The sequence below is a fragment of the Meriones unguiculatus genome, chromosome 8 (genome assembly GCF_030254825.1).
Source record: "Meriones unguiculatus strain TT.TT164.6M chromosome 8, Bangor_MerUng_6.1, whole genome shotgun sequence".
Lineage (NCBI taxonomy): Eukaryota > Metazoa > Chordata > Mammalia > Rodentia > Muridae > Meriones > Meriones unguiculatus.
The window spans coordinates 34,940,779-35,012,867 of NC_083356.1; positions in this window are offsets into that span (position 1 = coordinate 34,940,779).

A 72,089-nucleotide genomic window follows, 5' to 3' on the forward strand; every position below is an offset into this window, starting at 1 on the left:
CAACAAAAAGTAACCAATGCAGAAGTTGTGAGTCCTTTGGAATAGCACTACATGCTCTAAAACATCCTTCTGGCTCCCAACTTTCTCAAGCATAAAGACTAACCTTTGCCATATTCTTGGCCCTGTTTAAACTGCTTGCATGTAACTCATTTTGCTCCTCACATCAATCCTGCATGAATAGCAGTATGATTACAAAGAGAGAGACTGGACATAGGGTTATTATATAACCTGTAGCAGGTTAAATAGCAAACAAACTCCAAACCAGGTTTGGAATTCAGACAGTCGATATTCAGAACTATACTGCTTGCAAGTTAGCAGTCAGCAGTGCTGGATAAGGGGTGAGATTACAAATATTATTGTTAAAACATGGGGAAAATGTTTTGGAAGTGCATGTCCCTACAGCAATTCTTGGGTTTTGGAAAGGTAATTTGATACAGAGGCTGAGGAAGGAGAAATGTCATATTGATACAATGCATGCTTTATTCAAGGGGCCACAATAAATGCCTTTACACATTTCATTAACTTCCTTCCCAAAAATCTCACCATTAGTTCTCTCGCACATGATCGTATGGAAGAATGGATTCTTGATGTCCACGTAGCTGATTGGTAGTGGAGTTAGAATTCAGAGCCTACTCAGTGTTTCTTCAGTCTCTAAATGTTTTTATTGTAGCTTAGGAAATTAAAAAAAAAACCCTTCTTCTCTGAAAGAGAAAAATGAAGTTAATTTAGTGATTTGGAACTCTGGTGCTTTGCTGTGGAAAGGAATAATCTAAGGGGAAATATTTGGGTTCTAGCATCATTTCCTAGAGTCTACAGGACCATGGGAAGGACACAGGTGGACATTAGAAGTATGTGACATCTCAAATAGCTTTCTAAGAGGCCAATAATACCATGATTCTGAACTCCTTTCTGCAGCTTCTGACCTATGTAGAGGTTTTACTAGAGAGCAATTAAAAATCCCAACTCAATTTAATTTATACTTAAGAGGGAAGAAATAATAAAGTATATGAGCCCAAACTCAGGAAGATCCTTCATTTGGAGTTGCTTTTAGCAATTGAGAAGGCCAGTACTGTTTATTTTATTGTGAACAAAGTAATAGCTTATTTGGGGTTCTGACATTATATCACTGCCACAGCTCTAGCCTAATAGTTTATGGCAATGGAACAGAAGTGCTGTCTGGAGAGGAAGGACGTGCATCTGATTCCATCCTTATTTACCTTGGTTTTAGCAAGTTCTCAGAGCAGTCTTTAATTCTTGTTTATGGATCTCTCAATATTTTTCCTTTCTCCATTGAGGCAATGAGAAAACTGCCTAGTATATGGTCTTTCATTCTTATCATTGTTAAAACTTCCTTAACACTAACTGGTACTTCTATATCATATTCCCTAACCCCTTAGGGCTTACAAAAATCACCATGGAAGAGTGGGTGAAAAGAATATAAGGGTCAAAGGATGGGGAGGACAGCCAAGAAAGTGTTTTCCAGACATAACATCATTGTAGCATACATGAACTCACAGTGGCTATAGTTGCTTACACAAGACTTGCATAAAATAAAGCCTATCAAAACTCCAGTATGGATAGGGCCGTTAATGAAGTTCCACCTTAGCTGGGGAGCTATTGGCAAGGATGACTGATGCAGGAGGAAGAGTTACTAATTTTTTTCAGGGAATGTGGTCCTGGCAGGCTGTTTGTGCTCCAGTGGATGGTTCTTACACCCATGTACCCACTGGAAGAGCTAATTAGATCCAATAGATTAAAAAGAAAAAGAGAATATGAAGTTGGGAGAGAGTCTTGGGGGCTGCTTGAGAGTTGCAAAGGAGGAAACAGGAAAAAGTATGATTACAACATACTATGTACATGTATAGAAGTTCTTAAAGAATAAGTAAACTATACATTTAAAACATTGTATTCTACCCAGGGCAAGAGAAGTCATGGATCTTGGAGAAGAACCTACAATCATCACTTTACTAAACCAGCAAAATTCCCATCTACATTCTAAATATTTGTCGTTATGGCCACAGATAACCGTAGTCTTTATCACCCATCAAAGAAACTTTTCTTTGCAACAGTTGGAGACCACTACAGAAAAACACAACCAATAAATGCATTTGTTGAGCCCAGTTCTAATGGATATGTCTTCAATACAGTTCCTGCACCTAACCATGGAAATCATGAAAGGTATTTTATTTTCTCCTGGGCCACTTAGGCATTCATTCATTCATTCATTCATGCATCTATTCATTCATCTATCTATCCAACTTAAAGTTTTATTTAGTTTCTTTATATGAGAGCTAAAACAATTAAAAAATTTAAGGTTCTTACATAGGATAGTCTTGGCTTTTTATAAGGAGAAGAAAAGAGCAACATGCTTGGGAGTAAGAGGACACAAAGACAAAGACATATAGAAACACACATACACAGATATAGAGAGACAGAGACACACTGCAGAGAGAGAGAGAGAGAGAGAGAGAGAGAGAGAGAGAACAATAGAGAGGGAGAAAGACAGACAGAGAGAAAGAAAGAGAGAGCTATACAGAGAGACATAGAGAGAGACTGGCAGGAGAGAAAGAAAGAGAGGAGAGAGAGATGAAGAAGGTGGTTCTGGATTTTAATATCAACAAACCGCCATTGCAATATTCTAAGAAGAAAGATGCTCCCAGTGTTGATTTTATTTTCTTTTACATTCTACCTCTTTTGGGAAGTATGTTGTAGAGGCAACTGTATTAAGAGAGAAGCTCTTAGGAAAAGTATTGCTGACAGTCCAGCCAAGATGATAGCTTGCTTACTCTGATCTTAGTTTTATGAAATGGACTCTGAGACAGGTGATTATATTTAAGTAATGATTTTTTTTGTAGTGCCAACAGGGCTTGTTGATTGGCAAGAGGTGAATGGGCAAGGAAAGGAAAGCAACGTCAGAATTTTAGTTTTGGTAACAAAATTACCACTGATGTCCTTGCTCAAAATAGGGAAAGACAAGGTTTGGACAGTGGAGAATTTAAAGTCTTTCCAGCTTTAACTGTCCTTGACCCTCAGGAGAAGCCAGAGCAGGTGCAGTGCAGACAGCATTTTGGACTGAGTGCCTTTGGAGAGCAGCTGCAGTAGTCACAGGAACAAAGCCTATTTATGCCAGAATTTCCAGTGAGGACTCAGAGGTGAGGATGTTGGCTGAGCTTGAACAGATTTGCTGATCCAGCACAGGCGGGAACAGGCACACTCTGCTTCTCTGAGACTTGGCTGTCTGGTCTAAAACTGAATCTCATCTTATACCATTCATCACTGAAGGGTAGGGCAGTTAATAATAATTAGGAGGTGTCAAGGGAACCTCTAATGCCTCAGGAAAGCCTGTGCTATAAGGCCATTTCTGCTTGAGTCCTTTCCAGTGACTTGAAACAATATTTACTTATTTAATTTTATGTGTATGTGTGTGCCACAGTGCATGCAGCAAGTGCATGCAGGGGCCCACAGTGGTCAGAAGAGGCACTGGATCCTCTGTAACTGGAATTAAAGCGAGCTGATGCGTGAGTTTGGGGACCCAGACCTAGATCCTCTGTCTGAGTAGCAAGCACTCTCAAACTCTGAGCCCCCTCTCTATCCCCTTATGTGGCAGTTTTATATTTCCCCCTTTTTGTTAAAATATAAGTACATCACTTTGTCTACCTTTTCTCCTTCCGGCCTCTCCCATGACTCTTCCAATATTTTCTTGTCCTTCCTCACTCTTTCTCAAACTCATGTCCTATTTTATTTTTCTAAATTTCTTTTGACAATTTCATTAAGCACGCAATGTGTTAAGAACATACCATTTCTTTCTTTTTTACTTTTCCCATTCTTTTATTTTTAATTCTAGAAGATGAATTTTATTTCATGGATGCAGGATGCAGGATGAATTAAGGTTCTCTAAAAAATAAAACTTTTGGGAGGAATATATATCATATATATCTATATATGTCATATATGTGTATATATAGCTATATAATATATGCCTATACAGACATACACACACACTTCTGAGTCTGTTTAGTAGTGTTTGTATGCATATAATTTCAGGGCTGATCATTTGATATTGGACAACCAATTAAGGGTCTCATCTCTGGGGAAGACTAATTCTTTCTTTCTCAATATTCCTTAGTTGCCTCTAGTTCTTTGTTTAGGACCCATGAGATTTCCTCCTTCCGTGTTAGCATGTCTGTTGGTTCTGTCATTGCTTGAATCTTGTTTGGGTAGTCATCTTGTGGTATAAAGGGTGTAGTTTGACACCTCGTGGGATCCAGGAATTCCTATAAGCTACTCCACAACCTACTGTAAATTTGTTTCTGCTTTAACTACTTAAATTGGAAATTCACAACAGAGGTTATAAATCTATAACAGGCATGATCATAAAAAGCAGAAAGTCAAGGGAGCATCATGGAACAGGTGGAGGAAAGAGAGTAAGAACCAGAGCTTGGGAAGATTGCAGTGAAACAGTGTTTCTGGAATGACAGTAATGTCTCATTTATAAACTCAGAGCAGTTGGGGTTCCCTGCACATAGCTTCCACAAGATCATTCTAGCCAAACTTTTATTGTGGATGAGCAAGGAGTTCATAAGCCTCCCAGCTCGAGGTGAGAAGTTGTTGATAGGTGACAGGTAGCTTTTTTCAGTAGTGTGGCCCAAGGTGGGTTGCCTGCTCTGCAGTGGATTGCTCTACACTCATGCAGGTATAGGCAGTACTACTCAGACTCTGAGTTAAAAAAAGGGGGGGGGGATGAAATTGTGAGGAAATCATGATGGGATGATGGGAATATCTAGGAGGAATTGGAGGGGGAGTAGATAGGATCAAAATACATTGCATACATGTGGCTAGGTTGGGTGTAGAGGCAGGAACACTGAAATGAATCTGTGATAGTTAACCTCCCAGTGAACATACCTTCACTTGGGTGACCTTCAATGAAGGAACAGCTTTGTTAGATTCACAGCGCTTAGGTTGTAGACTCTGCAGGGAACTTGTAATCCACAGAACGGGAACATCAGTATTTTGCAGGCACTTGTCTACTTCTGAGTCTCTCTGCACTTAACAGAATCCACAGATAAACAGACAAGAAATAGTTATTCATACTGCAGAACTTAAAAGAAAAAGTGACAAGTTGGGTGTGGTTCATACCTGTGTACCCAGCACTTTGAAGTAAAGGCAGGACTGCCCATATTTCTGCTACTGGCCACACCTTTATCTCTGGAGGTTCCCCTCCCCCCACCAGAGGAACTCCTGCCTTGAAACACAACAAACATCCCATTGAATGGAAGCTATGACTTCCCCCGGTATATTTGTCTCCTGATGCACTTGGTCCAGATGGGCAACAAAGAAGCTGCAGGTATATCAGAGGTAATTGATAATGGACTACTGGAAAAAAATTGGACTGCTTATCTATAGTGGAGGTAAGGAAGACTATATCTGGAGAGCAGGGTACCCTGTAGAGCAACTCCTGGTGTCACCATGTCCTGTAATTAAGGTCAACAGAAACTATGACAACGTAATCCAAGCAGGATGACAAATGTTCCACACTTTTCAGGAATGATGACCCCTCCAAGGAAAACAGTGGGATCTGCTGATATGCTTTCTGAGAAGAAGGGAAGCACAGAGTGAACAATGGAAGATTTTCGTTACAAATGCCAGCTAGGGCCATGCGACAAGTAACAAGCATGAGTCTTGCAAATGCCAAGAATGTTTTTGCCTTTTTTATAGAATTTTATTTTTTGAGAATTTCATACATGTCTACAACAAAATATATCCACCCCCATCTCCCTCTAATTCATCCCATATACCTCTCAACCTGTGTTCTTCCCAAAATCATTTTAAAAATTTACCCAGTAATTCTAGTTCATATGTGCTGTTCATATGTGCATGGGTGTGGGACCACCCACTGGAGCATGGCCACATCCTCAGTGGGAAAAGAAGGTTATCCCACTCCAGTAATTATATACCAACAAAAGCTGCATACTACAGGACAGGGCCTGGAGATCATCTACCTCACCTCTGCCAGGATCTCAGCTGGCTTTCTCTTTCAGGTGCAAATAATCATAGATGCGGTGAATTCAAGATAGCAATGGCCATGTCATGTCCAGGAGACAATATTTCATGGCATTCCTCTCCACATTCTGGCTTTTAAATTCTTTCTGCCTTGTCTCCTACAATGTTCCCTGAGCTTTGTTAATAGGGTTAATATAATTGTCCTGTTAAGAACTGACCACTCCATTTTTATTCTCAGCACTGACCAATTATGCAAATCTCCATTGACTGCTGCTCACTACAAAAAGTTTCTCTGACAAAAATTGAGAGCAGCCCTTGTCTATAGGTATAAATATAAATATCTAGGATATAGTTGGACAGCATGACCATTTAGCAAAATAATAGTTGTAGGTTCTATGCTAGAGCCTATGATATTTGACAAGAATTACAGTACCAAGAATGAAATTCCCTCCTGTGGGGAAGGCCTTAAATCCAACCAGAAGTGTTTAAGTACAGGTTAAAAGATGTTCCAACATTGAATCAGTGGTATGGAAGAAAGTGTTTAAAGCCAGGTAAGATCTTTGATGTGCCTTTTTTTACCCCCAGGAGCCCGCAAAGCATTTCCAAAACCATGAAAGCTAGCTAGCAGGAAAGAAGATTCATGTTTAGTTTGATACTGGTTTTCCTATGTCCTATAGCCAAAGTTTGTGGTGTCTTCAGCAACAGAATATTACCGTGTGGTTATGGTGGGCCAGTAATGGCAATGACAATCAGCTGTTGTTTTGGAGACCTCTGGGACCAGTCTCTTTTAGGGCAAGTATTCCATGCCTTATACTGTGATTTTTTTAAAAAGGGACATATCTGTGTGCGTACACACAAATAATAATCAGATATTTGAACAGCATGATAAGACATTTAGCCTCATGGACTGGTCAGCTACTAGGCTCTCAGCTCCCTCAGCATGAAGTGATCATCATTCATTTACCCAGACACTATTGTGTACGCCAATTTAACAAATATATCTTTATAATATGGATTTGTTCTCTTGGTTCGTTTCCAGCTTCTGACTAATACAGAGGCTGAGTAGGAGAAGATAGAATCGTGAAACCCAATAGTGCCTAACAACCTCTTATGAGACTGGGCTTATCCTGAATGAAAGAGGATGTCTGTAACATCAAGAGTTTCATATGACAGATGGCAAGGAAAGAAAGATGTTAAGGGGATAGCCAAAGGAAGGAGGAAATGGAGAGGGGACTAGGTGTCTAGGTGAGTTTGTTTGATAGAAAGGTAGGGAGTTCCTACCTGAGAAATCTGCAGCTCAGCAGTGGCTTGGACATTGTCTGGAGATACTAGGCTCAGTTTCATGGGAAAAACAAACTAAGGCACTCTACTTGATTAAAAATATGCTCATTTGATCTATATTTAGAGCAGTTGGAAATGGAAGAATAAGAATCTGGCAGCAATGAGCTTTGAATTAATAGTCCCAATCTGCCGAAAAGAAGCAAACAATCCAAAGGCCAATGTCCCAGGGCTGACTTTAATTTATTTCTATGACAGCACCTGTTATTTTAGACTTCACATTACAGGGCTTTTTTCCTCAGGATAAATGAGGAAATGTCTTACTGGAATATCTATTTCTGTAATCACAAGGACAGGCAACAGGAGACTCCCTGTCTACCTGTCACAACCAAAGGTCTATTTCATAGTATACAGGCACATTGCTTGTATACTGTTCTCAGGCCTATGTAACTATGTTTTACAATGCTGGTGCACAAAGTTTAGAGCCATTAGAAACTCTAGGGTGTCACCCAGACAATGGACCTGTTTAAACGTTTCCCTAAGAAGTTCTGATAGGACGGTAGGATTGAGTGGACTACTGCAAACCAAGATAGAGTAGAGCATGTTAGAATTCAAAGTGCAAAGTTTTGGATACTGTCAGTGCTGAGAAATATATCCCAAAGAGGAATTCCCAATGGCAGCCTCAGAACAACGTGTCTCTGAGCTGCTTCTGCTTCCCTAAGGAGTTGAAGAAGCTGTAAATTGTCTTCCCCAAGGCATGCCATAGAAACCAGAGTTACTTTCTGTGAAGTAAGACATCAAAGCTGGAATGAACACTGTAACTTTCCCCCATGCACAGGAGCTGGCTATAAAGAAATAATGGCCCACATCTAAGAGTTAAACCTGTTAAGCCAAGAGGACTCCTAGCACACATGCTGGGTTTCCCTACTGTGTCTAAAGTTTTTATTATCTCACACCTTGTTTGTCAGACACATCTCTACATGGCTCTTCATGCTTTATCAACCCAAGGGTAAGAATGCTGTGTTCAAACTGGGATTTTGAGATTTCAGCGTGAAGATTCCTGTGCTAAGTGAAACTATACGCAAGTATGTTTGGTTTTCCTTCATGACTCTGTCTATTGTTGCTTTATACCAGCAGACTTTATTCATGGACACTCAGAGGGAAAGTTCAGATTCTATACACTGTGATGCTCACTCTGTACCAAAATATCTAGCTGAGACATCACAAGAAAGTTTTAAAACAGACTGGAGCTCAGCTTACTCAACAGGAAAAGAGAAATGATAATTCATGGAAGAGTAGTTGAGCCAGGCTTGTAAAAGGCTATTCCTCCACTGCCTGTCCAGTGTCCTTGGAGTGCTAAGCTATCCACAGGTTTAGCCTTTGCTCCCTTGCACGCCTTTGTACATACTAATCCCACCTAAAATGATGACCAGCTTACATGTAATCTTTAGCTAGCCATCAGGCTTATCGTAAGCGTCCAGGCATCATCATCATCCGTGTCTCTCCCCTCATCTCTTTCTCTGGTACATGTCATGCATACATAACATGCATATACAGTTATGAACACATAACTGTATATCTCCTATATTCATGTATGTGAACACAGGCATACCTGTGCCGTGGCATGTATGAGGAAGTCAGGGGACAACAACCTGTCCTTGCTTTCTACCTTGTTTGAGGCTTGTTTCCTTTTCTGTGCACTGCTGTATGAGCCAGGCTGCCTGGTTGGTGAAGTTTTAGGAATTCTGTTTCTGTCTGCCATCTTTCTATAGGGCTCTGGGTGACAGATAGGTACGACTGTGCTGGCATTACATGAATTTTGGTTATTATAATCCAGGTGCCCATGCTTGTGTGTCAAGAAGTTTACCCACTGAACCATCTTTCCCAGCCCCAAGCATCACTCTGGCAGAATCCCTCCTCCCTGGCTCATGCCTTGCTTGAGGCTGGTGTGTGATTCCTCCACATACTCCTTGGTCTCCTGGGGCTGCTGTGATTGTACTGCTTGTTTCATGACTGTCATTTATTTGACTGGGAGTTCTCTGAAAGGCCAGTCAGATCAATATCGTAGTATTTTACTTGTTTGTTGATCTCAGTGGAATTGAAGGCACTTTGAAGTTCTTGTACACCACAGTAATGCTTAAACCATTCCCTGAGGAGAGGTGTTGCATCCCGAAAGAGTGAACATGCTGATTGGCTAATGAGAAGCACGGATCAGCATACCACTCCCTACCTTCCACTCTTTATTTCATTTCTTTAATTAAATAATAATTTTATCTTTCATTTGAGGATTTCATGCGACATACTTGATCACATTCATTCTCCTCTTCAAACTCCTCCTAGATTTTCCCACCTTTGTACCCATTCAACTTCACTTTTTTATACCTGTTAAAATCATAACTCAAAGTAAAACAGAACTCCAAAATATAGAGCCCAGTTTATGCTAGGCTTCTGATCATGGGGTCTGCCCTAGAATGTGATTGATACACCCACATAACTTTCTTTCCGCCTCCCAGCAGCTGTGAATTACTAATAGCTCTTTGGCTGAGATTGGGACTTTGCGTTCCTCGCATTACCATGCTTGGATTTCACCAGACTTCGACTTGTTCGGGTCTTTTGCATGCTGTCTCACTTTCTGTGGGTTTTTATGTGACTTTACACTGAGTATCTGGAAACTGCTTTGCTTGAAGTCATACACAAAGTAAGCTTCTCCTTGCAGGTGATAATTAACATAGAAAGCCACAAGCAGCCAATATGCAGGGAATAAAAGACTGGAATTCCACACTCCAAATGGGTTGTCAATTTCACATCCTTCTCCTCAAGGCTCAGGAATCTATTTCATTTCTTGCTGCATCTTCTGAAAGAAAGGGTTCTCTGTGCAGAAAGGAGCAGACATGTGTTTTTCATTAAGGCAGGCCTGCTGTTCTTGAGCATCAGCAAGTTATTTATCTTACAGGTAATAAATGAATAACATTTGGGACAATTATCACAAATCTTTTCTTGTTTTCATTGTTAAAATAAAGAATGGATGAAGCAATGGAGCCATCTTATGTTTCTGTCACAAAAAAAATAATCATGTTTACTATATATATTTCTAAGAAATACCAGGAAACATTTGAAAAAAATTCAAGAGCCTGCTTTGAAAATCCTACAAGTCAGGGATCACTGGCATATGTAGCTCACTTGGTAGATGGCTCCTCAGCAATTAAAAACAAGGAAATCATGAATGGTGGGAACTAGAAACGAACATCCTGAGTGAAATATCTCAGAAGCAGAAAAACAGATAATATATTCATTTGTATATTCATTTATATAAGTGTATATTACATATATTATACATATAACATAGGGTAACCATACTAAAATCTGTACACCTAAAGAAACTAAGCAAGAAGGAGGACCCTGGGTAAGATGATCAATCCCCACTCAGAAAGGCAAACAGGATGGACATTAGAAGAAGGAGAAAACAGGAAACAGGACAGATGCCTACCACAGAGGGCCTTTGAAAGAGTCTACTCAGCAGGGTATCAAAGCAGATGCTGAGACTCATAGCCAAACTTTGGCAGAGTGCAGAGAATCTTATGAAACAAGAGGGAGATGGGAAGACCTGGAGGGGACAGGAGCTCTACAAGGAGAGCAATAGAACCAAGAAAAACTGGGCACAGAGGTCTTTTCTGAGACTGATACTCCAACCAAGGACCATGCATGGAGATAACCTAGAACCTCTGCACAGATGTAGCCTATGGCAGCTCAGTGTCCAAGTTGGCTACCTAGTAAGGGGAACAGGGACTGCCTCTGACATGAACTCAGTGGCTAGCTTTTTGCTCACCTCTCCCTGAGGTGGGAGCAGCCTTACCAGGCCACAGAGGAGTCCTGATTAGACCTGATAGTCTAGGTCAGAGGGAAGGGGAGGGAGACCTCTCCTATCAGTGGACTTGGAAAGGGACATGGGAAGAGAAAAGGGAGAGAGAGCAGGAATCGGAGGGGACAACAAGGGAGGAAGCTACAGCTGGGATACAAAGTGAATAAACTGTAATTAATAAAACTAAAATAAAAGATAAAAAAATAAAAATCTACAGCCTAATGGGGAAAAAAGAAGTGATTTTTGTCATAAATATGTGATTAGGTAAAAATGGGATGAGGAGGGTAAAAGGAATCTCATTTTATAGTGTTTTCTAAATTCTTTGTCATAAAGATTTCTAGTATGTTTGATTTCATAAACCTGCCTTCAAAATCTCAGTATTTCCCTTTTTTTTTTCAGTACAACAAACATTCATCCCTATGTTTCAATTTGCTCACACCAGATGTAAGAGCAGGGAAGGATCACAGAGGCACCATAAATGTCTCAGAACAGAAAACTTAAAGTGGTGAGCCAGAGGCAGTCATTTTTGTGATGCTAATGAAACTGAAGCTTCAGGGTTCCTCACTGGAATGTTCTTATTCTAAACAGGCATACATTTGCATAGTTAATTTTATACCCAGAATTTTATATGCTTCCGTTAAAAAGAATCACCTAAATTATGTAAGTCCCGTCTTCCATTTCTGCCTGATTTTGTAATTTAGTTATCTTTATGAGACAGTCTCACATAGCTGAGGCTGGTTTTGGACTCACAGACCTCCTGATATTCCCGCAGCAGTCTGAAACTAGTGGCTTGAATATTCTCCTTATGCCAGTGCTACTGAGGCTTTTTGGGTTGCTGGGAGTGTTGCTCTTCAATATGCCTTATGAAAAAGAAAGGCCAATGTTTGCAGATTGGAATTTTTGCTCACCTTGGATGCTTCCTAAAGTTGCCTGGACATTGGACCACTCACTATTCTCTACTTTCTCCCAAATGAGTTGTTCTTTCTCTAGGTACCCCTACTTCTTCCCATGTCTTTAGTCCATTGTCTTCTTACTTGTGCTTGGTCAATCATCTCAACAGACTCTGTAACAAACTCTACTGGCATCTTACATAATTGACTTTGTTAATTACTCTCCATTTTTTGGGGGGGTCTCTGATCTAGGGTACCTGTAGCTCTACTCACCAGCCTATAGATGAGCTTTCCTGGGTCAGATTTTCTTTTCTGTTGAACTACCTATCTTGAGCAAATAATCCAATGATACCCCTTTTCTTGGGAGGGAATGTTAGATCAAAGAGGCAGGTACCACTGGCACAATATTTAACAGACTAATAAAACAGGGATTTCAACATAACCCACAGGCCACATTGCTATCCACCCCAAACCAGGAGCTTGAAGCCTTTTTTCTTTTGTAATTCCTCAGATTTCTATGCTAGAAGGAGTAACCTCTAGGTATTTTTCACAAAACACACACTTGTATTTCCTTTCTTAAGCACATATGAATGTGCAGCAGACACAGAAGTTGAAGAAATCAAAATCTGTCAAACTCTGTTACAGTAACTTCATAATTAAAGCAACCAAAAAAGATGATGGGTTTATGTTCCTCCCTTTATAGATGAAAAGCTGGTGGCACAGAGAGTAGAAGTGATCTCTCAAGGTCATAGTCAGTTAGTGGCAAAGCCCTAAATGAGTCAAGTCTCCTGACCGCTGGAGTTCTTTGGAGCTCATGCTTTAAGGTATTTAGAGGTTTGGATGACTTTGGTAAGTGAAGACTCTGCCTGAGTTATTTTCACTTGGCAAACTCTCTTAGTTTTTCACTCTCAACTGGTATCTGGGACAAGTAGCTGCCTGTATTACCTCAGTATTGGCCTGGGCCAGCTGCAGATCCCTGCTGTGAAGTGGCCATACAGAGCATTTGGGCCAAGCATTTTCATTTCATAGATCATTAGCTCTTGGCACAGACACTTCTCCAGTATCCTGAGCTCCCTGGATCTTATATCACCTGCTACAGTGGAGGAGAAGGAGTCTATGATCTGGGAAACTGGATGGGTAGAGCCTCTTACTGAAGCTGATTCTGGCTGGCAAAAATTCTGGCAGGCACTCTCACCCAGAGAGGCCCTGTTTCAATTTAATTTTTCCATCCCACAAACTCTTATACATGAGCTATTATCCAAGGGCAGAAAGATACATGAAGACAGAAGAAGACCATATAACAGAAAGAGAAGCCAAGGAGGATAGGAGATAATGGAAATAGAATCTGTAAAACATAAAGACATTTAAAGGTGAGAAATATAGTTAGAGGAATCAGAGAAAAAGAGGGGAACATTAGAGAAAGAGGGAAACAAACCTTCAGTAACAAAGGGAAAGGAAAAAGGAATATAGACTGGAGAGACAGATGGTAACACAAAATGGACTTCAGAGATCCTGGCTGACCCCTGAGATGGTGTTAATGAGATAAAGTTCTTCTAGGTCCCAAGGAGCATCAGAGATAAAAGTGTTAGTGATTTATTTTTTGTGACTAAAGTATTAATTTACTTGCAACAAGATACTCAAGTTTTGTTAGATAAATAAATAGAAGCTTAGGTGGACAGGGTATCCATGCTATATGATTCATGCATAAAGTTGATAAGAACTTGGAAGAGAGAAGCCTGGGAAACATGACTAGTGACTTCAAATATTTCCAGAATTGGGCTTGTGAACAATGAGTAAGTATATGTGCTTTACTGTTTAAACGAGAACCGGGGCATAGAAAGCATACATAGATAGATTGGAGGCAGTATAAAGAGCATATAGATCCAGAGAGGCACATTCCTTATCTCTGCAAGCTTATAAGAAATACAAGATGACAGAAACAATATAGCTAGAATGAAACAAAAGTACAATCAAGGTAGTGGCTTTGAACTTGGAAGTTTGGGGACAATATCTACCTAATTCTGAATATCCTTAATCATTTATTGATTGTGTGTGATGAATGGGTTGAGGTCATCTATATATGTCTCTTGAAACTGGACATCATGGCGTGTGTGAGTGTGTGTATATTTGCGTGCATACTAGCATGTATATTGTGGTATCTGGATATGCATGTGTGTATGCTTGTGTGCATATAAGCATGTGTATATGTGGTATCTGAATATGCATGTGTGCCTTTTATGTGTTTATATGCTTCTGTGTGTCTGTGTGTTGGCTTGCTCCATGAACCATCGTTACTGTTTCTTATCTTGAATAGTTATTATCACACTTTACCAATATGAGAATCTTAGGAAGATTTGAAAACAGATAAGAAGGGGAAGAGGCCCTCATTTTCTGGCATCCTGGGCCTGCCGAGACATGGTGGATTTGTAATTTCTGAATGAGTTCCCATTTTATAGTTGGGGCTAAAATGTAGATATCTGAGGCTAGTCCAATACCTGTTAAGTAAGAATCTTAAATTTTGAGATTCTCTTGGAAAAGAGAAATTAGAACCCATAGCAGAAGGCGTGCTTGAAAGACTTTCTGCCGCTGAGGTGAAGATCAAAGGCAGGAGATATAGTCCTTACTGATAAGCAGTGGCTGTCTGAACTTTGGTACCAACTGATAACTTTTTCCCAGACTGGGTGCTTTCCTGTGAGAACTGAGTTTGGACCTGGAACTTCATTTACTGTCTTTGTAAAATTTGCCAATTATTTAAGCTCTTGTATCTTCCTTTTTCTCTGTTAAATGAGGACAGAAGGGCCAGTGAAGTGTTTCAGTGAGTGAAGGCATTTTGCCACCGAGCAGGACAACTTGAGTTCTATTCCTGGAATCCACATTAAGGTGTGGGGAGAAAACCAGCTGCACCAAGTTGTGGTCTGACTTCCGTATGCACAATGAGACACATACAGCCACATACACATGATAACAATATACAAAATGAAGGTAAACATACTTAAAACTGGGATAGCACTATCAATGCCAAGGGATCAGGCTCCTAGCAACACTTCCCTATCCAGCAGAAACCTACTCAGCCCTTCTGATACAGCAGGTGGTTCAGTATAAATTGCAGCTTCCCTAGGGAGCTTTCTACTGCTGTGACAAAACACTGATCAAAACCAACGAAAAGGGTGCCTCGGTTACTTTCTATCGCTGTGATAAAACACCATTGCCAAAAAAAAAAAAAAAAAAAAATGGGAATGAAAAGGTCTATCTCACCTTACCACTCTGAGGTCAGAATCTATCAGTGAGTGGAGTCACAGCAAGAACTGAAGGTTGAAAGGGAAGCACAAAGCATGAATGAGTTCTGCTTACTGTGCTGCCTTTTCACAGCTTGCTCAGCCTATGGTCTTACAGCACCCAACACCCACTGCGTGGTATCCCTCAGTTGTTTGGGCCCTTCCACATCAATCATTAATCAGAAAAATGCCCCGCAGACTTGCTTACAGGGAATCTGCTGGGGGCTTTTTCTCGGCTGATGTTTTTCTCCTCAGAGAACTCTAGGTCTTTTCAAGTTGACAGAAAAACAAAAACAAAAACAAAAACAAAAACAAACAAACAAACAAACAAAACAAGACAGGGAGGAAAGGTTTATTTAGCTTACATTTCCAGGTCACAGTTCATCACTGAGGGAAGCCAGGGCAGGGGGTCAAGGAAGGAGCATGAGGCAGAAGCCATGGAGAAATGATGCTTATTGGTTTCTTCCCAAGTCTGATTACCGCCCTCATATCTCTCTGCCTTCCTTCTCCTACTTTGTTCCTTCACTTCAGATACTTCTGCTGTCTATTCTTTTGAGTGGGAGTTAAGCATCTTCTTTGGATCTGTGAATTGTAGTATGCTTATCCTGTACGATATGCCTAATATCGCTTATAAGTGAGTACATGCCATGTGTGTCTTTCTGAGTATGGATTACCTCACTCAGGATGATCTTTTCTAGTTCTATCCATTAGCCTGCAAATTTCATGGTTTCCTTGTTTGACGAGTAGTATTCTATTGTATAAATGTACCAGTTTCTTTATCCTTTCTTCGGTTGAGGGACATCTAGGTTGTTTGCAGATTCTAGATACTACAAATAAAGCTGCTGTGAACAAATATGAGCAAATGTCCTTGTTGTATGGTAGATCATCTTTTGGGTATATGCCTAAGAGTTGAATAGCTGAGTCTTGAGGTAAAGCTATTCCTAATTTTCTAGAAAGCACCAGATTGATTTCCAAAAATCTTCACCAATCCCACATCTGACAAAATACTAATATCAAAAATATTAAAAGAGCTCAGGAAATTAAACATCAACAAACAAAATAATCCAATTAAAAATAGGGCACAGAGATAGAATTCTCAAAAAATAAATCTTGAATAGCTGAGAAACACTTAAGGAAATGGTGAAATTTCTTAGTCATTAGGAAAATGTAAATCAAAACAACTCTGAGATTAAATCTTATACTGGTTATAATGGCTAAGATAAAAAAAAGCTCAAGTGATGAGCCTGGTGCAGTGGTGCACCCTATAATCTCAGCACTTAGGAAGGCAGAGGCAGCCAGATCTTTGTGAGTTTGAGGTCAGCTTGGTTTACAAAGTGAGTCCAGGACAGCCAAGGCTACACAGAGAAACCCTGTCTCAAAAAAAAAAAAAAAAAAAAAGAAAAAAAGAAAAAGAAAAACCAACTCAAGTGATAACACATGCTGGTGGGAGTGCATCCTGGGCTTCTACTTTGGAAATCAATTTCTTTCTACTTTGTTTTTGGGGATAAAGATGTAATTTACTCACTTTTTGCTCTGGCCTGTCTGTTTCCATGCTTCAGCTGCCATTAAGGACTCACCCTCTAGAGCGTAAGCCTAAATGAACTCTTCTAGAAGTTGCTTTTGTTTATCTTCATCATTTTTTCTTTTCATCATCATCATTATTATCATTTATTACAATTTATTCAATTTGTATCCCATCTGTTGCCCCCTCTCTAGTGTCCTCCCAATACCACCCTCCCTCCCTTTTCTCCCCCTATGCTCCTCCCTTAGTCCACTGATAGGGGAGGTCTCCTCCCTTCTATCTGACCCTAGTCTATCTCATCAGGACTATTGCTTTAATTACAACAAAAAAAGTAACTATTACGGAAGTCAAATTTTACACTTTTTGTGTATTCCTGAGTGAACTGCTATTCTATCCAGTGGGAACTGAAGTTCTTCAGTACATTTTCATATGCTTCTTCTTTTGGAAAATCTCTTGTTCACCTAAATTCCTCAATGGGCACACAATTGATAGCTGATTAATGATCAAGTCCTGTTTGGAACAGTATGAACATCTTAGGTGGCCCAAGTGAGGCTAACCAGATATGTATGCTCTGTGGTTTTGCTATGTTAACATCAGGAGGAAAGATATTTCCATTGTGCTAAAAGATCCAAGCTGCAAAAAATGACATCAGGGCTGCTGGAGTAATCTTTTATCATAGGGAGAAAGGTGTACTGTAGAATTACTACATTTGTAGTAGTTTTTTAGGTACTTTGTTAGAAACAATGATTTTAAGGGCAGGGATTGCAATGTCTTGCTTTGTAGTGTGTTCTCAGAGTCAAGCATATTTTATCTCCCATGAATTCAGCATTAACAAATACAAGAGTGTCTGAAAGGCTGAATGAGTTTGGATAGTAACTATGGCTATACTGCAAAGAATTTAGTGAGTTGGCCCTGTTACAGTTGACTGAAATGTTAATTAACATGTAGCCATACTAATTTATTATTGCCAAAATTTTGAATTGCTTCCAAGTTTTTACAAATATAGAATAGATTAATAGAGACATCTTTGTGCTGCATTCAAACATCCCTCCCCCTTTCACTTCTCTGGCATAGTCACTGTGATAAAATAATCCTTGAGCCAAGAATGCTAGAGAAATTAGTAATCATAATATAAAGTCTAATACTTTTATTACAGAGATTGGTCCACTTTTCCAAAGCCATGTGAGATCTCAGCTCTAAGGAGGGGCATCTGGCCTATGGGAACCATTATCATTGTCTTCAAAGAAAGTGAGGGTTTGCATTAGGACCCCCTGAATTAAAAGATTAATTAAAAAAACCTTAAAGCAATTGGAATTTCCTTTGAAAAGGAAGGATTTTTATTTGAACATAAAGGAAGTACATCAGATTATAAGTTAAAGTCTTTATCAAGTTTGACAGTAAAATAGGGATCCTCAATCATTCTTCTGCATAAAACAGGAAAATGAAGCAAATGCATTTAAGGGCTTTGAGAGATGTTCTCATAAAATACTGATAATGACTGTAATTTACTGTCATGTATATGTTGTAGTCTTGTGTTTTATGCTTCTTCACATGAGGAGTATTTCTTTCAATTCTCCCTAAATATATATGAAGTGGACTGTTACTGTTTCCATTTTAAAGATGAGGAAGTTAAGTAAGTTCCCAAGTATATTCTGTTAGTAATTGAAATGGGATGAGAAGGCAGGTGAAGCCTGAAATCGTGTCTGTCATGAGATGAAACCCATAGTCAAGCTCATTTTTTTAAATGCCTGCCATAATAGCCATACTCATTATTTTGTAAGTAGGAACCAAATTATTTCTGTATAAGAGGGTAAATCCCCACAATTCCTCTCCCTTTTAACAATCTACTCTTCTCTTCTAGAGGGTTGTCAACTGACTGACGTGAGAGGGCACTGTTTGTCAATTAATGGGTTGCATTTCAATGATGGGTGGGATCACCACTCTGAAGTCCAGTTTCCAGCCCATCCGCACAAAAGGCAAGGGAGACTCTAATCAGCCTTTTGTTAGTTTGCTTGTTTTAACCTAGTATCTGGTAAAGTGACTTCATATAGACTTGAGGACCAGACCCTATCCTCTCCCTTTCTCTCTTGAAGGCACATATAAACCCATGGAAAGCAAAGCCTTTCAAACAAAGGAGTATAGAGATGGAGAGATCTGCTCAATGCCACAGAGCTTGGGAGAGTTGGTTCAAGGTTTTGAATTCAGAGACACTGTGACATCAGAGTCCCCTTGAGAGATTAAAACAGTATGATGGTCTGTAAGGATGAGGAAGCAGAGGTCAGGTTGTGGAAGCTTCTTCCAGAACAATTCAGTAAGTTGAAGGCAGAAAATAATAACCCATTTCACTCTTTCTCTGATACCATGCAAGCCTTCTCAGATTGTGTTCTTGAACTGCAAAGCTTTTATTCTTTCAATTCGAAATAGGGTCAACCACTAAGAAAGTCAGGATCATTTTTCATTGTCTCTCTTTTATTTATGTTTTCAGGGAAGAAGAGTTAAAAAGAAAGTCAGCAGTCTGGAAAATGAAACATTCTATCCTTGCCTCCAAACATGACTCGATCAGGTTGTAACTCAAATCACTCTTCATACTCTTTGGTCATAAATCCCTTTAAACTGAGCTGCCATTAAAATTAATGGGAGTGCAGTGTCTGCTCTTCACCCATGGCAAATCAACCAATGGAGGCCACTGAAAATAGCCCTTTCCATTGTTTCTGATGCTGACTAGAGACGATGACTCATTGCCTTCCTAAAGGCTCCACGGCCTTTGCTTTTGACATCAGGATGCTTTGCCCCCATTCCTTACAGGTTGACTTCCCTTCCTCATCTCTTGGTTTTGAGTGAAACCATACTTAGTATTCTGAATGTGATGGAGAGAGCCTGACTGACTCAGAGATTCTTTCCCCTTGATACTGCCTCTAACACAGTGTTAACTATACCTGAGAAATTTCACCTATCACAGCCTTGTTTTTTTTGTTTTTTTTGTTTGTTGTTGTTTTTTGTTTTTTTTCCTCTTAGTCAGAAAACTGAATATACAGTAGTGAAGCTATACTTTTTTGGCACTAGAAAGCATATTTCTCCTTTGTATGTACCCAAAGACTGATTCTAACACTAAGCTACTATTTTCATGGCCAAGGGATTTAGGGTTTGCTCACTCATGTTTTGTCTTACCTCTGAAGAACACTAGTTTTGCTGGAACCTGTGTCTTAGGGTTTCCATTGCTGTAATGAAGTACCATGACTTAAAAACAAGTTAGGGAGAAAAGTGTTTTTTGGATTACATTTCAGTATCTCTGCTTCATCAAAGAAAGTCAGGAAAGGAACACAAACTAGGCAGGAACATGGAGGCAAGCTAGCATAGAGGCCGCGGAGAGGTGCTGCTTACTGGCTTGTTCATGATGGCTTGCTTAGCCTGCTTTCTCTCTTTTTTATTTTGTTAATCTTTTTAAAATTATTAATTACAGTTTATTCACTCTGGATCCCAACTGTAGCCCCTTTTATCCCTTCTCAATTCCACCCTCCCTCCCATTTCTCCACACATGCCCTTCCCCAGTCCACTGATAAGGGAGTTCCTCCTCCCATTCCATTTGATCCTAGTCTATCAGGTCTCATCAGGAGTGGCTGCATTGTCTTCCTCTGTGGCCTGGTAAGGCTGTACCCCCCTCAGGGGGAGGTTGTCAAAGAGCAGGCCACTGGGTTCATGTCAGAGACAGTCCCTGTTCCCATTACTAGGGTACCCACTTGGACACTGAGATGTCATGGGCTCCATCTTTGCAGGGGTTCTAGGTTATCTCCATTCATGGTCCTTGGTTGGAGTATCAGTCACAGAAAAGACCCCTGTGCCCAGTTTTTCTTGGTTCTGTTGCTCTCCTTGTGGAGCTCCTGTCCCCTCCAGGTTTTTCTGTCTCCCCCTTCTTTCATAAGATCCCCTGCATTCTGCCCGAAGTTTGACTATGAGTCTCAGGATCTTCTTTCATAACTTGCTGGATCAAGTCTTTCAAAGGCTGTCTGTGGTTGGCTCCTGTCCTATTCCGTGTTTTCTTCCTCTTCCAATGTCCATCCCGTTTGACTTTCTGAGTGAGGATTGATCATCTTATTCAGGGTCCTCCTTCTTGCTTAGCTTCTTTAGGTGTACAGATTTTAGTATGATTACCCTATATTATATGTCTAATATCCACTTGTAAGTGAGTATATACCATATGTATGTCTTTCTGCTTCAGGGATTACCTGATATGATTACCCTATATTATATGTCTAATATCCACTTATAAGTGAGTATATACCATATGTGTGTCTTTGTTCTTCACTGGAGAAAGGGGAACCCTCCTCCATTGCTGGTGGGAATGTAAGCTTGTACAATCACTTTGTAAATCAATCTGGCACTTTCTAAAACAATTAGGATTAATGCTCCCTCTAGATCTAGCTATAGCACTCCTAGGCATATATCCAATAGATGCCCAGTGTACAACAAGGACATTTGCTCAACCATGTTTGTAGCAGCTTTATTTGTAATAGCCAGAACCCCTCAGTTGAGGAATGGATGCAGAAATTGTGGTACATTTACAAAATGGAATACTAACTACTCAGCAATTAAAAACAAGGAAATCATGAAATTTGCAGGCATATGGTGCCTAGTCTTATTGTATCTTGTTATGCCATGTTTGCTCGATATAACTGGGAACTGCTCTTTCCTGAATGGACATTGGGAAGTATATCTGGGCAAAAGGTGAGGTGTGGGGAGTAGTTGGAAGAATGAAGGGAGGGAAGGTTGCAGTCAGGATGCTTTGTATTACAGAAGAATTAAAAAAATCCAAAGAAATTTATTCCTTCACAATTCTTTAGTGTGGAAGTCCAATATCGATATATTTATATATTTATAATATCTAAACATCTATATATTTAGAGGGACATGTTTTTGCTAAACCCTCCAAGAGTGACCTGATATGTTTTCTTTTTTTTTTCCCTTTTTCTGGATGTCACAGCTGTAATCAATTCTTGGTGCTCCTTGGATTGTGGATGCTTCACTTCAATTTCTGCCTCTTGTGCTGCATGACTATATCTTTATGTACAAATTCTCCTCACCTATGAGTTATTGGTCTTAGGGCCTACATCAAATCATAATAATCTACACTTGATTATATGTGCAAAAAGATCATGTCTAGATAAGGTCACATCCACAGGTACTGAGTTAGGACCTGTACATATCATGGGGGTGTGAGCACAAGTCAACAGATAAGAACCCAGTGATCATGGTTCAGTCTCTGCTCTGGCCAGGAATTATTAAAGAGGTGATAACCAAACTTTAAATAAAACATTAGGAGATATTTGCATCTAAAACAAACAAACAAACAAACAAACAAACAAAAAACCCCAATTACAATGAAAAGATAAACTACTTCATAGTCAACTGGAGGATTTTATGAGTGTTTTGGGGCATATTTAAAAACTTTAAAGTTTATTCCTTGACAATTTCATACATGTACTCTTTCTTACCCTTTTTATACTCTTTCCATACTTTATTTCCCTCCCAGTGAGTCCCTTTGGGGATCAAATGGGATTAATTATGGGCTCTTGCAGGAGCATGGGTTTGGGATTACTTACTGGAACATAGGTCACTTATCAATGGCTATGTCACTGAAGAAAAAGGGTTCACCCTTATCTGGGCCAGGCAGGCATGCAATATTTTATTCATTGTACTTATAAAAAATGTTAGAGGCATATTTACTGGAGATGTATAACAAAATCTATGTACATAGAGAGTAGGAGGGAGAGGAAAGATAGGAGTTGATGGAAAACGTACAAAATGACATTAACAGAGGGTCTTTGTATGAATAAATATGTGTAGAGCCATTTTGAAGAATGTCATTATTCCAACTCTTTGTTCTTCATCCCTACCTGTCCAAATAAATTATATCCTGGTACCAAATGGACTTATTTATACTCACTAATAAACAGTAAGACTAGATTAGGTCTAAAAATTTTTAGACATGCCCTATTTTACTACAGAACATTCTTCAATTCAAATATAAATCAATGCATATATAGATGGGATTTTCAAGTATTTCTTTTCTGATATACAAATTTCAGGTAAGTAAATTGGTGTTTGTTAGAGGCTTCATCATCTTATAGCCAACCCTGCAAGCACATCTTTTGCTACACATCTGCTTGTGATGCAGCTGGACTCTTCTTAATCAGTGGAAACAGATCCCCAGGGCTATGTAATTATCTGCTAACTCAGGAGGTCAAGGACAGTGCTGATGAAAGTGCACTTTTGCTTGCAAAGAGCTTTACAAACTTCTCCAGTAAAGCCTATATCTAGAGGAATGCTGGCTCTCAGCAGGGCCATTGGGATCTCCACCACACAGAATCATGCACAAGATGAGGTGACCATCCATGTAAAGACCTGCTGGCAACATTGGCTCCTAGCTGGCAACTAGGAATTGGCTTAATAAATAATTCCCTACACTAATATAAAATGTTTCATAACCACTGAGAAAAACAAAGCCTGTGACAGTTAATACTGACTTTCTACTTTATGCAGTCTAGGATCATCTAGGTGGTGAGCCTCCTGACATGCCTATGAAGGATTTTCTGGATCAAATTGATTTAAGTGAGCATGCGAGCATCACTACTCCACAGGCTGTAGGTTCCCAGACTACACACAGGAGAATTAGCTAAGCGTAAATGTTCATCATTCCACTTTCTGATTTTGGATGCGTTGTGACCCGCTGCCTCATACTTTTGTCCATATGTACAACACTGTGATAGATTTCTCTTTAAACCCAAAGCCAAATATACCCACTCTCCCTTAAGTTGTGTTTTTCAGGTTTTTGTTATGGCACTGAGAAATGTAATGAATAAACCTTCATTTATACACATGGTATGCTCCATGTGAAACTTCTGCTTATTTTCTGGTATGTACTGGGTAGGGGCTCCTTGTATGGCTACCTCTCAACAAATCCTCAGGCGCTCACACGATACTGAGTTTTCTTGATCATCAACACTCCTTCTGTGGGACTACAGCCTGTTCTGGAGAATTTAAGCATCCCCCATGAGATCCTCTTGGAGTCTTGACCTTGATTTCCTCTGGACTTTTCCCCAAATACACTGTTTTTTTGTGGACAGTGCTCTGTACCTCTTTGCTACATCTAAGTTAAACGTAAAACAGTTTGCCGAGTCTTGTCTTTTAGCCAGTCACTGACTTCAACATTCTCACATCATCTTATTAAACACTGCAGGTATGCCTTCTCCTTCTCAGCTGATCTGTCTTTGTGGAAGATCTTAGAGCAGGTGGCTCTAAGGTTTGGATTCCATCACTACAAATAGTGTCTGTCTGCTGTCATGTTGTTAGGTCTTCTCACTACTGATGGGGTTGTTTATTTCATTATTTTTTCTATGTAATGCAGATTTTTTTTCTATATAATGCAGAGGTAAAGAAAAGCATTCTTTACCTCTTGCCTTGGTTTAGTTGAAAAGCCATACCAAAAAAACAGTGTGATAAACACATTATTTAAGAAGCAGAATCTATCTATCTATCTATCTATCTATCTATCTATCTATCTATCTATCTATCATCTCATTATCTACCATCTATAATCAATCATCTATGTATGTACATATGAATGTATGTATATTTGTATGTATATATTTGTATATATGTATGTATCATCTACCTATATATCTTCCATCAATCAGTAATCTATAAATTGCCTATTTGTTTATCCATCATCTACTCTCTACTGCATGGTCACCACTGTGTTTGCACTCTCCATTCCCCAGAACTATTCAGGTCCAGACTTGGGACATCCACTAGCTCACTTGAACTAGTTCTAGTTTCCTAATGATATTTCTCCTTTCATTTTCCATCAAAACAGTTCTCAAAAGTCTTGTGTGGGAAGTTATGGAGTTGCCTCATTACTCTTTCAAAATCCTTCTGTGGTTCTCCTTCGGTGAACATCTCAGTTTGGTGCCAAAGCTCATAAAATCATTGCATTGGCCTTCCATCTATCTTTATTTCTCTTTAAACATTCTATTATCACACAATTTCTTATTGCATTGAACATTGAACATAGGGGAGGTCTTCTTCTTCCTTCTGATCCTAGTCTATCAGGTCTCATCAGGAATGGCTGTGTTGTATTCCTCTGTTGTAGGTGGTAATTAATATTTGCTATGGATATATCTTCTGGTAAAGCTTGCTGTATACCCAAATCACTACACAGACACTGGGATTTCTTTAGTTAACATAGAACACAATGCTGGGCAATAGTTAATACTTCCTAAACCTCCCAGCCCTCATAGTTAACTAACATTTAGATTTCCCACATTAGGCAGGGTCCTCCCTCTTGATTAGTTTTTTAGATGTACAGATTTTAGTAGGTTTATCCTATATTATATGTCTAATGAGTGAGTATCTACCATTGTGTCTTTCTGCTTCTGGGACAGATCACTCAGGATGATCTTTTCCAGGTCCCACCATTTACCTGCAAATTTCATGATTTACTTATTTTTCATTGCTGTGTAATATTCCATTGTGTAGATGTACCACAATTTCTGCATCCATTCTTCAGTTGAGGGGCATCTGGGCTATTTCCAGCTTCTGGATATTACAAATAAGGCTGCTACAAACATGGTTGAGCAAAAGTCCTTATTATGTACTTGAGCATCTTTTTGATATATGCCTAGGAGTTGTATAGCTGGAACTTGAGGAAGCGCTGTTTCTAATTGTCTGAGAAAGTGCCAGATTGATTTCCAGAGTGGTTGTACAAGTTTACATTCCCAGCAGCAATGGAGGAGTGTTCCCCTTTCTCCACAACCTCATCAGCATGTGTTGTCACTTGAGTTTTATATCTTAGCCATTCTGTTGAGTGAAACCTCAGGGTCATTTTGATTTGCATTTCCTTGATGACTAAGGACATTGAGCATTTCTTTAAGTGTTTTACAACCATTCAATATTCCTCTATTGAGAATTCTCTGTTTAGCACTGTACCCAATTTTTTAAATTGGATTACTTGATTTGTTGCTGTTTAACTTCTTAAGTTCTTTATATATACTGGATATTAGCCCTCTGTCAGATATAGGGTTGGTAAAGATCCTTTCCCAATCTGTAGGCAGTTGTTTTATTCTGATGACAGTGTCCTTTGCTTTATAGAAGTTTTTCAGTTTCATGAGGTCCCGTTTATTGATTGTGGATCTTAGGGCCTGTGCTGTTGGTTTTCTGTTCAGGAATTTGTCTCCTGTGCCAATGAGTTCAAGACTCTTCCACACTTTTTCTTCTAACAGGTTGAGTGTGTCTGGTTTTATATTGAGGTCTTTGATCCAGCTGGACTTTAGTTTTGTGCAAGGTGATAAGAATGGATCTATTTGAATTTTTCTACATGTAGACATCCAGTTAGACCAGCACCATATGTTAAAGATGCTGTCTCTTTTCCATTAAATGGTTTTGGCATCTTTGTAAAAAATCAGGTGTCCATAAGTGTGTGGATTTATTTCAGAGTCTTCTATTCTATTCTGTTGATCCACCAGTCAGTTTCTATAACAGTATCATGTAGTTTTTTTTACTGATGCTCTATAGTACAGCTTAAGATCAGGAATGGAGATACCTCCAGAAGACCTTTTATTGTAGAGGATTGTTTTAGCAATTCCGGGTTTCTTGTCATTCCATATGAAGTTGAGAATTTTTCTTTCAAGGTCTGTAAAGAATTGTGTTGGGAATTTGATGGGAATTGTATTGAATCTGTAGATTGCTTTTGGTAAGATGGCCATTTTTACTATGTTAATCCAGCCAAGTCATGAACATGGGAGATCTTTCCATCTTCTGATATCTTCTTCTAATTCTTTCTTCAGAGGTGAAATTTTTTTCATACAAGTCTTTGACTTGCTTGGTTAGGTCCACACCAAGTTACTTTTTGTCCTTTGTGGCTATTGTGAAGGGTGTTGTTTCCCTAATTTCTCTCTGAGCCCTTTTGTCTTTTGTATACAGGAGGGCTACTGATTTTTTTTTTTTTAGTTAATTTTGTATCCAGTCACTTTGCTGAAGGTGTTAATCAGCTGTAGGAGTTCCCTGGTAGAAATTTGGGGCTCACTCAGGTATACTATTATGTCATCTGCTAATTGATTTAAGTTTCTCTCCATTGAGTTTGATATTGGCTATAGGCTTGCTGTATATTGCCTTTACTATGTTTAGACATGTTTCTTGTATTCTATCCCTGATCTCTCCAAGACTTTTAACATAAATAGATGTTGGATTTTGTCAAATGCTTTTTCAGCATGTAAGGAGATGATCATGTGGTTTTTCTCCTTCAGTTTATTTATAAGGTGGATCACATTGATGGATTTCCGTATGTTGAACCACCCCTGCATGCCTGGGATGAAGCCTACTTGGTCGTATTGAATGATATCTTTGATGTGTCCTTGTATTTGGTTTGCAAGTATTGTGTTGAGTATTTTTGCATCAATGTTCATAAGGGAGATTGGCCTGAAATTCTCTTTCTTTGTTGGGTCTTTGTGAGGTTTAGGTACCAAAGTGACTGGGGCTTCTTAGAATGAGTTTGGTAGTGTTCAGTCTGCTTCTATTTTATGGAATAGTTTGAAGTATATTGTTGTTAGCTCTTTCTTGAAGATCTGGTAGAATTCTGCGCTGAAACCATCTGGCCCTGGACTTTTTTTTTTTTTTGGATGGGAGACTTTTGAATACTGCTCATATTTCCTTAGGGGATTTAGGACTATGTAATTGATTTATCTTGTCTGGATTCAGCTTTGGCAAATGGAATTGGTCAATAAAATTGTCCATTTAATTTAGATTTTCAAATTTTATGGTGTATAGGCTTTTGATGTAAGACCTAATGATTGTTTGAATTACTTCAGTGTCTGTCGTTATGTCCCCCTTTTCATTTCTGATTTTGTTGATTTGGATAATGTCTCTCTGCCTTTCAGTTAGTTTGGCTAAGGGTTTGTCTATCTTGTTGATTTTCTCAAAGAACCAGCTCTTGGTTTCATTGATTCTTTGAACTGTTTTATTTGTTCCTAATTGATTTATTTCAGCCCTGAGTTTGTTTTTTATAGCCATCTGTTCCTCTTTGTTTTGTTTACTTTTTTTTTTTTTTTTTAGTGTAGGGCTTTTAGGTGAGCCATTAAGTTGCTTGAATGAGATATTTCGAATTTCTCTTGAAGGCACTTAGAGCTTTGAACTTTACTATTAGCACTGCTTTCACTGTGTCCCATAATTTTGGGGATGTTGTGCCTTCATTTTCATTGAATTCTAGGAAGACTTTAATTTCTTTTTTCCTTCCTTCCTTCCTTCCTTCCTTCCTTCCTTCCTTCCTTCCTTCCTTCCTTCCTTCTTTCTTTCTTCTCTGACTCAGCTGTCATTTATTACCAAGTTGTTTAGTTTCCTTGTGTGTGTAGGCTTTTTGTTATTTCTGTTGTTGTTGAGGTCCAGCTTTATTTCATGGTGATCACATAGCATACAAGGGATTATTTCAATATATATCTGTTGAGGCTTGCTTTGTGACCAACCATATGGTCTTTTTGGAGAAGGTTCCATGAGGTGCTGAGAAGAAGGTAAATTTTTTTGTGTTTGGGTAAAAGGTTCTGTAGATGTCTGATAGGTCCATTTGATTCATGACTTCTGTTAGAGTTATTGTTTTTGTTTGTTTTATTTCTGTTTTGTTGATCTGTCCTTTGTTGAGAGTTGGTTGTTGAAGTCTCTCACCATGCGTAGGGATCTACCTGTGGTTTAAGTTTCATTAATGTTTCTTTTACAAATGTGGGTATCTTTGTATTTGGGGCATAGAAGTTCAGGACTGTGATATCCTCCTCGTGGAATTTTCCTTTGATGAGTGTGAAGTGTCCTTCTCCATCTCTTTTTATTAATTTTGGTTGAAAAATCTATTTTATCAGACATTAGAATGGCTACTCCTGGTTGCTTCTTGGGTCCATTTGCTTGGAAAGCTGTCTTCCAGCCCTTTACTCTCAGATAATGTCTATCTTTGTGACATAGGTGTGTTTCTTGTATGCAACAGGTTGTTGGGTCTTGTTTATGCATCCATTCAGTTAGGCTGTGTGTTTTTATTGGAGAATTGAGTCCATTGATGTTGAGAGAGATTAATGACAAGTGGCTGTTAGATCCTTTGATTTTGATGTTGGCTGTGGTCATAAATTTGTGTGCTTGGTTGCTTTTTGTTTTACTGTAGTGAGATTAATTATTTCCTGTGTTTTCTTGAAAGTAGCTGGTTTTCTTGGGTTGTATTTTTCCTTCTAATGTCTTCTGTAACACTGGATTTGTGTGTTGGTATTGTTGAAATTAGTTTTTGTCATTGAATATCTTGTTTTCTCTGTCTATGAGGACTGAGAGTTTTTCTGGGTATAGTAGCCTGGGCTGACATCTGTGTTTTCGTAGAGTCTGTATGATATCTGTCCAGGCCCTTCTGGCTTTCATAGTCTCTGTTAAGAAGTCATGTGTGATTCTGATGGGTTTGCCATTAACCATTAAATGTTACTTGGCTTTTTCCCCTTGCAGCTTTTAGTATATTTTCTTTTTTCTGTTTTAATTATTTTGTGTTGGGAAGATTTTTCTTTTCTGGTCTAATTTATTGTGTCTTCCGTAGGCCTCTTGTATTTTTTTCTTTATTAATTACACTTTATTCAATTTGTATCCCCCCTGTGGATCTCTCCCTCCTCCAGTCCCAATCCCTCCCTTCCTCCACCCTCTGCATGCATACCCCTCCCCAAGTCCACTTATAGGGGAGGACTTCTTTTCATTCCTTCTGATCCTAGTCAATTAGGTCTCATCATGAGTGGCTGCATTATCTTCTTCTGTGGCCTGGTAATGTTGCTTCCCCCTCAGGGGGAGGTAATTAAAGAGCAGGCCAATCAGTTCATATCAGAGACAGTCCCTGTTCCTATTACAATGGAACCCACTTGGATACTGAACTGCCATGAGCTACATCTGTGTAGGGGTCTTAGATTATCTCCATGTATAGTGCTTGGTTGGAATATCAGTCTCAGAAAAGAATCCTGTGCTCAGATTTTTGGTTCTGTTGCTCTCCTTGTGGAGTTCCTGTCCTCTCCAGATCTTACTGTTTCCCACTTCTTTCTTAAGATTCCCTGCACTCTGCCCAAAGGTTGCCCATAAGTCTCTGCATCTACATTGATAGTCTGCAGGGCAGAGCTTTTCAGAGGTCATCTGTGTCAGGCTCCTGACTTGTTCCCTCTTTTCTAAAATGCTCAATTCCTATCCAGAAAGGCAAGAGGCTGGACATCAGAAGAAGGAGAAAAGAGGGCCTCTTGTATTCTTATAGGCCTCTCCTTTAAGTTGGGGAAATTTTCTTCTATGATTGTGTTTAAAATATTTTCTGGGCCCTGGAGGAGGGAATCTTCTTTTTCCTCTATTCCTATTATTCTTAGGTTTTGTCTTTTTATGTTGTCTTGGATTTCTTGGCTGGTTTGTTTCTGAAATTTTTTAGATTTAACATTTTCTTTGTTGGCTACATCGATTTTTTCCATTGTATCTTCCACACCTGAGATTCTTTCTTCCATCTCTTGTAGTCTGTTGTTTATGCTTACCTCTGTAGTTCCTGTTTTATTTCTTAATTTCTCCCTCACTATGATTACCTCTGTTTGTGTTTTCTTTACTTTTTCCAATTCTATGTTCTTATCTTGAACTGTTTTGTTGATTTCCTTTACCTGTTTGACTATTTTTGTTTTTCCTTCAATTTCTTCACCTGTTTGTTTGAACATTCTCCTTTTTCTTTTATTTGTTTCAGCGATTTAATCATTTCTTTTCTGAAAGCCACAAACTGGCTGCATCTTCCTGTATTTCTTTAAGGATGGCCATAATCTGTTTGACTATATCTTCCTCTAATTCTATATGCATTTTATTTGCTTCCTCCATTAACCTCTTCATAAGCATAGATGTAAGGTCATCTGCTTGAATTTTGCTTATGTTAGGGTATCCAGAGCTACTTGCCCCTGGGAAACTGGGTTCTGTGGATGCCATATTGCTTTGCCTTTTGTTAGTTGTGCTTTTATGCTGGCCTCTACTCCTCTGGCTGTCTTGGGTGTTGTTTGTTAATTTCTGGTGCCTGCTGGGTTCTGGGGTGGGGAGAATCCCCTTAGGGGGGGTTCTGAAAGAGATCTTCTCACCTTTTTGGGTATGGTTAACTGAATGGTGGTGCTTCTCAGTAACTGTCATAGTTCAACTCATGCATATGGACCTATGTAGTAACTATGGTGTTCAGCAAGGCTCTCCTCTCATCAGGAGAAGTCCTGGAGATGGCTGCCCTGCTTCTGGGTTTCTTGCTTTGAATTTAGTGAGCTGTAGCAACTGCTTTTAAGGTGTATTTGTTGGGTGCAGCCCTCTTGAAGAACCAGGGAGTCCTGCAGTTTTGTCAGTTTAGCTCTGAGGGATACTCTAATAACTCAGGTTTTTGTAGGTCTGAGGTTGCAGCTGTGTGCCCCAATGCCCTAGCAGTAATCAATGGCAGGTGAACATGGCACTCATGTCTGTAGTAGAAGGCTAGAGTCTAGTGCCTGTTTGAACCCAGAAAGTGTTCTGGAGCTGGGTGTCCTGAACAGTGGACTTGATGATCCTCCCCGCTGTAGGGTTTCCTCCCAACAGGGATACCCAGACTGTGCTTTGGAGACCGCAGTTCTGTCTGGGATAGTGAGTAAAACCCGCAGGCACAGGAGCGTGTGGCTATGCTTTTCTGGAGATTGGGTACCTGAGCATCTGCTGAAACTCGGAAGTAAGTTTTCCTGAGAACTTTTCAGGGGGAGGGGTGTTGGCTGAGTGCTATGAGGTCAGACCTGCTGTTCTCCTTACTGTAGGTTTCTACCTGACAGAAACTCAATCTCTGATGCCCTGGGGCCCACAGTTCTATCTGGGGCAGTGAGTCACGCATGCAGGCAGGACTCTGTGCTGGTGCCTGTGTGCCCTGCTCTGGGATGGCTGCTGGGTGCCTGCCATACCCCCGTCTTTTCCAGGGATTGTTTGGGTGACCTAAGGTTGATCCAGATCATTTCCTGCACTGTGGGGTTTTCTCTCAACTGGAAATCCCAGTCTCTGGTGTTGTGGGGTCCACAGTTCAGTCTGGGACAGTGATCAGAGCATGCAAGCATTTGGCTCTGGGCTGGAGACCAAATGCCTGTTGGAACTGGGACCTCTTCAGCGGTTTAGCTGGGTGAGTTGGAGCTGGTTGACTCCCACACCGTGGGGTATCCTCTCACCTGGGAAACACAATTGCTTGTGTTTTAGGACCGAGAATTCTGTCTGCTGGTCACTGTGCATATCCTGCTGTGCTGCTGGTCAGAAAGAGTGTCCTCCCAGTGTGGCCATCTTGGATCTCCTTTATATTCATTTTTCTATTTCTTTTCTTGTCACAAACTTTGGTCACAGCAAGAAGTCAGTAGGCTTATATGAAAGACAATGAATAATTTAAAGTTAGTTGAGAACACTCATTACACAGAATACTGAAGCAAGATTTTATGAGATGTTTGCTCAAATAGACTTTTGATAAAATTAAGAGCCCAAGGTCATATAATGCTTAAATGATTAAGTAATTTCCCTCTTGTTTTATTTTCTTCTGATTCAGACTATAAACCCCATACTAAGGTTGGCAGGGAACTTAATGCTATGGCCAATCTATGAAGCAAAGATACTCAGGTTTGGGAGTTTTGAATTTTATAAAAGCCATATAACTAGAAAGTGATGTGTCCTGTTGTGCCTCTATGTCATATTGTTTTATTGTAAATTGTAACATTTATTGTACAATCACAAGTTCCCAGGAAGCATTGGTGACCTCAGTCAGAGGCCTGGAATTCAGGCTCTTACCCAGGGTAGAGCTTCTTATTTTTCAAAACAGTATGTGTAAGTATAGGTTTCCTAAGGAATGAGTGCTGGATTTAAGATCCTTGAATTTATGTCTTTAAGGAGGTTATGCAAATCACCTGTGACTATTTTTTTAAGATGACAGGAATAACAGTATTTTAAGGTTATTGTGAGTATTGAATCAATGATAATTAATATATGATGACGCACAGGCTGCCCATGATTATCTATCTAGCATATGATTTTTCCTATTATAAGAGCTGAAATTTAATTTTAAATCCTCTTGAAATGTAAAATTTATCTTTCATAAATGATGAGGAACATTTTTGTTTGTTTTTCAATTTTCATTTTTTTTTTTTTGGCAGAGCTCATTGTGTTACCCTGATTGCCTTGGAACTTGATATACAGACCAGGATTGCCTTGTGATCACAGAGATCTGTCCACCTCTGCCCTCTGGGGATACAGGCGAACATAGTACCAGGTATTTTAAACATTGGATCCGTTGGTACTTTGTAACAAGAACTTTGATTTTTGCTTTGGCCACACTTCCTGATTAAGTGAGCCTGACCTACATGCATTCTGAGTCTTGTTTCTTTTTCCCTCACCGGGGTCATGCTAGGAAGGCATGCCCAGCAGCTGCTTCTGGTGGGAGATTTACTTTGGGAAATTCATGGAGCAAGTAGAAGTTGTTCAGGCAGAAGGGAAGGTGAGATATTAGGGAAAACAAAGTTCAAACAAAGCTGAGACACATTATGGTGCCAAAGGGTAAAGAGCCATGGGCTCCTGCTTTAAAAAGAACCCTAGGCACCAAGGCCTCAGTGCTGAATGGAGAATCTCTGGATTCCACTGATCTTTACATTCTAGTCTCAACAATGTTCTAAGATATACAGTTAACCTTAGCTTCCTATAGAAAACAACCTTTCTTTACCCTGTTGTCCAAAGCCTCATGAGTCAAAAGATAAGTGACTTTAGTTTTATATGAAGAGAAATGTGCATTACTATTGTTATTTATTTATTCTTGTCTTGCAGATGAAGAAGGCAAAATTGATACAGGAAATCATTATGCAAAGTCTCTACAGCCAGAAAATGACCAAGCCGAGATCCAGTCCAAGCTTTGCTTGACTTCTTGACTCATTCTACTCTAGTCACATTATAAAACAAAATATCTCTTGAGTTGTGCTGGATTGCATTCTTTTTCTTTGTGATAGAAAAATACACCTCATTTCTCCATTAACCAAAGAAAGTATGAACTTAGATGGATATGGGGTACTTTTTATGTAGAGCAGGCTGAAGATGTGCCCCATTTGTTTGGAACTGGGATCACCCTTTCAGACATAGACAGAAAACATTACGAGCTTTATCACAATTTTCTAAGACAGGTGGAGGATAAGTGTAACTGTAAAAGGCTGCTAGTAATTGACTACTACAGAATGAAAGGTAAATACACAGGTACAGTTACATTTTGAATTCTCTTGGTGATCAGGGTACCATATGCTTAAGTGTTAGTGGTTTTCTTTCTTGAAGAAATTGCTAATAATGCGTTTGAGAAAAATTTCATGTCTAAATCATGTAACAGAAAAGGAAACAACAGTTTGGACAATACGAAAATATGAGAACACCAGGGGGAAGTGGAAGCTATTCTCTTTTTGCTCTTGTCTTTATTCCTTCTGTTTTAACCCTTAGTCCGAGTTTCTGTTCAGCCAGCTTGAACTTCTTTGGAGACTGCCACACTTCATCATGAAAGGGCTTCAGGACCACGGCCAGCAGTTCTCTGCTGGGTGTCCTGTCACAGCCTCCCACTTCCTTAGGTCACCAAGATCTGCAAAAAGAGAACTGGAGAGTGTGGGTGAGGGTGAACTGGGAAATCGACATTTAATTAATGAGAGAAAACAAGTGTAAGCAGTCTTACATGGGCAGAATATCTATCAAGACTAAAGGTATTGGCTGCAACCTAACTGAAAACATTAACATAGTTTCAAAGACCCAACTATACAAAGCAGAGCAAAGGAAGACTTACGGAAGTAGATGTAAGAGTTTCTTAACCAAACTCTTCCCAGCAGAGAGAAGAAAAGAAACAACCCTGGAATTTATAGTATATTAATATGTATTGACTACTGATTTTGGAGTTTGGGGTGGGGACACACACATTTTCTATGTTGTTGAAGGGATTATCCTCAGGGAGTTTGTGCTACATGACAAATATTTGGAGAAGGCTTCTCAAAGTCTTTGTGATTCATTTCAAAGCATGGTAGTTTTGTTTTTTTCAGAGTCAAACCTTTTTATAGGCACATGCAATAATATTGACCAACTCCTGTGACAATTTTTCGAAATCTTCAGTCATAGTGTTCTACCAGTGTGGCCTTTGATTTTTTTTTAATGCAAAAATGATCCAAATCTTTCTTTCCTTGTGGACTTTCTTTTTCCTTTCTTTCTTTTTTTTTTTCTTTTTTCACTTTTACAGGGACCACATATTTTAATTATGTATAAGTACTTAGTGGGCAAGCAAAATCCACAGATTACATTAAACTGGAGGAGGGAAAAATGGCCAGATAAGTTCTCACAGTGCTCTATATCAGATTGCTACAGAGAGTTCGCATTATTTTTACTTTATTTTATTTTTATTTTTTATAATGTACTCATTTTATATCCAAATTGTTGCCCCTTCCCTCATCTCCTCCTGGTCCCACCCTCCCTTCCTCTTTCCCCCATCCCCTTCCCCTAGTCCACTGAAAGGGGGAATCATCCTCCCCTGCTATCTTACCCTAGCTTACCAAGTCTGATAGGACTGTCTGGATCCTCTTCCTTTGTGGCCTGGCAAGGCTGCATCACCAGGTCTAAGTGATCAAAGAGCAGAAATCTGAGTTCATGATAGAGACAGCCCCTTATCCCCTTACTCAGGAACCCACATGGAGTCTGAGATGCCTATTGGCTACATCTGAGTAGGAGGTCTAGGTCCTCTCTATGCATGATCCTTGGTTGGTGCATCAGTCTCTGCAGGCCCTCCCTGGGCCCAGATATTTTGGTTTTGTTGGTCTCCTTGTGGAGTTCCAATCCTCTCCGAGTCCTTCTATCTGCCCCATCCTTCTGCAAGATTCCCTGTGCTCTGCCCAAAATTTGGCTGTGAGTCTCAGCATCTGCTTTCATCCCCTCCTCCTGATTCGTGAAGCTTTTCAAGGACCTCTGTGGTAGGCTCGTGTCTGGTTTCCTTTCTTCCACCATTTCTGGTGTCTATCCTGTTTGTCATTCTCAATGAGATTTAAGCATCCTCCCTTACCACTCCTGGGCATATACCCAAAAGATGCTCCACCATTCAACAAGTCCATTTGTTCAACTATGCTCATAGCAGCTTAATGCATAATAGCCAGAATATGGAAACAACCTGGATGTCCCTCAATGGAAGAATGGATACAGAAATTGTGGAACATTTACACAATGGAATACTATTCAGCAATTAAAAAACAAGGAAATCATGAAATTTGCAGGCACATGGATGAAATTAGAAGAGATCATCCTGAGTGAGGTAACCCAGAAACAGAAAGACATGCATGGTACATACTCACTTATAAGTGGATATTAGCCATATAATACAGGATAACCATACAAACATACAAACCATACAAACCTACAGACCTAAAGAAGCTACACCAGGCCACAGAAGATGACAATGCAGCCACTCCTGATGTGATCTGGTAGACTAAGATCAGAAGAAAGGAGAGGAGGTCCTCCCTTATCAGTGGACTTGGGGAGGGGCATGAGCGAAAAAGGGGGAAGGAGGGTGGGACTGGGAGGGGAGGATGGAGGGGCTTATGGGGGGATACAAAGTGAATAAAGTGTAATTAATAAAATTAAATTAAAAAAAGAAGCTACACAAGGAAGACCCTAGGGAGGATGCTTAAATCTCATTCAACATGGCTTTGTTTTCTATGTGTGTCCTGTAGAAATAAGCATCAGGGCAAATATTCACATAGTCCTTCCAGCATATCAGTTTTTATCAAAGTATCTAGCCTGTTTGATGAAAGTCTTGACAGCCTCAATGCTGATACAGCCCATCACCTCAACAGCCTAGAAGCCTTTCAACTATGGAAGAATTCAATCAAACCCTGAGCCTTAGTTGAGATAGTCTCCCATTTAACCTTTACAGCTATTTACAAGTGACAAGTCCTCTTAAGAGGAGAGCCCCAAAGAAATAGGCTCTTTTCTCCTGACTGTTTATGTCCAGCAGAATCCAATGTCTACTCCCAAGATGTAAACTGGCAGATTAGCAGGCTCAGGTACCTCCATGAGCATGTATATATGTGTATATATATATATATATATATATATATATATATATATATATATGTGTGTGTGTGTGTGTGTGTGTGTGTGTGTGTGTTTGTGTGTGTATGTATATGGACACACAAACACACACACACACACACACCCCTATATACATATGCAGGAACCTATAAATAGGTTTGAATCTGAAAAATATTCCAAGTACAATGCTTTGAAATCAATTATGTAGGAGACTCTTCTCCACCTCACACATCAATCTGCAGAGTCCATTTTTGTTGTTTGTGTATATGTCACTTTAGTGCTGACCAATAAGGGGACTCATTCCCAGGAGAGGATAATTCTCCATTTCTCTTTCTCCTAGCAGTCATAGTTGCCTGTGTTTTTTGTCTAGGGGTGAAACTCTATGAAATTTTCCCCTTCCACTTTAATGTGCCTGTTGATTCTGCCATCGTTCCACTCTTGTTTATAAAGCCATTTCTAGAAGAGACTTTTTCACCGCCGACATCCTGGTATTCTGACTCTTACAATGTTTTTGCCCCCTCCTAACCATTGATGCAGGAGCTGTGATGTAAATGTATACGTTGGGGATGGCTCCACATGATCCATTGATTTGATCACTGTATCACTGTATCCAGTTGTGATTTCTGTGATGGTATCCATTTTGTGTAAAGAAAGACTTTTTTTTTTTTTTAATAAGAGTTGGCAACTGTACTTAACTGGGTGTATGGATAAGATTTAGAATATAATAAGGAATTATGCATATTATTAGCTTAGTTGCAAGGCCAGCAAAAGTTCAGTCCTTTTGGAGTCAATAAATATTTTCAGAAAAATATTTCACTACAGTTGTAGCCATTGGCTATTTGCCAGTTAAATTAAAGCTCATGTATCACCACCATGTCATATAAAAATGTTACAAGTGCCTTTCTCTGAAACCCCAGAGTCTGACAGTACACTCATTTCTGTTAATAATCTTGCAAATCCCAGTTTAGCAAAGGCAAACATAAAACTGTGTTGTGATTATGTTAGGATTGTGGTGGGAAGTGGGAACTGACTATTATTTTGATGGCAGTCCTGAGGGGATCCAGAAAATATATGATTTCATATTCTTTGATCTGCATGCAATTTTAGATGTCTTGATATATTTCTAGTATTTTGATTTAAGTGGCATTTTCATTTGGAGTCATTTGAATCCGTGTTGAGGGAGTAAGTAGGGAGGGTGAGGATAAACTTTGTTCTGGAAAGGGAACAACTTGTGTTTTGCAAGACATTGCTTTAGTTGGCACCCAGTGAAGTATCAAAAAGAAAAGATGCCTTGTGCTTGAAGCCTTAGTCCATCATTCAATTTTCGTATATCATTATCTGAGGAAGACTTCAAGCAAAGCCCCTCACATTTTCTTCTTATTCTATTTCCCATAGTATGAATCCAGTTCTTATTTGTGCTATTGTTGTGCTGCTTTTACAATCAAACCAAGGAATATTTCCTAACATGTTGTATTATTTCAGTACTTAATGAAAAGAGAAGCTGCAATTCGAACTGTTTCTCTTTTGAGACTTATCTAAAGAATTATTAGTGCTCAGTATTAAAAACTTCAGCAAACAAAAAGATTTTTGTTTAAGAAACATTCTGGTTACCTCCCTCCACTTTTAATGCCCTCGACATATTTTGTTGTTGATTTTGCCCACTTCCAGATTATTGAAAGGATATTGTGACTGTTCTTAACAACTCAGTCATTTGTGTTTCTCCAGGCACTAATTCAGCTCCATTTAGCTGATATTCTTGGCTGGGTCCTTTTAAATGACTGTGGGGTAAGGACAGTGGGAAAGTCAAAGAAAAGATTTTATGTTTTGGATGAGGTTAATCCCCAGCTCTTCCTCAAGAGTTTAGCCACCTACATCTTTCAGGACTAAGAACACTGTGTCCACATCACTGTGTTTCATCCACAGTCTTACAGCTCCTTCTCTTCTAAAATGAGTCATTTTGGCAGGTACCCACATTCACTCATCTATCCTAAAGATGCCTGGCCACAGATGAAAACTCTTAGTTTGGAACCTGTCCCTTGACCCCCACAAGGTCTCTGAGGACACCATTCAGCAAGCTATGACAACTACCTACCCTTGTTCAATGGGCAAACGTGAATATCAAATGCCCACAAGAGTTTTTCACCTAAAATCACAACAAATCTCATTTATTTGTAACATTTATTTATTTATTTATTTATTTATTTATTTATTTATTTGTGTGTGTGTGTGTAGGTACACATTTGCCACAAATACATGTGGAGATCAGAAAACAACTTTTGGGAATGAGTTCTCTCCTCCTACTTTGTTGAGACAGGGTCTCTTGTTGATTTCACCACTCTAGTATTCCAGGCCAGAGGGCGTGTAAACATCAGTATGATTTCCCAGATTCTGCTTTCCATCTTACCAAAGGATGCTGGGATTAAAGATGTGATCTCTTTTTCTTCTTCTCCTTCTCCTTCTCCTTCTCCTTCTCCTTCTCCTTCTCCTTCTCCTTCTCCTTCTCCTTCTCCTTCTCCTTCTCCTTCTCCTTCTCCTTCTCCTTCTCCTTCTCCTTCTCCTTCTTCTTCTTCTTCTTCTTCTTCTTCTTCTTCTAATGGGATCTAGGAATCAAACTCCAACCTTGGTGTTTGCACAAAAGAGCTTTTACCTGTTCAGCCATTTGGCTGGCCCAAGAAATCTCTGAAACACCTCAGTATGCTTATCATAGCCTCTGTCCTTTCACACCTATCACAGGTGACAGCTTAGGGAGGTGACCACACAGCTAAGAAAAGTCAGGACTAGGACTTGGATTCACTTTCCTCTGTACTCTTCTCACTTAAAACTGACCTCCAGCAGATGACAAATGGAGACAGTGGGCAGATTTCTCCTTCACTCCAGTTTCCTTACTTCTGTTGGATGATGTAAAAATGCACACACCCTTCCCCCTCCATAAGCTCATGAAGGCTGAGGCATTGGCAATTCTCAATATTCCAAACACAGTGAAACTCATTATAGAAGGGGAGCTCTTCATGAGGACAATAAAATAAATAAATAAATAAAAGAATCCATGAAACAGTTGTTTCTGAGAAGTATACGTAGAGCAAAGGAAGGTTTCAGTATATTTCATGAGAAAACTTATACATGGTCTTATCCAGCTGCTGCGTGCCAATGACAACATTTTGTTCTTGTCTGCTGTAGCATAAGAAGGCACCTGGCTAAGAACCAAAAGTCCTAAAGTAAATAAATAAAAAAGAGTTTGTTTTCTGGAGCATGGGGCCTAAAGAGAATTTACAAGTGGAATGTCAATGTAATCTTGACAAGTTTCTGCTCTTTCCTTAAGCAACTGTATCTCTCTGAGTCTTAATTCCCTTGTCTGCAACATAGATACAATTATTCTTTTATTTATAAATTGCAACAGATTTGGCTCAGATGGGGAATGCTTATGAGAAAGAATCTTTTACCCTTAGGAAGGAAGGCAACCCGTGACTCAAAAGTATTTATGTTATATTCAAAAATTAAAAACTAATTCAAAAGGCAGCAAAGGATTTTTTTGTTTTTACTCTAAGCTGTTAGGAAGTTCTGGCTGAATGGATTCAGCCAAGCTTTTCTTTAGGTGAGCAGGATAAAGCTTTTATTTTTGTCGGTCTGGGTTGTTTCTTTGCCTTTCACATCTTTAAAAACCTCATTGTGATTTGTTTCAGTTTTCAGAATGTCAGATGAAAAGTTTAGTAGTGATATACACTGAAGTGGTGTTTTGTTGACAGTGGAAGACTAGCTATAATGCATGCTTAGAAATCAGAGGCAGGAGATGATTTAGTCCTCATGTGACACTCATGGCTAGAAGGTCATGCAGTTGCCTTCTTGACAAATAACCTCTTCCCATGAATAAAGGAAATTAGAAGCAAAGGGCCTTTTGTTTTACACACATATAAAAATAAAGTTAGAACATCTTTTCAATATATATATATATATTTAAGAATGTCTTGTGTCAAATATCATGGGGCTCTCAGTTGACAAACACAAAAGTGAGAGACAGATGCTCCTTTCATTGCATATGCTGTCCTCCTCTACTATGGGTTCCATACTTGGGAACGGAGGCAAAAATGCCACTTTCATTAGGATTTCATTGGGTATGGTAGATGCTTTCAAGAATTGTTCTAAATCCATCCCCCTCTTTCACTGTTAGGAAACTTGCTTTCCTCTTTCTGAACTTTAAGATTTTCATGTACTAGGCTACCAGGCTGAGCACAGGTAGGCCTCCACTATGATTCTCTTGGAATAGCTTTTGATTTCCTGGAAAACAAGGAGAGGGTTAAAAAGACTAATCTCTTCTTTCTGTTTTGAATGTAGAAGTTGCCTGGAGCTGGAGCTGAAGATAGTGGAGAAGAAAGACAGCATAGGTCTATATGGCATCAAAAGTAAAATCAAAAGAAAAATCGTCTACCTGTGAAATGGGGAAAGTATTCCCTACTTATGTGTATGTTTCTCTTGTATCGAATGCAATCATGACTAATAAGAAAGTAAACAACATAAATACATGTGGCAAAGCCAATGGTTAGCATTCAAAAATTTATTAATTGTCATCTATGCCACTGGTGTTATCTGGTTAATGAACTGTACAAGGCAGTTCAATAATATTATTGATCTATCCTATATTATCCAAAATAATACAAAAGTATATTTTCCATAGGAAAGAAGGAGTCTCTTACCTTTACTTTTCATGACTCAAAGGTATTTAAAAATTTTACTCAAAAATTAAAAAGAAATTTGAAAGGCAACAAAGGATTGTTTTACTCTAAGCTGTTAGGAGATTCGGGCTGAATGAATTCAGCCAAGCCTTTATTCAAATGAGCAGGGTAAATCTTTTATTTTTGTCAGTCTGAGCTGTCAGTCTCAGAATGAATGATAAACATATCAATGATATGCTAGGTATTTTATGAAACACTGGGAGTACAATGATGAGAAATACTGAACTGCTCCTAAATATTTCAGAACCTGTACGAGATGATAACAAACTACACAAATAAATAGCAGTATGGAAAAATGTCTCTGAACATGAGGTAGAAGACTGATTGATACCTTAAAACAAAAAATAAAAGGGAGAAAGATGTCTTACAGCAGCCTTTGCAAGCTATGTCTTTTTTTTTCTTGCAAGCAACTATATTTTTATTAGTTACACTTTATTCACTTTGTATCCCCCCATAAACCACTCCATCCTCCCCTCCTAGTCCCAACCCCCTTCCCCTTCTTCATGAATCCCCCTACCAAAGTCCACTGATAAGGGAGGACCTCCTCTCATTCCTTCTGAACTGAGTCAGATCTCATCAGGAGTGGCTTCATTGTCATCTTCTGTGGCCTGGTAAGGCTGCTCCCCCCTCAGGGGGAGGTGATCAAAGAGCAGGCCAATCAGTTCATGTCAGAGGCAGTCCCTCTTCCCATTACTATGGAACCCACTTGGACACTGAACTGCCATAGGCTACATCTATGCAGGGGTCCTAGGTAATCTCCATGCATGGTACTTGGTTGGAGTATGAGTCTCTGGAAGATCCCTGTGTTCAAATTTCTGGTTCTGTTGCTCTCCTTGTGGAGCTCCTGTACTCTCCAGATCTTAATATTTCCCACTTCTTACATAAGATTGCATGAACACTGCCCAACAGTTGGCCATAAGTCTCAGCACCTCCTTTGATTGTCTTCAGGGCAGAGCCTTTTCAGAGGCCCTCTGTGGCAGGTTCCTAATTGTTTCCTGTTTTATTCTTCTTCTGATGTCCAACCTCTTTGCCTTTCAATATGGGGATTGTGCATTTTAGTCAGAGTCCTCCCTCTTGATTAGTTTCTTTAGGTGTACAGATTTTAGTAGGTTTATCCTATATTATATGTTTATATGAGTAAGTATATACCGTGTGTGTCTTTCTGCTCCTGGGACAGCTCACTCAGGATGATCCTTCCCAGGTCCCACCATTTACCTGCAAATTTCATGATTTTCTTGTTTTTCATTGCTGAGTAATATTCCATTGTGTAGATGTACCACAATTTCTGTATCCATTCTTCAGTTGAGGGGCACCTGGGTTGTATCCAGAATCTGGATATTAAAAACAAAGCTTCTGCAAACATGGGTGAGCAAATGTCCTTATTGTGTACTTGAGCCTCTTTTGGATATATGCCTAGAAGCTGTATGGCTGTATCTTGAGGAAGCGTTATTCCTAGTTATCTGAGAATGTGCCAGATTGATTGCCAGCTTGGTTGTACAAGTTTACATTCCCACCAGCAGTGGAGGAGGGTTCCAATTTCTCCACAGCCTCTCCAGCATGTATTGTCACTGGAGTTTTTCATCTTGGCCATTCTGATGGGTGTAAGGTGAAATCTCCGAGTCTTTTTCATTTGCATTTCCCTGATGGCTAATGAGGTTGAACATTTCTGTGTTTCTCTGCCATTCGACATTCCTCTACAGAGAATTCTCTGTTTAGCTCTGTTCACCATTTTTTAATTGGTTTGCTGCTTTTCAGCTTCTTTAGTTCTTCATATATACTGGATATTAGCCCTCTTTCATATAAAGGGTTGGTGAAGATTCTTTCCCAGTCTGTAGGCATTTGTTTTGTTTTGATGATGGTGTCCTTTGCTTTACAGAAGCTTTTCAGTTTCATGAGGTCCCATTTATTGATTGTTGCTCTTAGAGCCTGTCCTGTTGATATTCTGTTCAGGGAGTTGTCTCTTGTGCCAATGAGTTCTAGGATATTCCCCACTTTTTCTTGTAATCGATTTAATGTGTCTCATTTTATGTTGAGGTCTTTGATCCACTTGGATGTAAGTCTTGTACAGGATGATCAGTATGGATCTATTTGCATTTTTCTACATGTAGACATTCAGTTAGACCAGCACCATTTGTTGAAGATGCTATCTTTTTTCCATTGTATGGTTTTGGCATCTTTGTCAAAGATCAGGTGTCCATAAGTGTGTGGGTTTATTTCTGTGTTTTCTGTTTGGTTCCATTGATCCACCATTCTGTTTCTATGCCAATATTATGCAGTTTTTTATTACTGTTGCTCTATAGTACAGCTTAAGATCAGGGATGGAGCTACCTCCAGATCATCATTTATTGTAGAGGATTGTTTTAGCAATTCTGGGCTTCTTGTTATTCCATACGAAGTTGAGAATTTTCATTCCAGGACTGTAAAGAATTGTGTTGGTAATTTGATGGGAATTGCATTGAATCTGTAGATTGCTTTTGGTAAGATGGCCATTTTTATTATGTTAATCCTGCCAAACCATGAGCATGGGAGATCTTTCCATATTCTAATACCTTCTACTAATTCTTTCTTCAGAGACTTGAAATTTTTTTCATACAAGTCTTTGACTTGCTTGGTTAGGGTTACACCAACGTACTTTACGTCCTTTGTGGCTATTGTGAAGGGTGTTGTTTCCCTAATTTCTTTCTCAGCCCTTTTGTCTTTTGTATACAGGAGAGCTACTAATTTTTTTGAGTTAATTTCATATCCAGTAACTTTGCTGAAGGTGTTTATCAGTTGTAGGAGTTCCCTGGTAGAGTTTTTGGGGTCACTCATGTATACTATCATATCATCTCCAAATATGATAATTTGACTTCTTCCTTTCCAATTTGTGTCCCATTGATCTTCTTCATCTGTCTTATTGCTCTCGCGAGGACTTCCAGAACTATGTTGAAGAGATATGGAGAGTAGGCAGCCTTGTCTTGTCCCTGATTTCAGTGGGATTTCTTTAAGTTTCCCTCCGTTTAGTTTAATGTTTTCTATAGGCTTGTTGTATATTGCCTTTACTATTTGTACATATGTGTCTTGTATCTCTCCAAGACTTTAAACATGAAGGATGTTGTATTTTGTCAAATGCTTTTTTCAGTATCTAAGGAAATTATCATGTGGTCTTTTTCTTTCAGTTTGATAATATGGTGAATCACATTGAGGGATTTCCATATACTGAACCACCCCTGCATACCTGGGATGAAGCTTACTCGGTCATAGTGGATATCTTTGATGTGTTCTTGTATTCAGTTTGCTAGCATTTTTTGAGTATTTTTGCATCAATGTTTATAAGGGAGATACGCCTGAAATTCTCTTACTTTGTTGGGTCTTTGTGAGGTTTTGGTAGCAAGGTGACTGTGGCTTCATAGAATGAGTTTGGTAGTGTTCCTTCTGTTTCTATTTTGTGGAATAGTTTGAAGAGAACTGGAATTAGCTCTTCTTTGAAGGTCTGGTAGAATTCTGCGCTGAAACCATCTGGTCCTGGAGTTTTTTTTGGATCGGAGACTTTTGATGACTGCTTCTATTTCCTTAGGGGATATAGGACTATTTAATTGATTTACCCGGTCTTGGTTCAGATTTTGTAGGATCAAGAAAATTGTCCATTTCGTTTAGATTTTCAATTTTTGTGGCATATAAACTTTTGAAGTAAGTCCTAATGATTGTTTGGATTTCCTCAGTGTCTGTTGTTATGTCCTCCTTTTCATTTCTAATTTTGTCGATTTGGATGGTGCCTCTCTGCCTTTTAGTTAGCTTGTCTAAGGGTTTGTTTATCTCGTTGATTTTCTCAAAGAACCAGCTCTTGGATTCATTGATTCTTTGAATTGTTTTATTTGTTTCTAATTGATTGATTTCAGCCCTGAATTTGATTATTTCCAGCTGTCTACTCCTTTTTGGTGTGTCTGCTTCTTCTTTTTCTAGGGTTTTTAAGTGAGCCATTAAGTTGCTTGAATGAGCTGTCTTGATTTTCTTCTTGAAGGCACTTAGTGCTACGAACTTTCCTTTTAGCACTGTCTTCATTGCGTCCCACAAATTTGGTTATGTTGTGCCTTCATTTTCATTGAATTCTAGGAAGAGTTTAATTTCTTTTTTTATTTCTTCCCTGACCCAGCTGTCATTTAGTAGCAAGTTGTTCAGTTTCCATGTGTGTGTAGGCTTTTTGCTCTTTCTGTTGTTGTTGAGTTCCAGCTTTATTCCATGGTGATCACATAGCATAGAAGGGATTATTTCAATCTTCTTGTATCTGTTGAGGCTCACTTTGTGACCAACCATATGGTCTTTTTGGAGAAGGTTCCATGAGGTGCTGAGAAGAAGGTAAATTCTTTTATGTTTGGTTGTAAGGTTCTGTAGATGTCTGATAGGTCCATTTGATTCATGACCTATGTTAGAGACATTTTGTCTTTGTTTAATTTCTGTGTTGTTGACCTGTCCTTTGTTGAGAGTGGGGTGTTGAATTCTCCTCCTCTCATCGTGTAGGGATCTATGTGTGGTTTAAGTTAAATCATTGTTTATTTTACAAATGTGGGTGTCCTTGTATTTGGGGTATAGACGTTCAGGACTGTGATCTCTTCCTTGATGAGTATGACGTATCCTTCCCCATCTCTTTTGATTAATTTTGGTTGAAAGTCTATTTTATCAGATTAGAATGGCTATTCCTGCTTGCTTCTTGGGTCCATTTGCTTGGAAAGCCATCTTCCAGCCCTTTACCCTTAGTTACTGACTATCTTTGTGTCTTAGGTGTGTTTCTTGTATGCAACAGATTACCGGGACTTCTTTACATATCCATTCTGTTAGTCTGTGCTTTTTATTGGAGAATTGAGTCCATTCATGTTGAGAGAGATTAATGACCAGTGGCTGTTAGATCCTTTGATTTTGATGTTAGCTGTGGTCATAAGGTTGTGTGCTTGGTTGCTTTTTGTTTTACTGTAGTGAGATTAATTATTTCCTGTGTTTTCTTGAAAGTAGCTAGTTTTCTTGGGTTTTATATCTCCTTCTAGTGTCTTCTGCAATGCTGGATTTGTGTGTATGTATTGTTGAAATTAGTTTTTGTCATTGAATATCTTGTTTTCTCTGTCTATGAGGACTGAGAGTTTTTCTGGGTATAGTAGCCTGGGCTGACATCTGTGTTCTCTTAGGGCCTGCATCGTATTTATCCAGGTCCTTCTGGCTTTCATAGTCTCTGTTGAGAAGTCAGGTGTGATTGTGATGGGTTTGCCATTATATGTTACTTGGCCTTTTTCCCTTGCAGCTTTTAGTATTTTTTCTTTGTTCTGTATGCTTACTGTTTTGATTATTATATGGCAGGAGGATTTTCTTTTCTGGCCTAATTTATTGGCTGTTCTGTAGGCCTCTTGTATTCTTATAGGCCTCTCCTTTAAGTTGGGATATTTTTTTCAATAATTTTGTTGAAAATATTTTCTATGCCTTGGAGGAGGGAATCTTCTTTTTCCTGTATTCCTATTATTCTTAGGTTTTGTCTTTTTATGTTGTTTTGAATTTCTTGGATTGTTTGCTTCAGGAATTTTTTAGATTTAACATTTTCTTTGACAGATACATCAATTTCTTCCATTGTATCTTCCACACCTGAGATTCTTTCTTCCATCTCTTGAAGTCTATTTGTTATGTTTATCTCTGTAGTTCCTGTTTTCTTCCCTAATTCTTTCTCCCCACAATTTCCTCCATTTGTGTTTTCTTTAATTTTTCCAGTTCTATCTTCAGATCTTGAGCCTTTTTTTAAATTTCCTTTACCTGTCTGACTATATTTTCCTGTTTTTCCTTCTCTTCCTTCAGTTGCTTTTTTGAACAATCCTCTGTTTCTTTTATTTATTTCAATGATTTAAGTATTTCCTCTCTACAGGCCACAAACTGTTTGGCTCCAACTTCCTGTATTTCTTTACAGCTGGCCATAATCTGTTTTTTTGTTTTTTGTTTTTTGTTTTTGTTTTTGTTTTTTAAATCTTCGTTTAGGTCTTTACACATTTTATTTTTTTCCTTTGTTATCCTCTTCATGAACATAGATGTTAGGTCATCTTCTTGAATTTCATTCATGCTGGGATGTCCAGGGCTACTTGCTCCTTGATAAATGAGTTCTGGAGATGCCATATTGCTGTGTCTTTTGTTGGTTGAGATTTTATGCTATACCCATCAGGCTATCTTTTGTGTTGGGTGTTACTTTTTGGTGGTTCCAGGACTCTGTGGTTGAGAGAATCCCTTTGGCAGAAAGATGGTTTTTCCTGAAGGAAGCCTCCTCATCTTTTTGGGTATCGTCACTGTATGGCTGGTGTTTTTTAGGAGTTGCCACATCTCACCTCAGGCATAGAGACCTGAGTGGTAACTGTGGTCCTTGTTATTCGACAGGGCTCTCCTCTCATCTGGAGAAGTCCTGGAGACAGCTGTTCTGCTTCTGGGTTTCTTGTTGTAAATTTAGTGAGCTGCTGCTGTAACCTGGGTGTTATAAGAAATGACATTCATGTATTATTTCTATGGTGTTTGGTGCTCACAGAATTATTTCATTTGATAGTCACAATTAATTTCTGACTTAAGAATCATTATCACTTATAACCATAAAGATAAAGAAAATGAGGTTCAGTGAGGGTACTAGCTTTACTCAAAGCAACAAAAGTCTTACTGAAGGTAAAGTTAGGAATGGACCCTGCAGAAAGTATCAGGAAAATTGGTCCCATGAAGTTCCTTTGCTTTCTATATGGCTTTTTTTTCCTGTTCTGGATCACTTTCATATTTTCAAATTATCACTTATTTGGGTAGGGATAAGCTCCTAAGATGCGAGAATAGAAAATGAATTCAGAGGAAGATGAGGTTTCCGGAGATTTTTGTAGACCGTTGAGCTGGGGAAAGCTTTGAAAAAGAGATGTTTGAGCTTCACTTGATTGGAGTGGTTTATATTAGTATTACTTTGGGTCAGCACTAAACCTAGAATGGTAATTAAAGGTCTAGTTCTGAAATTTTATTTTTTTTCATGGATTTACATAGAATAAGCTGGTCAGTGCCAAAGAGTGATTCATGTCAGAAATCCTTTGTAAAACTGCAGGATTGTGAAGATGCATATTTTTGGACTCTCATTAAATATTTCCAATAGTCTAGTTGCCAGTGCCTTCTGCACAATGAGGTGAAATATCTTGTGCCTGTACAACACAATGTTTGTAAGATGCTTCATAACAGTATTCATTTGAACTTATGAAGAATTATATGAAGTGGATTGGGGTTGTTGCTGGTTATCATGTGAACAAGATTGAAGCTAAGACAAGCAAAATGATATACCCATGATTATTTAGCTGGGAAATGGAAATAGGATGAAAAATTTGAATTATAGACTATATGTCCTTTTTAGGGAATCATAGCACTTTACTAATCAGAACACAGGAATCCCATACAACTATAACAGTTGATCTCTATTCCTATCCCCATAGAACTGTGAGAAAGCTGATGAGATGGGGAGGTGGAACCATGCTAGGCACAATGAAACTAAAGAAGCTAATGAGTGTGTGTGCATGTGCACCGAGAGGAGACAGAGAACAAAATGTGAAAGATCTGAGGGCTTGCTTGAGGGCTGTTAGCATCTCTGATACTTTCCAACACCAGAACATCAAAATTATCTGTGGCAGATAGAATTTGGCAGCAGCAAGTTCATATCTTTGGAATGAATGGTATGCATAGGGTAAACGCCATGGATAACATAGGGAGGCATCCAGCCTTCTCTCAAGGGCTTGCAGTCTAGGGGAGAGAGACAATTCCCTAGGTGCCTTCAGTCCATTGTGAGAAGGAGGCATACAGGATGTGCAAGGAGCTATTAATACAGGACTAGAAAGTTTAAAAACCAATATTCTTACCGCGGGAGAGGAGAATCCGGAGGGAAATTTCATGAATGTAGTCAGCCAGGGGAAATGTGAATGAAGTGATGGAGAGACAAGAAGAGCAGCTGCAGAGGAGACAAAACCCATGATCTCAATTTCTTCTGCACCAATGTTTTCCAGCCACATCCTGTCCTTTTGGCTTTGCTTCCCTATTTTCTACCACATCTTTTTCAGGCATTTCTGCATTCAAATAGAAAAGTGCTCTGTGGGGGTTCTTCCTCAGCACTTACCTGAGCATTTCTTGGCAGATTGAAGGATACGCATATTTTCTTGTATTCCTGGGGTCTTCAGTGATAATAACATAACAGTAATATGTTCAGCTGTGTATTTTGCATATGTACCCAGTGATTGACAGGGCAGGATTGTTTAAGCAATACTAATTTACAATTTAATAAGATTGCGAACCTGATAACTGAGACGTACTTTCCCCCTTTTCCTCTTGTGATAGAAAAAAACACACACACACAAAAAACAAACAAAGAAACAAACAAAGAAAAAACCCCGAGCATTTCTCATGCTCAAAGAAGATGACTATGGAGACCTTTCTGGTTTGTATACAAGAGTTATAGATGTAATATTACAACAGAACGTTTATTGATGGGTTGGCCAAAGCTGCTCTTCTTAATCTAACTCTTGGTTGGAAGAGCTCTAAGACAGTAGTTCTCAACTTGTGGGTCTCTACTTATTTTTTTTGGGGGGGGGAGCTGTCACATATCAGATATCCTGCATATCAGATATTTGCATTATGGTTCATAACAGTAGCAAAATTAAAGTTAAGAAATAGCAATGAAAATACTTTTATGGGTCTGGAGGCAAAAATCTGCTGTGCATTGCTGATAAGTAATTTTCTGGGGAAAAACCTCTGAAGTTCCCTGGATTTATTATCTATCTATTTATTTATTTATTTGTTTGTTTTGGTGTCTAGCCAACAGGTCATTTATGACTGTGGATACTTACACAGAGGTCTGATGGAAGAAATCACCCAGAAGGATAGTATGCATCAGAGATGCACAGTATGCTCTTCTCAGCCACTGGCTCTTAGAAAAAGAGTAGATATGGATAGATGTATGTATCTCACTGATATATAAAGAATGTGTAACATATAACCTACAATCACAAAAGGTATGGTACTCTGAATTATAAATGCCATAGAGCTGGTTGATTATTGGAGAATGTTTTGGTTCCTTTTTGCCTGACTCTTGGATTTGCAGTTAAGCTGTGTTTTCAGTTGATGAATAAGTGTTGCTAGCATTTGCCTTTACTTATGTTATAAACTAATGCAACAAAATCAACAACAAGAATTATTTCATTGATGAATCAGATAATGGTTTTTGACTACTTGGGAGCTATATTATATCTTCTCTCCAATAGTATAATGACCACAGACACTACTGACAGTAAAGTTTATTAATTTATATTATTTTGTACATCCCTCTCTTAAATCTAGATAACCAATAAAACAGTGAGCAATGAGTGAATTTTTTTTTTTTTGAGGCAGGATTGTTCATGGGCCTGGAAGTCACTGGTTAAACTCAGGAATGATGTATCTCTACACCTCCAGTGTTAGGATTACAAGAGTATGTGTCCACATTTACTTTTCTCTGTGGGTTCTAGGGGTGCATCTCAGATGCACATACTCACATGACAAACAACTCACTAAGTGAGTCATCTCCCAGTTTTTAAGCAAGCATCTTTTAAATCCTGTGACAGGTGCTGTTTGGTGACTGTCCATCCCTTCACCACTTTGCCTTTCCAGGTCCAGAAGGTGTTCCTTCTTATCTCAAGGCTTTCCCTAACGTCAGCAAGTGAATCAGTGTCTTGATAATATCCAGGTACAGTCCTCAGCATGCAGAGGTTGATGACATGGATAAATGCCTTAGGTGCTCTACACTCAAGGTGATGGTTACTGTCCACCATGCTATAACGGAACACCTCTCCCTGTCTTCACAGTGATAAATAATTTAACAATTACTTTTGACTTATTTCCCATTTTTCTTTTTCTCTGTCATTTACCTTGTATTTGGTACAATATTTTGTGAGTGATCAAAACATGTACCAATTCATTGTCCTTAATAAAGGATCCCAGGGGGCACCCCAGGAATCTCAGGACTGGTGCTTCTCCCCAGTAAGCAGGTGCACTTTGGATGTCTTACCCGGGTATTGGTCCTCTCTGTAGCCTTTGATTAAAGAAAAATCTTCTACTACTGAGGAATTAGAACAATTCTGTACTTCAGGAGTAAAGGAAGCCAAGGCTCAGAGGCAGATGAATCTCTCTGGTGTTACATAGCTGCTTACTGGCAGGACCAGCGAATAGAACTCAGCTGACACTTAACTCCCTTAGGACTGGAGCAGTCTTATTGTAGGTAGGATATATCTTACTATTCCTGGGAATTGTGCAGAGTTTGATTCTGCCCATCTAACGTGCATACCACTTTCTCTGACAGAACAATAATTTTCCTTACAGAAAGTACCCTTTCCGACTTAGAGTTTGTGTGAATTGTCTGAACCCCATCTCCAGGTACTGAGTGCTATGTTCAGCAGTAAACAACCTGTGTCTCACCAGCTATTAACAGTTCAGGGTGAGCACCTCACTCAAAGAATTCAATCAGAGATCATCATGAAACTTTTACATGACGCTCACTACACATGAGCCATGACTACGAAAGCCCAGCAATATAAGGAATTAACAAAATTGATATCATAAAAAAAGGAAACCACAGTAGAGTAATAAAGGACAATGAGAAAGAGAAATGTAGAAATAGTGAAGGAGAGGAGAGAGGAGAAGGGAGGGGGTGGGAGGAAGGGAAAGGAAAAGAGAGCAGGAGAGGGAGAGGGAGGAGGAGAGAGAGTTTCAATAACACTACTTTAGCATCTGGATGAGAGGACATCTGGACATTTTCTAATTCTGGGCTTTTTGTTACATAAACAAATAAAACAATCTTTCCTTTCTTCTAGTAATTGGCATGTGTTTTTCTTACAATTTACTTGGGAAGATCTAATGATGCATCATGCATCCTCCCAAAGGAAGACCTCTTGAGGATTTCCTTAATGAATTTGTGTTTTTTGGAGACTCAGTGTTTAATGATGCATTGTTTACTCTCATGTCTCCAGTGCCCAGCTATTTGTCCAACACTTCATGAGCCCCATTTAAGCAATTGGTGTCTGAAAGCCCATGTCCCTTTCTCTCTCAATTTACCTTGTTTCTCACGATTAGTGAACATTTAGGTTCCGAACTGAATTAATTCATCTCAGTTTTCTTCTCTCTCTCTCTCTCTCTCTTGCCAAATTCATGGTGGCACAATAAAAAATAAATAAAGAGGGTGGAAGCATGGGGAACATGAGATGACTCAGCAGGTAAAAATGCTTGCCATGTAATCTTGACAACCTAGCTTCAATTTCCTAGTATCCACAGTGGAAGAACAGAGCCAACGCTACAAAGTTATTAAACTGTTTTCTGTCAGAGACAGTGCCCCTCCAGTCCCCAACCCTAGCACTCCACTTGCTAGCTGTGCTTTCTTGACTGCCTCAGTGGAAGAGGATTCACTTAATCCTGTTGATACTTGTGCTGCAGTGGGTTGGTATGGGGTGTGGGGCTAGGAGAAGGGGCTCCTCTTTTCAGAGAAGAAGGGGAGGAGGAGAGGGACCTGGAGGAGAGAAGTGAGTGGGCTGTACAGTGGGAAAAGTAATCAATTAAAAAAAAAGAAGCTGTTTTCTGACCTCCACATGTTTCCCATGCCACGTATACACCCATATATGAACGCACACACAAAACACACATACACAGAAAACAGTAATAAATAAATTAAAAGTAACTATTTAGAAAGGCCTTTTAATATTACTAGGGCAGTCTTAGGACAAAACATTTCTGCATTTGGGCCATGGTCACTACATCAAGTGATCTTCTCTACAACCCGCAACGAGCACATGTGCTCAGAGCCCAGTACTGTCTCGTAGCTTTTCTGGGAGGCATTAGGAGCAATTGTTATTTTTGGCTCAGACCCATCCTGTCATGCTCGATACCAGTCCCACTTCATAGGCTGACAGTCTGGGGCAGCCACTGAAGCCTTGTACCCAGTGGGCAGCTATTCTGGGATGTTAGTTCTTGACAGTCACAGTGGCTTCCTGGCTGACTCATACCCCAACTGAGCCCCCATTGTGCTGGGCTAAGATGGTTCAGCAGCCAGTTTTGATGCCCCTAATCAAAGAATGACATCCTAAAATCTTGCAGTCAGCCACGCACAGCACACTGGACTGGAAAGAGATTGAGGGCTTCTAAATTTAACCACAACCACTTTAGAAATGAGAATCTGGGAGATTTTTGAGGATGAAAACTGGGATGTTCTTTATTATCTTCTGATGTTTGAATTGGCTTGCTGAGTAAAATCCCGCCTGAACTTTTTCTTATTAGCTATGTGAGTTTTGCAAAAGCCACTTTCCTACTCTAATCTGGTCATCATCTCCTGCTGCCCTTGGTCAAATGGTCATCACAGAATCGAAATGGTAGGGTTCTTCAGGCGATAAATGATCATCTTGTTCAAGGATCCTGGTCAACACTTGACATATTTTTGGTCACTGTGATATTTTTGCCTCCTTTAGATTTCCAGTGTTTGTATAGCTTAGAAAATATGAGACTATGAGTCAACAAAACAATGGATGAATGGATGTTGATAACAGAGTAATTATTTTTTTCTCCATTTTTCTACTCTAACAATTTCAGTGAACTCAACAATTCACATATATGTACATTGAAGCCACTGAATGACCTCCAAGAAATATACAGAGTCCATTCTGATATCTCCCAAGTCAATGCATAATTTCCTCCCTGGCTTTGTTTACTCTAATTCAGCCTTGCCTAAGGCATTTGGTGCTCTAATTCTTCCTTGAGGTTAACTCCCAGAGGACTTTTTGTGGCATTTTCTTTTTAACTATTTCTGCTGACACCTTGCAGCTGTCCAGAGGCTCAGCTCTGTATCTTCTCTAGGTGAGGAGGTAGTCCTCCTCCTACACATAGGGATTGTAACCTTTCAGTTCAGTGTCTTCAGCAGGGAATCAGTGTTTTTCTAGGTGAGTTCCTTCCCTCTTACTAATTTCTTCTTATTTACTTATTTATTTACTAATTTATTAGTTTTGTCAGTGTTTGTGTGTGGGTACATGCGTATATGCAAGTGTGCAAGCAACATGTGTCTGTGCATGCAGAGGCGAGAGGTAAATCCTGAGGTTCAGTACTCAGGTTCTAGTCCCCTTGTGTTTTGAGACAGTATATCTCACTGGCCTCAAGCTCATCAAATAGGATAGGCTAGCTGACTAGTGAGTGCCAGGGATCTGCCTGTCCATAGAACTAGGATTATGTATGTGAATCACCATATCTTCCTTTTTTTTTTTTTTTTTTTTTTTAAATATGGGCTCTGGTGATCAAACTTAGTTCCTTGTACTTACCTGATAACTGGTTTGCTGAGTGAGCTATCTCTCCCAAGACTTGCTTAGATCTTCTTCACAAAGGCCTTTTTGTCCCATAAACTTAGTTTACCCCTTTACTTTCAAAGGTTTATTTTTAGATAAGACCTTGTCATGCAGCCAAAGATGACCTTAAACTCACAATCCAAGAACTGGAATTACAGGGTCAACTCACAGATACCATACTTTTAATCATTGTCACCTAAATACATGTTGCTAGTCACATAGAGAGAATGCTGAACTCTTTGTAAGCATTGTATCACTACGATTGTTAATTTAATAGACTTTGATGCAGCATTCTGCTTTTACTCTATTCCAATTTTTAAAAATTACATTTAATCTATTCATGTTTTTACTTTTTGTGTGCTACAGCATATGTATGCAGATTAGAGGACAATTCTCAAGACATGATTTTTTTAAATATATCTTTTTATTTTTTAATATTGCATATCTTTTATTTCTTTTTAATTTTTTATTTTTTTTATTAATTACAATTTATTCACTTTGTATCACCCCATAAGACCCTTCCTTCTCCCCTCCCGATCCCAACCTTCCTCCACTTCTTCACACATGCCCCTCCCCAAGTCCACTGATAGGGGAGGTCCTCCTCTAATTCCTTCTGATATTATCTATCAGATCTCATCACGAGTGGCTGCATTGTCATCTTCTGTGGCCTGGTAAGGCTGCTCCCCCCTCAGGGGGAGGTGATCAAAGAGCAGGCCAATCAGATTATGTCAGAGGCAGTCCCTCTTCTCATTACTATGGAATCCACTTGGACACTAAACTGCCATGGGCTACATCTGTGCAGGGGTTCTAGGTTATCTCCATGCATGGTACTTGGTTGGAGTAGGAGTCTCTGGAAAAACCCCTGTGTTCAAATTTCTTGTTCTGTTGCTCTCCTTGTGGTGTTACTGTCCTCTCCAGATCTTACTATTTCCCACTTCTTTCATAAGATTCCATGCATTCTGCTCAACAGTTGGTCAGCATCTGCTTTGATAGTTTGCAGGGCAGAGCCTTTCAGAGGCCCTCTGTGGCAGGTTTCTAGCTTGTTTCTTGTTTTCTTCTTCTTCTGATGTCATTCCTCTTTGCCTTTCAGGATGGGATTGAGCATTTTAGTCAGGGTCCTCTCCCTTGATTAGTTTCTTTAGATGTATAGATTTTAGTAGGCTTATCCTATATTACATATCTATATCAGTGAGTATATACCGTGTGTGTCCTTCTGCTTCTGGGACAGCTCACTCAGGATGATCCTTTCCAGGTCCCACCATTTACTTGCAAATTTCATGATTTCCTTATTTTTCATTGCTGAGTAATAATTCCATTTTGTAGATGTACCATAATTTCTGCATCCATTCTTCAGTTGAGGGGCATCTGGGTTATTTCCAGCTTCTGGCTCTTACAAGTAAAGCTGCTACAAACATGGTTGAGCGAATGTCCTTATTGTATACTTGAGCCTCTTTTCGATATATGCCTAGGAGTGATATGGCTGGATCTTGAGAAAGCGTTATTCCTAGTTGTCTGAGAAAGCGCCAGATTGATTTCCAGGGTCGTTGTACAAGGTAACATTCCCACCAACAGTGGAGGAGGGTTCCCCTTTCTCCACAGACTCTCCAGCATGTGTTGAGTTTTTCATCTTAGCCTTTCTGATGCATGTAAGGTGAAATCTCAGGGTCATGTTGATTTGCATTTCCCTAATGGCTAATGAAGTTGAACATTTCTTTAAGTGTTTCTCTGCCATTCAATATTCCTCTACAGAGAATTCTCTGTTTACCTTTGTTCCTATTTTTTAATTGGATTACTTGGTTTGCTGTTTTTCACCTTCTTTAGTTCTTCATATATACTGGATATTAGCCCTCTGTCAGAAAAAGGGTTGGTGAAGATTCTTTCCCAATCTGTAGGCATTCGTTATGTTTTGAGGACTGTGTCCTTTGCTGTACAGAAGCTTTTCAGTTTCATGAGGTCCCATTTATTGATTGTTGCTTTCAGAGCCTGTGCTGTTGGTGTAATGTTCAGGAAGTTGTCTCCTGTACCAATGAGTTCAAGACTTTTCCCCACTTTTTCTTCTAACCGATTTAATGTCTCTGGTTTTATGTTGAGGTCTTTGATTCATTTGGACTTTAGTTTTGTGCAGGGTGATAAGTATAGATCTATTTGCATTTTTTTTTCAATGCAGTTTATTCAGGAACCTTGAACAATCATCTGACCCTGGGGAAAGCCAGCCCACAGCATAAATAGCCTCTGGGTAGCCAGGCCCAGCATGCCACGTGGGCAATGCAGATAGGTCCACATACATGGAAGCAAGCCAGATCCTCAGCCTTAGCCAAATGTGGAGTTGTTCCTGACAGAGAGCACTCACCATCAGGAAGGTAGAAGGCGGAAACCAGCTCCACCTTTAAGGCGCGGCATTACACAGCTCTCTACAGTTCCCCCTTTTTGTTTTAGATGCATCAGGCAAGAGTAGAGGTCTGATCTCTGATATTAGAAATAAATTGGGACTTTGTACTGATGTTCATTTAGGTGTCATCCACCCAAAGGGCATCAGACCCGTCCGATACCTTTTTCTCAGAGACGGGACCTGGGGCATCAATCCACATGCAATCAGACAAGCTCTTCTCTGGGTCCAAAGTGGCTGACCCTGAGTGCAGTGCTTAGCCTCGCATCCTGAGCGTAACATTTTAGCTTTTTATGGTAGCCAACCATGCTTGGGGAGACTGTCCTGCTTCAATGGCTGTAAAGGCCTGAATGGTCATGGCTGCATTACACTGTTGTGAGACTCTAATTTGCATATATACCACAGGCAAACCAAGGTGACCAACACCAGAAGGCCTGCTAACGTTCCCATGCCCACCCATTCCTTCAGATGATTCATGACTGCAGCAATCCATGATGATAACCCTGTGGCTAGTCCTGCGTCCACTCTGGTAGAATTTACCATGACAATGGCCACTCTCATTTGCTCCATCGTAGTATCGAATTCTCCAGTCCAATTACCTAAAATATAGCTCGACAATTGTTTAGACAGATTTGCAGCACAGGGAAAATTCTCATGTTGTATGCTAGTGACTCAAAGTCCAGCATACTTTCATTGACAGCCAAGTTGAGTGATTTGCCATAGAGTATCAATTTGCTCCTGCAAGAGGTCAATCCTCTGATTGAACACCATCAAATCTCCTTTTAGTTGAGCATTAATTCCTTTTTGTACATCTAAGGCATGAGCTACATTGGCTAAAAGGTTATTCAGGGTCTGAGCAGTCTGCACAGTATGACTCATGGCTAATGCCGTGGTGGTAGCTCCAACAGCCGCCAATGAGATGGCAGTAACAATGGCAGCTGTAATTCCAGGATCCCTTTTCTGTCTGAAGAGAGTCATAGCGTGAAGGCATCAACGGGCACAGGCACCCAGCGAGGCATGCGAGTAACCAGCTAGTAAATTTACTAGCATTCCAGCATTGGGCAAAAAAGCATGTATCATTACCACAATTACTTGGCTCTATCTGGCTAATAATGAATAAAAATGGGGGATATAGACAAACAGGTGTGGGCTTATAGGAAATATTATGAGAAGCCTTAACCCCTCCTTGGAACATCCTGCGTCAGTTCTAGAACTAGCAGTGGTGGTGTCCGAGGTCTGAGTAGGTTCAGGAGACCATTGCCCCCAGGGGCGAGACGTGCTCCATGCCAATTGACTAACTCCATGTTTTCCTCCAATTTTGAAAGTCATTTAAGTTCTTAAATTATTTTTTCCCTTTTTTCTTAAATTTTTCATCAATTACACTTTATTCATTCTGCATCCCCCCATAAGCCCCTCCCTCCTCTCCTCCCAATCCCACCCTCCCTCCTCCCTCTGCTTGCATGCCACTCCCCAAGTCCACTAATAGGGGAGGTTCTCCTCTCCTTTCTGATCTTAGTCTGTCAGTTCACATCAAAAGTGGCTGTATTGTCCTCTACTGTGGCCTGGTAAGGCTGCTCCCCCCCAGAGGGAGGTGATCAAAGAGCAGGCCAATCAGATTATGTCAGAGGCAGTCCCTCTTCACATTACTATGTAACCCAATTGGACTCTGAACTGCCCTGGGCTACATCTGTGCAGGGGTTCTAGGTTATCTCCATGAATAGTCCTTGGTTGGAGTATGAGTCTCTGGGAAGTTCCCTATGTTCAAATTTTCTTGTTCTGTTGCTCTCCTTGTGGAGACCCTGTCCTCTCCAGCTCTTACTATTTCCCAGTTCTTACCTAAAATTCCGTTCACCTGCCCAACAGTTGCCCATCCAGCTCAGCATCTGCTTTGATAGTCTGAAGGGCAGAGGCTTTCAGAGGCCCTCTGTGATAGGTTCCTAGGTTGTTTCCTGTTTTCTTCTTCTTCTGATGTCCATCCTCTTTGCCTTTCTGGATGGGGATTGGAAGTTTTAGTTAGGGTCCTCTCTCTTGCTTAGTTTCTTTAGATGCACAGGTTTTAGTGGCTTTGTCTTATGTTGTATGTCTATATGAGTGAGTATATACCATGTGTGTCTTTTTGCTTCTGGGACAACTCACTCAGGATGATCCTTTCCAGATCCCATCATTTACCTGCAAATTTCATGATTTCCTTATTTTTCATTGCTGAGTAATATTCCATTGTGTAGATGTATCACAATTTCTGCATCCATTCTTCAGTTGAGGGGCATCTGGGTTGTTTCCAGCTTCTGGCTATTACAAATAAAGCTGCTACAAACATGGTTGAGCAAATGTCCTTTTTGTGTACTTGAGCCTCTCTTGGATATATGCCCAGTAGTGGTATGGCTGGATCTTGAGGAAGCGTTATTCCTAGTTGTCTGAGAAAGCGCCAGATTGATTTCCAGAGTGGTTGTACAAGTTTACATTCCCACCAGCAGTGGAGAAGGGTTCCCCTTTCTCCACAACCCCTCCAGCATGTGTTGTCACTTGAGTTTTTGATCTTGGCCATTCTCATGGGTGATGTGAAATCTCAGGGTTGTTTTGATTTGCATTTCCCTAATGGCTAGTGAGGTTGAGCATTTCTTTAAGTGCTTCTCTGCCATTCGGTATTCCTCTACAGAGAATTCTCTGTTTAGCTCTGTTCCCCATTTTTTAAGTGGATTACTTGGTTTGCTGCTTTTCAGCTTCTTTAGTTCTTTATATATACTGGATATGACTCCTCTGTCAGATAAATGGTTGGTGAAGATTCTTTCCCAATCTGTAGGTGGTCGCTTTGTTTTGATGATGGTGTCCTTTGCTTTACAGAAGCTTTTCAGTTTCATGAGGTCCCATTTATTGGTTGTTGCTCTTAGAGCCTGTGCTGTTGGTGTTCTGTTCAGGAAGTTTCCCCATGTACCAATGAGTTCTAGGGTATTTCCCACTTTTTTTTCAAGCCGATTTAATGTGTCTGGTTTTATGTTGAGGTCTTTGATCCACTTGGACTTCAGTTTTGTGCAGGGTGACAAGTATGGATCTATTTTCATTTTTCTACATGAGACATCCAGTTAGACCAGCACCATTTGTTGAAGATGCTATCTTTTTTCCATTGTATGGTTTTGGCGTCTTTGTCAAAGATCAGGTGTCCATAAGTGTGTGGGTTTATTTCTGGGTCCTCTCTTTGGTTCCATTGATCCACCATTCTGTTTCTATGCCAGTACCATGCAGTTTTTAAAACTGTTGCTCTATAGTACAACTTAAGATCAGGGATGGAGATACCTCCAGAAGATCTTTTATTGTAGAGGATTGTTTTAGCAATTCTGGGTTTCTTGTTATTCCATATGAAGTTGAGAATTTTCCTTTCCAGGCCTGTAAAGAATTGTGTTGGTAATTTGATGGGCATTGCATTGAATCTGTAGATTGCTTTTGGTAAGATGGCCATTTTTACTATGTTAATCCTACCAAGCCATGAGCATGGGAGATCTTTCCATCCTCTCATATCTTCTTCTAATTCTTTCTTCAGAGATTTGAAATTTTTTTCATACAAGTCTTTGACTTCCTTGGTTAGGGTTACTCCAAGGTACCTTATGTCATTTGTGGCTATTGTGAAGGGTGTTGTTTCCTTAATTTCTTTCTCAGCCCTTTTGTCTTTTGTATACAGGAGGGCTACTGATTTTTTTGAGTTAATTTTGTATCCTGCCACTTTGCTGAAGGTGTTTATCAGCTGTAGGAGTTCCCTGGTAGAGTTTTTGGGGTCACTCACGTATACTATCATATCATCTGCAAATAGTGATAATTTGACTTCTTCCTTTCCAATTTGTATCCCCTTGATCTCCTTCAACTGTCTTATTGCTCTAGCAAGGACTTCCAACACTATGTTGAAGAGATATGGAGAGAGTGGGCAGCCTTGTCTTGTCCCTGATTTCAGTGGGATTGCTTTAAGTTTCTCTCCATTCAGTTTGATGTTGGCTATAGGCTTGTTGTATATCGCCTTTACTATGTTTAGATATGTGCCTTGTATCCCTGATCTCTCCAATACTTTGAACATGAATGGATGTTGGATTTTGTCAAAGGCTTTTTCAGCATCTAGGGAGATTATCATGTGGTTTTTTTCTTTCAATTTGTTAATATGGTGGATCACATTGATGGATTTCCGTATATTGAACCACCCCTGCATACCTGGGATGAAGCCTACTTGGTCATAGTGGATAATATCTTTGATGTGTTCTTGGATTCGGTTTGCAAGTATTTTATTAAGTATTTTTACATCAATGTTCATAAGGGTGGAAATTCTCTTTCTTTGTTGAGTCTTTGTGAGGTTTAGGTACCAAGGTGACTGTGGCTTCATAGAATGAATTTGGTAATATTCCTTCTGTTTCTATTTTGTGGAATAGTTTGAAGAGAATTGGTGTTAGCTCTTCTTTGAAGGTCTGGTAGAATTCTGCGCTGAAGCCATCTGGTCCTGGGCTTTTTTTGGATGGGAGACTTTTGATGACTGCTTCTATTTCTTTGGGGGATATAGGTCTATTTAGTTGATTTACCTGGTCCTGGTTCAGCTTTGGTAAGTCAAATCGATCAAGAAAATTGTCCATTTCATTTAGATTTTCAAATTTTGTGGCATATGGACTTTTGAAGTAAGTCCTAATGATTGTTTGGATTTCCTCAGTGTCTGTAGTTATATCCCCCTTTTCATTTCTGATTTTGTTGATTTGGGTGGTGTCTCTCTGCCTTTTAGTTAGCCTGGCTAAGGGTTTGTCGATCTTGTTGATTTTCTCAGAGAACCAGCTCTTGGTTTCATTGATTCTTTGAATTGTTTTATTTGTTTCCAATTGATTGATTTCAGCCCTGAGTTTGATTATTTCCAGCCGTCTACTCCTTCTTGGTGTGTCTGCTTCTTCTTTTTCTAGGGTTTTTAAGTGAGCCATTAGGGTGCTTGAATGAGCTGTCTCAAATTTCTTCTTGAAGGCACTTAGTGCTATGAACTTTCCTCTTAGCACTGCTTTCATTGTGTCCCACAAGTTCGGGTATGTTGTGTCTTCATTTTCATTGATTTCTAGAAAGACTTTAATTTCTTTCTTTATTTCTTCCCTGACCCAGCTGTCATTTAATAACAAGTTGTTCAGTTTCCATGTGTGTGTAGGCTTTTTGTTATTTCTGTTATTGTTGAGGTCCAGCTTTATTCCATGGTGATCAGACAAGATACATGGGATTATTTCAATCTTCTTGTATCTGTTGAGGCTCGCTTTGTGACCCACTATGTGGTCTATTTTGGAGAAGGTTCCATGAGGTGCTGAGAAGAAGGTAAATTCTTTTGTGTTTGGGTGTAAAGTTCTGTAAATGTCTGTTAGGTCCATTTGATTCATGACCTCTGTCAGAGACATTATTTCTTTGTTTAATTTCTGTTTTGTTGACCTGTCCTTTGTTGAGAGTGGGGTGTTGAAGTCTCCCACTATTAATGTGTGCGGATCTATATGTGCTTTAAATTTTATCAATGTTTCTTTCACAAATGTGGGTGCCCTTCTATTTGGGGCATAGATGTTCAGGATTGTGATGTCTTCCTGGTGGAATTTTTCCTTGATGAGTATGAAGTGTCCTTCCCCATCTCTTTTGATTAATTTTGGTTGAAAGTCTATTTTATCAGATATTAGAATGGCTAGTCCTGCTTGCTTCTTGGGTCCGTTTGCTTGGAAAGTCGTCTTCCAACCCTTTACCCTCAGGTAATGTCTATCTTTGTGTCTTAGGTGTGTTTCTTGTATGCAACAGGTTGCTGGGTTTTGTTTACGTATCCATTCTGTTAATCTGTGTCTTTTTATTGGAGAGTTGAGTCCATTGATGTTGAGAGAGATTAATGACCAGTGGCTGTTAGATCTCTTGATTTTGATGTTGGCTGTGGTCATCAGGTTGTGTGCTTGGTTGCTTTTTGTTTTACTGAAGTGAGGTTATTTATTTCCTGTGTTTTCTTGAATGTAGCTAGCTTTCTTGGGTTGTATTTTCCCTTCCAGTGTCTTCTGTAATGCTGGATTTGTTTGTAGGTATTGTTGAAATTTGTTTTTGTCATTGAATATCTTGTTTTCTCCATCTATGAGGACTGAGAGTTTTGCGGGGTATAGTAGCCTGGGCTGACATCTGTGTTCTCTTAGGGTCTGCATGATATCCGTCCAGGCCCTTCTGGCTTTCATAGTCTCTGTTGAAAAGTCAGGTGTGATTCTAATGGGTTTGCCATTATATGTTACTTGGCCTTTTTCCCTTGCAGCTTTTAGTATTTTTTCTTTGTTCTGTATACTTACTGTTTTGATTATTATGTGGCGGGAGGATTTTCTTTTCTGTTCAAATTTGTTGGGTGTTCTGTAGGCCTCATGTATTCTAATTGGCCTCTCCTTTAGCTTGGGGAAATTTTCTTCAATGATTTTGTTGAAAATATTTTCTGGGCCTTGGAGAAGGGAGTCTTCTTTTTCCTCTATACCTATTATTCTTAGGTTTTGTCTTTTCATATTGTCTTGCATTTCTTGGACGGTCTGTGTCAGGAATTTTTCGGATTTAACTTTTTCTTTGACAGATACATCGATTTCTTCCATTGTATCTTCTACACCTGAGATTCTTTCTTCCATTTCTTTTAGTCTGTTGGTTATGCTTACCTCTGTAGTTCCTGTTTTCTTCCCTAGATTCTTCCTTTCCATTATTTCTTCCATTTGTGTTTTCTTTAATTTTTCCAATTCTATCTTCATGTCTTGAGTTGTTTTGTTTACTTCCTTCACCTGTCAGATTGTACTTTCCTGTTTTTCTTTTAGTTCCTTCAACTCTGTTTCTATCATTTCATTCAGTGTTTTAAGCATTTCCTTTCTAAAGGCCATAAACTGTTTGGCTGCAGCTTCCTCTATTTCTTTATGGATGGCAATATTCTGTTTGAGTTTATCTTCCTCTATGTCTTTACGAATCTTATTTGTTTCCTCTGTTATCATCTTCATGAGCATACTTGTTAGGTCATCTTCTTGGATTTCAGTTATGGTGGGGTGTCCAGGGCTACTTGCCCCTGGGTAACTGGGTTCTGGAGATGCCATATTGCTCTGTCTTTTGTTGCTTGAGCTTTTACGCTGGCCTCTACCCATTGTGTTATCTTAGGAGTTTGGGGTTATTTTCTGGTGGTTCCTGGGGATCCTGTGGTGGAGAGAATCGCCTTTGCAGAAAGCTGGATTTTCCTGAAGGATGTCTTCTCAGCTTTTTGGGTATAGTCCCTGGATGGCTGGTGTTTTTTCAGGAGTTGCTCACCTCAGGGATATAGACCTGAGTGGTAACTGTGGTCTTTGTTAGTCGAGAGGGTTCTCCTCTCACCCAGGGAAGTCCTGAGGGCAGCTGCCCTGTTTCTGGTTTTCTTGTTGCAAATTTAATGATCAGCTGCTGTGACCCAGTTGGATATCAGGCACGCCTCAACTGTTTGTGCTTGTGTCTGGAGCACAGCTGAGTGCTGGCGCCTCGGCCCCACTAGACTGCTAGACTTTTTCTAGGGAAGGATTGGGTGATTTAGATCAGTACAGTTTCCTTCCTTCCCCGTGGATTCTCTGGAGACACGGACTCCTAGTGTCTTTTTTTGCCCTGGTGCACACTGCTCAGTGTCCGCCAGCTGGCTGGCCACAGAAATTTGCCTGTGCCTGGAGCACAGCTGTGTGATGGCGGCTCAGTCTCTGCCAGCTGTCTGGTGCGCAGAAACTGCCTGTGTCTGCCTTTGCGGCTTTTGGGAGCCCGAGTGGCTCCCTAAGCTGGGTAATTTTCCAGGGACCTTTTCAGGTTGGGGATGAGCTGAGTGCTCTGAGATCAGACCTGCTGTTTCTATCTCCGGCGGCGAATCAGGCGCGCGGGCAGGCAGGGCTCTGTGCCGGAACCTGGGTCCCCAGCTCTGGCTCCGGGCTGGCTCCTGGGGTGCCCGTGGAACCCGCCCGAGTCTTTTCCAGGGGATGTCTGGGTGACCTAAGGCCGGTCCCAATCGTTTCCTGTACCCTGGGGTTATCTCTCAACTGAAAATTCCAGTCTCTGATAGTGTGGTGCCCAAGGTTCAGTCTGGGACCGTGACCAGAGACACTGGCTTGTGGCTCTGGGCTGGGGCTGGGGCTGGCGGCCGGCAGCCAAGCGTCTGGCGGAACCGGGATCTCTTCTGCGGTTTAGCCGGGTGAGTTAAAAGCTGATTGAATCCCCCACCGTGGGGTATCCTCTCACCTGGGAAACACAATGATTGTGTTTTATGGCCGAGAGTTCTGATTGCTGTTCACTGTGCTGATCCTGCTGTGCTGCTGCTCAGAATGAGAGTCCTCCCGGCACCGCCATCTTGCCCCTCCCTCCCGGACTTCAGTTTTGTGCAGGGTGATAAGTATGGATCTATTTTCATTTTTCTACATGTAGACATCCAGTTGGACCAGCACCATTTGTTGAAGATGCTATCTTTTTTCCATTGTATGGTTTTGGCATCTTTGTCAAAGATCAGGTGTCCATAAGTGTGTGGGTTTATTTCTGGGTCCACTGTTCCTTTCCATTGATCTACCATTCTGTTTCTATGCCAGTACCATGCAGTTTTTATTACTGTTGCTCTATAGTACAGCTTGAGATCAGGGATGGAGACACCTCCAGAAGATCATTTATTGTAGAGGATTGTTTTAGCAATTCTGGGTTTCTTGTTATTCCATATGAAGTTGAGAATTTTTCTTTCCAGGTTTGTAAAGACTTGTGTTGGTAATTTGATGGGAATTGCATTGAATCTGTAGATTGCTTTTGGTAAGATGGCCATTTTTACTATGTTAATCCTGCCAAGCCATGAGCATGGGAGATCTTTCCATCTTCTCATATCTTCTTCTAATTCTTTCTTCAGAGACTTGAAATTTTTTCATACAAGTCTTTGACTTTCTTGGTTATGGTTACACCAACGTACTATATGTCATTTGTGGCTATTGTGAAGGGTGTTGTTTCCCTAATTTCTTTCTCAGCCCTTTTGTCTTTTGTATGCAGGAGGGCTACTGATTTTTTTGAGTTAATTTTGTACCCGGCCACTTTGCTGAAGGTGTTTATCAGCTGTAGGAGTTCTCTGGTAGAGTTTTGGGGTCACTCACATATACCAGCAAATCATCTGCAAATAGTGATAATTTGACTTCTTCCTTTCTAATTTGTATCCCCTTGATCTCCTTCAACTGTCTTATTGCTCTAGCAAGGACTTCCAGAACTATGTTGAAGAGATATGGAGAGAGTGGGCAGCCTTTTCTTGTCCCTGATTTCAGTGGGATTGCTTTAAGTTTCTCTCCGTTCAGTTTGATGTTGGCTATAGGTTTGCTGTATATCGCCTTTACTATGTTTAGATATGTGCCTTGTATTCCTGATCTCTCTAATACTTTAAACATGAATGGATGTTGGATATTGTCAAAGGCTTTTTCAGTATCTAGGGAGATTATCATGTGGTTTTTTTCTTTCAATTTGTTAATATGGTGGATCACATTGATGGATTTCCGTATATTGAACCATCCCTGCATACCTGGGATGAAGCCTACTTGGTCATGGTGGATGATATCTTTGATGTGTTCTTGGATTCGGTTTGCGAGTATTTTGTTGAGTATTTTTGCATCAATGTTCATAAGGGAGATTGGCCTGAAATTCTCTTTCTTTGTTGAGTCTTTGTGAGGTTTAGGTACCAAGGTGACTGTGGCTTCATAGAATGAGTTTGGTAATGTTCCTTCTGTTTCTATTTTGTGGAATAGTTTGAAGAGAATTGGTGTTAGCTCTTCTTTGAATGTCTGGTAGAATTCTGCGCTGAAACCATCTGGTCCTGGGCTTTTTTGGATGGGAGACTTTCAATGACTGCTTCTATTTCCTTGGGGGATATAGGACTATTTAGTTGATTTACCTGGTCCTGATTTAGCTTTGGTAAGTGGAATCGATCAAGAAAATTGTGCATTTCATGTAAATTTTCAAATTTTGTTCCGTATAGACTTTGGAAGTAAGTCCTAATGATTGCTTGGATTTCCTCAGTGTCTGTAGTTATGTCCCCCTTTTCATTTCTGATTTTGTTGATTTGGATGGTGTCTCGCTGCCTTTTAGTTAGCTTAGCTAAGGGTTTGTCTATCTTATTGATTTTCTCAAAGAACCAGCTCTTGGTTTCATTGATTCTTTGAATTGTTTTATTTGTTTCTAATTGATTGATTTCAGCCCTAAGTTTGATTATTTCCAGCCGTCTGCTCCTTCTTGGTGTGTCTGCTTCTTCTTTTTCCAAGGTTTTTAAGTGAGCCATTAAGTTGCTTGAATGCGCTGTCTCAAATTTCTTCTTGAAGGCACTTAGTGCTATGAACTTTCCTGTTAGCACTGCTTTCATTGTGTCCCACAAGTTCGGGTATGTTGTGTCTTCATTTTCATTGAGTTCTAGGAAGATTTTAATTTCTTTCTTTATTTCTTCCCTGACACAACTGTCATTTAGTAGCAAGTTGTTCAGTTTCCATGTATGTGTAGGCTTTTTGCTATTTCTGTTGTTACTGAGGTCCAGCTTTATTCCATGGTGATCCGACAGGATACAAAGGATTATTTCAGTCTTCCTGTATTTGTTGAGGCTTGCTTTGTGACCACCTATGTGGTCTATTTTGGAGAAGGTTCCATGAGGTGCTGAGAAGAAGGTAAATTCTTTTGTGTTTGGGTGTAAGGTTCTGTAAATGTCTGTTAGGTCCATTTCATTCATGACCTCTGTTAGAGATATTGTTTCTTTGTTTAATTTCTGTTTTGTTGACCTGTCCTTTGTTGAGAGTGGGGTGTTGAAGTCTCCCACTATTATTGTGTGGGGATCTATATGTGGTTTAAGTTTTATCAATGTTTCTTTTACAAATGTGGGTGCCCTTGTATTTGGGGCATAGATGTTCAGGATTGTGATGTCTTCTTGGTGGAATTTTCCCTTGATGAGTATGAAGTTTCCTTCCCCATCTCTTTTGATTAACTTTGGTTGAAAGACTATTTTGTCAGATATTAGAATGGCTACTCCTGCTTGCTTCTTGGGTCCATTTGCTTGAAAAGCCATCTTCCATCCCTTTACCTTCAGCTAATGTCTATCTTTGTGACTTAGGTGTGTTTCTGGTATACAACAGATGGCTGGGTTTTGTTTACGCATCCATTCTGTTAGTCTGTGTCTTTTTATTGGAGAGTTAAGTCCATTGATATTGAGAGAGAATAATGACCAGTTGCTGTTAAATCCTTTGACTTTGATGTTGGCTGTGGTCATACGGTTGTGTGCTTGGTTGCTTTTTGTTTTACTGAAGTGAGGTTATTTATTTCCTGTGTTTTATTGAATTTAGCTAGCTTTCTTGGGTTGTATTTTCCCTTCCAGTGTCTTCTGTAATGCTGCATTTGTTTGTAGGTATTGTTGAAATTTGTTTTTGTCATTGAATATCTTGTTTTCTCCATCTATGAGGACTGAGAGTTTTGCAGGGTATAGTAGCCTGGGCTGACATCTGTGTTCTCTTAGGGTCTGCATGATATCTGTCCAGGCCCTTCTGGCTTTCATAGTCTCTGTTGAAAAGTCAGGTGTGATTCTAATGGGTTTGCCATTATATGTTACTTGGCCTTTTTCTCTTGCAGCTTTTAGTATTTTTTCTTTGTTCTGTATACTTACGGTTTTGATTATTATGTGGCGGGAGGATTTTCTTTTCTGGTCTAATTTATTGGGTGTTCTATAGGCCTCTTGTATTCTTATTGGCCTCTCCTTTAAGTTGGGGAAATTTTCTTCAATGATTTTGTTGAAAATATTTTCTGGGCCTTGGTGCAGGGAATCTTGTTTTTCCTCTATTCCTATTATTCTTAGGTTTTGTCTTTTTATGTTGTCTTGAATTTCTTGGATGGTTTGTGTCAGGAATTTTTTAGATTTATCATTTTCTTTGACAGATACATCTATTTCTTCCATTGTATCTTCCACACCTGAGATTCTTTCTTCCATTTCTTGTAGCCTATTGGTTATGCTAACCTCTGTAGTTCCTGCTTTCTTCCCTAAGTTCTTTCTCTCCACAATTTTTTCCATTTGTGTTTTTTTTTTTTTTTTTTAATTTTTCCAATTCTATCTTCAGGTCTTGAACTATTTTGTTAGTTTCCTTCCCCTGTCTGTATTTTCATGTTTTTCCGTCAATTCCTTCAGCTGTTTGAACAATCCACTGTTTCTTTTATTTCATTCAGTGATTTAAGCATTTCCTCTCTAAAGGTCACATACTTTTTGGCTTCAGCTTCTTCTATTTCTTTTCGTATTTTATTTGTTTCCTCTGTTATCATCTTCTTGAGAATAGATGTTAGGTCGTCTCCTTGAATTTCATTTATGCTGGGGTGTCTAGGGCTATTTGCCCCTGCATAACTGGGTTCTGGAGATGCCATAATGCTCTGGCTTTTGTTGGTTGAACTTTTACGCTGTCCTCTACCCATTGGGCTATCTTAGTTGTTTGAATTTAGTTTCTGGTTGTTCCTGGACTCTTGTAGTGGAGAGAATCCCTTTGGCAGGAAGATGTTTTTTCCTGAACGAAGCCTTCCCAGCTTTTTGGGTATAATCCCTGGATGTCCGGTGTTTTTCAGGAGTAGCTACAGCTCACCTCAGGCCTAGAGACCTGGGTGGTAACTGTGGTCCTGATTAGTCAAGAGGGCTCTCCTCTCACCGGGAGAAGTCCTGGGGGTAGCTGCCCTCCTTCTGGGTTTCTTGCTGTAAATTTAGTGATCAGCTGCGGTAATTTGTGGCGGGTGAGTACTGCTCTGGTGTCTTGGGACACTCAGTTCTGTCTGTTTGCAATCTGCAGTCTGCTAGACTTTCCCTAGGTGACCCCAGCAGCACGGTTTCTTCCTTCTTTGTGGGTTCCTCTCCGGACAGGGGTTCCCAGTCCCTGTTGTACTAGGGCGCACAGCTTGTCTGTACCGCTGAGCTGAGCACAAAGCTCTCTAAGCGGGGCAGGAGCTTGGCTGTGATGGTGGCAGAGACTTTCTGGGGAGAGACTGGGTGACCTGCGATCAGACCCGCAACCCTGCTTCCCCATGGGGTCCCCCCGCGACTGGGATTCCCAGTCTCAGGTACCCTTGTGCCCACGGATCAGCCTGGGAAAGTGGCTGGGACCTGCCTGCTTGCGTCTCCAGCCCGGAGACCCAAAGCCCGCGTTACCCGGGATTTCTTCCGGGTTCTGGCTGGGTAGCCGTGAGTGGACCGGACCGATTCCCCCTCTGTGGGAGCCTCCCCTCACCTGGGAAACACGATCGGTGTAGTTTCAGGGCCCTGAGTTCAGTCTCCTGGTCTCTGCACAGAAAGTGCTGTCCTGCTGCTCAGACGCACTGTTTTCCCGGCGCCGCCATCTTGGCTCCCCAGCTCGATGACTGCTTCTATTTCCTTGAGGGATATATGACTATTTAATTTATTTACCTTGTCTTGATTCAGTTTCGGTAAGTGAAATCGATCAAGAAAATTGTCCATTTCATTTAGATTTTCAAATTTTGTGGCATATAGACTTTGGAAGTAATTACTAATGATTGTTTAAATTTCCTCCCTCAGTGTCTGTGATTATGTTCCCCTTTTCATTTCTGATTTTGTTGTATTTGGATGGTGCCTCTCTGCCTTTTAGTTAGCTTGTCTAAGGGTTTGTTTATCTCGTTGATTTTCTCAAAGAACCAGCTCTTGGATTCATTGATTCTTTGAATTGTTTTATTTGTTTCTGTTTGATTGATTTCAGCCCTGTGTTTGATTATTTCCAACCATCTATTCCTTTTTGGTGTGTCTGCTTCTTCTTTTTCTAGGGTTTTTAAGTGAGCCATTAAGTTTCTTGAATGCGCTGTCTTGAATATCTTCTTGAAGCCACTTAGTGCTATGAAATTTCCTCTTAGCACTGCTTTCATTGTGTCCCACAAGTTTGGGTATATTGTGTCTTCATTTTCATTGAATTCTATGAAGACTTTAATTTCTTTCTTTATTTCTTCCCTGACCCAGCTGTCATTTAGTAGCAAGTTGTTCAGTTTCCATGTGTGTGTAGGCTTTTTGCTATTTCTACTGTTGTTGACGTCCAGCTTTATTCTATGGTGATCAGATAACATGCAAGGGATTATTTCAATCTTCTTGTATCTGTTGAGGCTTGCTTTGTCATCAACCATATGGTCTTTTTGGAGAAGGTTCCATGAGGTGCTGAGAAGCAGGTAAATTCTTTTGTGTTTGGGTGTAAGGTGCTGTAGATGTCTGTTAGGTCCATTTGATCCATGACCTCTGTTAGAGACATTTTGTCTTTGTTTAATTTCTGTTTTGTTGACCTGTCCTTTGTTGAGAGTGGAGTGTTGATGTCTCCCACTCTTAATATGTGGGGATTTATGTGTGGTTTAAGTTTTATCAATGTTTCTTTTATAAATGTGGGTGCCTTTGTATTTGGGGCATATAAGTTCAGGATTGTGATGTCTTCATGGTAGAATTTTCTCTTGGTGAGTACGAAGTGTCCTTCCCCATCTCTTTTGAATAATTTTCTTTGAAAGTGTATTTTATCAGATATTTGAATGGCTACTCCTCCTTGCTTCTTGGGTCCATTTGCTTGAAAAGGTGTCTTCCAACCCTTTATCCTCAGGTAATGTCTATCTTTTGACTTAGATGTGTTTCCTCTATGCAACAGATTGCTGGGTCTTATTTATGCATCCATTCTGTTAGTCTGTATCTTTTTA